Source organism: Pezoporus occidentalis, unplaced genomic scaffold (assembly GCF_034315485.1).
Source record: "Pezoporus occidentalis ecotype Australia unplaced genomic scaffold, CSIRO_AGI_Poc_V1 ctg264, whole genome shotgun sequence".
In the NCBI taxonomy this organism is placed as follows: Eukaryota; Metazoa; Chordata; class Aves; order Psittaciformes; family Psittacidae; genus Pezoporus; species Pezoporus occidentalis.
In genome coordinates, this window is record NW_026914545.1 from 180,765 (window position 1) to 241,446 (window position 60,682).

The 60,682-nt window shown below is 38.9% G+C and overlaps 1 protein-coding gene across 2 annotated transcripts; it reads left to right on the plus strand.

The window, feature by feature from the left end:
- Nucleotides 1-1,856: 1,856 nt before the first annotated feature.
- Nucleotides 1,857-57,360, plus strand: PTBP3 (polypyrimidine tract binding protein 3). 2 transcript variants are annotated; one of them, XM_062624262.1, is made up of 14 exons: nucleotides 1,857-1,874; nucleotides 30,844-30,919; nucleotides 32,917-33,086; nucleotides 33,929-34,075; nucleotides 38,675-38,839; nucleotides 42,806-42,916; nucleotides 44,382-44,556; nucleotides 48,465-48,542; nucleotides 49,252-49,388; nucleotides 51,785-51,818; nucleotides 52,812-52,904; nucleotides 53,467-53,683; nucleotides 54,823-54,900; nucleotides 55,601-57,360. In XM_062624262.1, the coding sequence occupies exons 2-14, from the start codon at nucleotides 30,895-30,897 to the stop codon at nucleotides 55,731-55,733; spliced, it is 1,563 nt and encodes a 520-aa protein (XP_062480246.1). In that variant the 5' UTR covers nucleotides 1,857-1,874; nucleotides 30,844-30,894; the 3' UTR covers nucleotides 55,734-57,360. The 2 variants fall into 2 exon arrangements, with proteins under 2 accessions (XP_062480246.1, XP_062480245.1); XM_062624261.1 differs by lacking the exon at nucleotides 1,857-1,874 and having other exon boundaries at nucleotides 30,195-30,958.
- Nucleotides 57,361-60,682: the final 3,322 nt, after the last annotated feature.

Sequence of the window (60,682 nt, forward strand, 5' to 3'; positions counted from 1 at the left end):
AGTCCCAAAGTAGAAATACAACATAGAGAGACACTTTTTGACCTGGACTAGAGGTCCAACCTGGTTTAAAAACTACCCTGTTTGTTCGGAAAAAAAAAAAAAAGTAAAAAAAAAAAGTATTTTTTTAAGGTCAAGTTAATTCCCAAATACAGGATAGGGGCTAGCCACACTGGCAGCTGTAATAGCAGAGATGGGCTGGTATGCTACCATGTTTGGGGGGGGGGGAAGGCAGAAAAAGGATGATAGACAGCAGTGTCTTGCAACTATAGATTTCACAACCTTCAGCTGAAAATGTGTCATTCTATTTTTAGGTAACAGGACTCTCAACTTAGAGCCTCTGATCAAGCCCGGGCCCCCATTTTGATGTGTATATTCCATGAACCCTAAAGTGCTCATTTTTGTATGTGCTCCTTGATGAAGGCAGGGATTGGACCAAGTACTTGGCAAATATGGGACTTTGGAACCAGGTCATCTTTCAGGTTTCTTGAAGCCCAAACCACTGTATGATTCTATGATTCTAAACTGCTACCTAACAGCTTCTTCTCCAGTCACTCATTTCCTACAGCAGGACCCAAAAGTTGTCCTGTCACAATCAAACCAAATACCTTCCAGCAGGTCACAGGACACAGATGATGGGAATCATGTCAGGAAGTGCTTGCAGCTGACTTGCTAAACATATTCTCATTACATGAAGGGAGAGAGGATTGGGAACTGTAATCATCAAAAGCCTATGTGTCAGGCCAAGTCTTGCACTGAGTGAACTCCAGGAGATGTAAATACGTAACAAATCCCCTTGTTTCCTCTAAAGGACGCTGTCATGTACTGTGACTGTGCTAGGCACTGAACAAACAAAAATGCAAGCCTTCTTCCTCTTTATGTCTAAGATTTCACATACGGGCACCAACCTGCAAATGGCTTTTGAAAGCAGATGGATCTGCCCCACTTCTAATATTATCTTGTCTTCACTACCTTTTAGCTTTTACTTTCAGATGTTGTGCGTTAGATTTTGCGCAAATAAGCAACTGTTACAATCTGCCATGCTTAACACAAAGACACTTCTTGTACACATTAATCCTTCCTGTTCGTGGCAGGGGTTTTAATGGAGGGACTAATGGGGCCTCTCTATCCACTGTCTGCCTCTAAACCCCACTTGCGCACACTACCCATCTTTATCACACTTGTAACTTCCACATCATGTGAAGCACTGGCATCTCATACAGAATATTCTAGCTAACTGCAGTGAAGCTGTTTCTCCTTCCATATTCTTGGATGATTCATGTCAGGAGTGGTATGAGAAACCTCTGGATCTCGTATTTCTACAGAGACACAATACAGTAAGTGTTTTATCCCAAAAACTGTGACAGGTCTCTATTTCTCACTTAAGCGTGTTGAAGTCCTGAGGCTCACAGGACTTCGATAACGGCAAGACTTATCTTCTGACTCCTCCATTTGACTGAGGCTACGTTTCTTTAATTCCATACACTGGAGCACACGACCCGCCAGCACCGAGCTCAGGGCTGGCACACCCGTGACCGCTTCCCGCCGTCAGCGGCCGGCCAGGGAGCAGCCCCACGGCCCCAGGGAAGCTCCGGGCAGCCTCAGCGCCTCAGTGCCGCGCATGCGCCGATGGAAGGCGAGGCGATGAGGGCGGAGGAGCTGAGGTAAGCCGAGTCGGGCGCGAGCTCTCGGCGGCCCGCACTCCGCCGCCCGCCGGCCCCCAGTACGCATGCGCAACCGCCGGCGGAGGGCAGGGGCGGGGCGGGGCGGGGCGGGGGCGGTGGCCGCTCGCTGTCACCCGCGCATCGCGCCTGCCGCCCCGCCCCCGCCCCCCGGCCCCTGGTGGGCACCGGCCCCGTTGGCCGGGCCATGGATGGGTTAGTAACTGCCGCCGCCGCCCCGCCGCCGGAGCCGCGGCAGCACAGACGGGTGGGCGGGGGTCCGCGACCCCCCGGAAGGCTTCACCTGGTGTCTCCTGGGGCGGGGCGCTGCCTCTGGGGGTGGGGGGCCGGCCCGGCTCCGCTCCTTCCTCCCCGGAGCAGCGGGCTGGCCGCGCCGGGGGTGGGGAGAGGGGGGCCGAGGGAGGTTACCCCCCGCCCCCGGTGGAGGTAGCGCTACGAGGGGAAAGGTGGGTGTCGGAGGGGGGCCGGGTTTCGGAGGGGCCGGGCTCGGGGTGGGGGTACTGTCGCTGGCCGTTCCACCAGGTACTTGTGGACGGAGGAAGTCAGCGGCTGTGACCGGAGCGTGCTGAGGGACTGGGACCCTTCGCCGAGAGCTGTGGTATCCGGCGCGTTTGGGTTCCTTTCTTTCCACTTTCTTCTCTCTCTTTTTTTCTCTGTTTCCCAACTCCTCGTTCTCCTTTTCTTTGAGGGCGTGTTTCCTCCGTGCTTCTCTCCGGTAGCGAGGCCGGCGTCCGGTGCCGCGCTGAAAGCGGAGCGCAGCTGCGGCTCGGGATGCTGCGGGCGCTGCGCCGCGGGGCTCGGTCCGCCCGCTCCCCCGTGCCGCCGCGGGGCTGCCGGCCCAGGTGGTGCCCCCCGCTCGGGTGCTGCTGCTTGCTGTCGGGCTTTTAGCCTTACTGTAGGGTTACCTCTCTTTGCGTGTTGAAAAGCTCACTGGCGCGCTACTCTCGTAACGGTGAGCGGGCGTCGTGATGAGCTTTTAGAGGTTGCGGTTCCATGTGGTAGCTTTAAAAGTTTATGCCTCAAGTACCTTAATGTAGCAGAAGAAAACGCGGCGGTGCTGCTGTGTGCTGCTGTCTGCCGCTGGTACCTAATAGAGGTGCATATGTGGAAGTGAACTGATTGACATCCATCCTGCAAGGTTAATGTATAATCAGAATGGTTATTCGTGTAGTCCTAAATGCATTTTTATAGACCGTGCTGAAGGCCTTAAGTACACGTAAGTTGTTACAGTGATAAAAGTTTATACGGTATGTCGTCCTTGGAAGGTAAGAGTATTTTGGACAAGTTTGAGTCCCATTGCTGCGGTAGCGTGATGTGCACTGACTTCTGTCATATGTCTTCGTAAATTTTCTTAACTTGAAAGTAAATAATAAAACAAAGTTCAGTATGTGTACTGCTAACTTCCTTCACTAGTGTTTAAGGGCAGACATGATTGCTGGTGTGTTTTTTCTTTGCCTATTGATGCTTCAAATTCCAAAGCTTGGGAAGTTTGACCACAGTGGGAAATTCGGCAGACCCAGGAAACTAACTATGCCTAATGTCAGTAAAGTGCACTACTGTTTCTTTTATTTTTTTCATCATAACAGTACACATACATGAAAATGGAAATTTAATATGAATATGTAGGTATTAAGTTGGAGTGCGTCCTGGCCCTCAGTGACCTGCAAAATCTCAAGTGCTCTTGAAATCTAGGAATTCGGAAACAGAAGTTAGGACGACTTTTTATTCTCTCTTTTTTTTTTTTTTTTTTTTTCTCTGACAGATCAAAGCAGCACCACTCAAACTTTTCTAGCATATTTTCACATTGCTGCAGTGGAAGCCTTGATAGGGAAGCAGGTTGACTAAACCAATCTACCAATCTTGTGTAAATGCTGGTTAATGAGAAAAAGCCTATAGTCATAGGAAATACCTTTTTGGAGAACTTTCTTTAAAAATGTATCAGTATTTTGTTTTTTTTCACATTTGCTTTGAAACTACTTTTTGGAAAATTTCAAAAGAAAATTAAGAAGGTTCTCACTGGAGTGAGAATCTGTTTTAATCTGTTAGCTGTGCTTATGAGTTACTTGTAATTTTATTTTAATCCCTTTGAGAATAATTTTTTATTTTCCTCTTAGTTTGTGGGATTGCTATCTAAACTGAGTGTATGGTTCTTGTCGTCTTCCTATTATCTTTCAACTAGTATGATGAGTTTCTTATGCAAACTTCTTTAAGTTTTATAAAGGATTTGTTATTTCAGTTGAGAGAGAATGGAAAAAGGTATGCGTTAGGCAGTGTACTGCCCTGCGATGCTAATACTAAACTTAAAGTTGATATTACTTACGTTTCGAGTAGAAATAGTATGAGCAAATGTATGTAGTTCTTAAAATGTACATAACATTGCAAAATAGCACCTTCCTAATAAACTTGCTTGTCAGAGAGTAAGGCAAAGACAAAGGGCACAGTAAAGGTGAATCAACTAAATGGAGTTTTTTAAGAAATTTTCTGAAGCGGAGCTTTTTAGGTGTTCTGGAAATAATACAGGTGTCTGATGATAACCGCAGGGTTGAGTAAGCTCGGAATTGTTATATGTTGACTGTGACAGTTCAGGAAGCTGTGGTTTTTGGTGATTTGAGAGTGGTTTTTTTTTTTTTGGTAAAAGATGCTAAGTACTTTCTGAGATTTCAGACTGTTAGTTGAGGATGCAGGCTGTTAAAACAGTGATTGCCTTACCTAAAACATTTTGTAAACCTGCTTGTGACTTTTTTTTGTCTTTCCTTTTTTTTCTTTTTTTTTGTTAAATGGCCTTCAAAAGAGGAAGAGTAAAAGAAGTAAACTTACACTTCATTCACTTCATTTACATTAATACAGGAATTAAATACAGGCCTTAATTTATTTCTGTGGGATATTGAGGCTGATTTAGATCCAAACCTTATGTGTAGAGAGGACAACAATACATAAACACCGAGAAACAGTTTTTATTTGGGTCAGGAAGATTTTCTAGAAAGCTGTAAAAAATCCACTGCTTTGTGGCAAAGAATTTGGCTCCTTATTTAAGATTATTGCATTTGGTGGAAAATGTGATTCAAGGTCACATAATTAAATTTGAAGAAGTTACTAATGGTATGAACTATACTATTTTGTTGACTACTGAAGGCAGCCCAGTTTTTTTAACTGAGGTTAGTAGCTTCCTTGTTGGCTAGTAAGGGGAAAAAACCAAGACCATCAGTAAACGCAGTAGCGGAATTTATAATTGCAGGTTAAATTCAGCCCACTCCAGTAACAGATTAAATCTTCAGGTTTAACAATGTTTCTGAATTTTGGAAGATGATATTCAAGCTGTTAGAGACGTCAACCACCTGCCCATTGTTATCCTTAGGTTTCTGGCTTGCAAGCCTTTTTTGGATTTATACAGGTAGAATATAGATAGAATAAAAGTATCCCGTAGTTGCTTCAGTCCCTGTTTCTAACCCACCTTGAGTTAAGTGCTTCTGAAAAATATCTAATGTAGACTTAGTATGAATTGAATTGTTTCTCCTTACGAGTTGGCGGTTCACTGAACAAACTTGTTTACTGTTATTATCTGATATAATCTGAAACAGGAATCACCTGTCACAATCGGACACATGAGAATAGCAAAATATGAATCAATCTTGTTTCCGTACCACTTGTCAAGCTACTATTTATTTGATTTTGGTACCTGGTGGGGGAGATAAGCAATTAAGTATGCTGGGTTTTACCAGGAAGTATTTATTAAGTTTGATGCTGAACTAATCCTGTGCTAATTGAAGCGTTCTGGAGGTATTAGGTGGTACGCACAAGTGTGTTTTGGTTGACTTTCTTTTAAAGGGTGTCCTGATTAAACAGTATTGTGTCAAAACATGAGGATGGGAGTTGGTTATATAATAAAAGTGTGCCTACAGCCACTGTTTCAAGGTACAGTTATTAATTCTTTCCTTTTGCACTCATTAACAGTTGCATGGAATTGATTTTGATTTTTTCTTTTTTTGCCCCCGCCCCCTTCTCATTTCAGGATGTGATAACACAGCGTATCTTTTCAGGTCTGCAAATGTGACTTATGCTTCAGTAAGAGGCAGCATTCTGGACGCAGTGTTGCAGAGTGGGTAGGTGAAAAACAAAAAGTATTTTGACTGTTACTGTTGATATCACTCTTCCCTGCTCGTGCTGTTTCCTTGTTAGCTGAAGTTCTTCAGACTCAGGACTGTTGCCGGAATTGCAGCACCAACCTCAGCAGTGCATTTCTGCACCCCCTTGTGGTGTAGCAATTGTCATGTGTGGACTGTGTAGTAAATTATTCTGCTACCATGCCGCCTTGCAGTTCTTAGTCACTGCAGGGAAAGCTGTGAAAATACAAAGGTGGGGAATGGCATAATTGCCTTTGCTCACTCCAACTGACCAGGAAACCACACCCAACTTTTCCTGAAAGCCAGTGTTATGAATGCTTATATGATTCAATAATCTAACCATTATCTTTGTAATGAACTTTCTTAATCACACTGTACTACAAGTAATTTAAATTGCTGCCATTCTTATCCATTAAATGATATGGGGTATTATAATAGCATTTAAAGTCCAGGACAAGACTGATCATTCTGTCTCAATAGGAAATACCAGAAGCAAAGGAATCAAAACAATGTTTCTGTATGTACACTCTGTGAAAGTATGCATGCAAGGATGCATACTACACATGCCAAGTGTATGGTGGGGTCAGTATGCCCTAGTAGGATCTTACCATTTAAACAAAACATTACAATCTCTTGGGAGTATGGTTGCATTAATCATGGGAATAAGAAAGATCCAAACCCTGTTTGGGAGTAGTCAGAAATAGAATCTCTGTCTTCTGGTTTGGGATGAGACCCAGTGAATCTGGGGACTGGTGACCCTTTTCCTGTCTTTAGGTGGCACGGTAGCTACATGTTCAGTGGCACATGAGAAGGATGTGAAATACCTCCCAGGTGTTACAAAAAGCAGCTCACTGCAGATCTGTTCCACTGCACTTTGCAGTGATTTGGTTAAGAGTATCACTCCAACTTTTGGCTCTTGCTTACTAGGAAATTTCTAGACTGCAATACTTGGAAAAGACCATAGATATTTTTGAATAGAGGATTCAAGCACATTTTTGCACTTGTCCAGAGTGACAACATAACTTCAGGGGCTGCATTTGAATGTGCAAACTGTGCACAGCCCTTAGAGGCAGAGATTTCTCTATCTTAAAGGTCTTTTTCCGTCTGAATGATGCCATTATTCTATATGCCTTCACCCTTTTAACCGTAACATTTTCTAGGCTGGAAACAGTTATAATTCTGTTCGGCAGTCAGCATGAAATAAACCCATATTGCCACAGTAACCCCAAAGATCACTGCAAATTAAAGACGTATAGTATCTGTAACATCTGAGTATTTTACTGACTTATGTTTCTAGGTGTCTTAGTTTAATCCATAAATTACAAGTAATCCTTCTTGGTTTTGTTAGGCCTTCTTTTCCTATCTAGCTGTGCATGGCTTGATTAGGAACTTTTTTCCTATTCCATTTCTGTGGGTTTTTTTGTTGTTCATTTTCTCACTTTGCTACCCACTATAGTGCATTCATTTTCATATTCTTTTTTTTTTTTGATTTGTCAGTTCACCTGTTTCTATTTTCTAGTCTCTAATTTCTCCTTCTTGCTCCATGTCAGAGAGACGAGCTATTTGTTCTGATCTTATGTTACCAGAAAAATTACTCTAGCTTCATGTCTGTTCCTTCCCCCTTGTTTTGGTTACCTGTCCTTTCCCAAAACACAGCCAGTTTGAAATCTGTAATGAACTTCTGTGAAGTTATTCTGTGCACATTATGAGACCTTCGATGTGGTGGAAGCTGTAGTGCAAAACTTGGTTTCTGTGGTGGAAAATTTCTGAACTCAAAAGTAGGTGATCTGTTTTTCGTTTGGTTTGTGTCACGGCTAGCAAACATATTTCTGTGTAATAACACTTTGTAGAGATATAGAAAAGCTTGCTCTCCTTATAAAGCTTGTCAGTTTCTGAAGATGGGCACAAATTGTAGACATCCACAGTCTCTTGAGCTGTTTGAGAGTTTTAATTTATAATACCTACCCTGCTCTCCTTGGTATTTCTCCACCAGGCAACCAAGTATTTATACATGTGGGGTGCCAAAGTGTGACTGAAAATACAGGTGGCAAAACTACGTATATTTTCCAGTCTTCTAGGACAACTTAATACATGAGCTAAAGTAATGTTTAAAGGAAAGGTCAATGCATACAAACATCACTTCCTGATAAAATAAATTAGTATCTATAATTATGCATTTCTAGTTTGTTGTTTTTTTTCCCCTCAAAAATGAAAAGCAGTGATCTGTTGCTTCAGAAACTGAGTTGTCTTAACTTAATTGGCTTGGAAGTGTTACCTAAGTCTGTCACTGAAGAAGACTTTGTTTATATGTAATTTTATTTTATTCTGTAAACTACTATTCTGTCCACCTTTCAATTTGTTGGAATAGAGCTTGTGCACATACAATGGCTCTTCTCTAAAAAAAGAAAAAAGCTGTACTGAAGTAAAATGGAGTGCTTTAATAATGTAACAGTAGCTTGAAAATAGTTTTTCATTGCTAGGTCTTCTCTGCAGCATCCCATAACATAGGGAATAGATTCTGTAGGGAAGTTGGTGTGCTAACGGTGCTACTAACAGCAATTTTTGTCTTGCTATCACGTAAGGTAAGTCTCGAGTGTATGTGCATATATTTGTATGTATATACACTAATGGTACTTGATTGTTAATGTAAAGATCATTCATTCTGTGCTGTGTTCCCTTATTGCCTCTGCTTTCCGTTGCTTGTTTTTGCTGTGTAATGGTTGGCCTTGGTAGGGCTGAGGACTGTACAATAATAACATAAATACTGTCTGTGATGAAGAATCATCAAGGAACAGATAATGATTCTTTAGGCATTTTTTATTTTTGTGAACCATAGAGTTTACCTGTTTTGTGTGCAAAATCAACATTTTATTGCATGCATGTGACAAGCGTGGCCTAGCATGTTGTGAGCAATGTTAGAAACACAGAATCATAGAATAGTTAGGGTTGGAAAGGACCTTAAGATCATCAAGTTCCAACCCCCTTGCCATGGGCAGGGACACCTCCCACTAAACCATATCACCCAAGGCCTCGTCCAACCTGGTCTTGAACACTGCCAGGGATGGAGCATTCACAACCTCCCTGGGCAACCTATTCCAGTGCCTCACCACCCTAACAGGAAAGAATTTCCTTCATATATCCAATCTAAACTTCCCCTGTATAAGTTTTAACCTGTTACTCCTTGTCCTGTCACTACAGTCCCTAATGAAGAGTCCCTCTCCAGCATTCCTATAGGCCCCCTTCAGATACTGGAAGGCTGCTCTGAGGTCTCCACGCAGCCTTCTCTTCTCCAGACTGAACAGACCCAACTTTCTCAGCCTATCTTCATATGAGAGGTGCTGCAGTCCTCTGATCATCCTTGTGGCCCTTCTCTGGACTTGTTCCAACAGTTCCATGACCTTTTTATGTTGAGGACACCAGAACTGCACACAATACTCCAGGTGAGGTCTCACGAGAGCAGAGTAGAGGGGCAGGATCACCTCCTTCAACCTGCTGGTCATGCTCCTTTTGATGCAGCCCAGGATCCGTTTGGCTGTTTGGGCTGCAAGCACCCACTGCCAGCTCATGTTCATTTTTTCATCAACCAACACCCCCAAGTCTTTCTCTGCAGGGCTGCTCTGAATCTTTTTTGCCCAACCTGTAGCTGTGTCTGGGATTGCTCTGACCCAGGTGTAGGACCTTGCACTTGTCACGGTTAAACTTCATGAGGTTGGCATCAGCCCACCTCACAAGCGTGTCCAGGTCCCTCTGGATGGCATTCCTTCCCTCCAGCATATCAACCGAACCGCACAGCTTGGTGTCATCAGCAAACTTGCTGAGGGCTCACTCAATCCCACTGTCCATGTCAGCGACGAACACGTTAAACAAGACCGGTCCCAACACCAATCCCTGAGGGACGCCACTCATTACTGGTCTCCAGCCGGACATTGAGCCATTGACCACAACTCTTTGTGTGCGGCCATCCAGCCAGTTCTTTATCCACCGAGTGGTCCATCCATCAAATTGATGTCTCTCCAATTTAGAGACAAGGATGTTGTGTGGGACAGTGTCGAACGCTTTACACAAGTCCAGGTAGATGACATCAGCTGCTCTACCCCTGTCCATCAGTTCTGTAGCCCCATCATAGAAGGCCACCAAATTGGTCAGGCAGGATTTCCCCTTGGTGAAGCCATGCTGGCTGTCACCAAGCACCTTGTTGATTTTCATGTGCCTTAGCATGCCTTCCAGGAGAATCTGCTCTAAGATTTTGCCAGGCACAGAGGTAAGACTGACTGGTCTGTAATTCCCTGAGTCATCCATTTTCCCCTTCTTGAAAATGGGGGTTATATTTCCCTTTTTCCAGTCATCGGGAACTTCATCTGACTGCCAGGATTTTTTAAATATGATGGACAGCTGCTTAGCAACTTCATTTGCCAGCTCCTTCAGGACCCGTGGAGGGATGTCATCAGGTCCCATGGACTTGAGCACATTCAGATTTTTAAGATGGTCTCGAACCAGTTCCTCTCCTACAGTGGGCCTAAGGTCTACATTCTCACAGTCCCTGTGTCTGCCTTCCAAGACTTGGGTGGTGTGGTCAGAGTGTTTGGCAGTGAAGACCGAGGCAAAGAAGTCATTCAGAACCTCAGCCTTCTCCAAATCCTGTGTAGCCAGTTCTCCGTAGAGCTTCATAAGGGGGCCTACGTTCTCCCTAGTCTGTTTTTTATTTGCTATGTACCTTACTGGTATCCTTAATATCCCTAGCCAAGTTTAATTCTAACTGGCCCTTAGCTTTCCTAACCCGGTCCCTAGCTTCCCAGACAACATCCCTGTACTCTTCCCAGGCTGCCTGTCCTTGCTTCCACCTTTTATAAGCCTCTTCTTTCCTTTGAATTTTCCTCAGCAGCTCCTTATCCATCCAAGGAGGTCTCCTGGCCCTCCTGCTGCACTTCCTTCTAGTTAGGACGCAACACTCCTGAGCTTGTAGTAGGTGATGCTTGAATATCAACCAACAGTCTTGGGCCCCCCTGCCCTCTAGGGCTATATCCCATGGAATGTTCTCTTGGAGGAGCTGTTTATAGGATGTATATATGGTACTAATTGCTGTTTCAGTATGTACCTTAAAAGATAGGGAGAGGGACTCATAACACACGGCCAGAAAAAAGACGGGTCTCAGCCGGATCCAGAGTTCTCAAAAATATGCACTCCAAAACTAGATTAAAACTGTGTTGTAGACTAAGTGTTAGTAACTTGATCTTTAGCCAAAGCAGTCTCATTTAAAACTGTAGACTGCCCAAGGATGGTAACTCATATAGTTACCAATACTTTCTAAAATACAGAGAATATTAACATGATGCATGTTTTTAAGTATTAATAAAATTCAAGAGCTGTATTTGCTGCATAGGTTTTCTTCTCAGAATCGTATTTCTCCTGTAGTTGGTTGTATCTTTATTAGGAAAAGGGTAGGGTTAAAACTAAAGAAGTCATGCTTAGCAGTAAAATGATTTTACTATTACTGTTAAATCAGTTCCCAGTATACTTTGACTGGAGGAAATAATAATTTTGCCAGATAACTTGTGCATTCTACTGAGAACTGCAAGAAATGGAGACTGCTAGAGGGTGTATTATTGTGAGGTAAAGCTGAAGGGAAAAGTTCATTTTGTGTGACTGGTGATATTTAGGAGAGGAAATAAAAGAGAAGAGCTTGTATGTATATATTGAAAAAATGGAGCATTCATTTATAGAATCATAGAATCATAGAATCGTTAGGGTTGGAAAGGACCTTAAGATCCTCAAGTTCCAACCCCCTTGCCATGGGCAGGGACACCTCACACTAAACCATGGCACCCAAGGCTCTGTCCAACCTGGCCTTGAACACCACCAGGGATGGGAGCATTCACAACCTCCCTGGGCAACCTATTCCAGTGCCTCACCACCCTAACAGGAAAGAATTTCCTCCTTATATCCAATCTAAACTTCCCCTGCTTAAGTTTGAACCTGTTACCTCTTGTCCTACCACTACAGTTCCTAATGAAGAGTCCCTCTCCAGCATCCCTATAGACCTCCTTCAGATACTGGAAGGCTGCTGTGAGGTCTCCTTGCAGCTTTCTATTCTCTAGGTTGAACAGCCCCAATTTTCTCAGCCTATCTTCATATGAGAGGTGCTCCAGTCCTCTGATCATCCTCATGGTCCTCCTCTGGACTTGCTCCATCAGTTCCATGTCCTTTTTATGTTGAGAACACCAGAACTGCACACAGTATTCCAAGTGAGGTCTCACAAGAGCAGAGGACAGGGTCACCTCCTTCGACCTGCTGGTCATGCTCCTTTTGATGCAGCCCAGGATACGGTTGGCTGTTTGGGCTGCAAGCACACACTGCCGGCTCATGTTCATTTTCTCATTGACCAACACCCCCAAGTCCTTCTCAGCAGGGCTGCTCTGAATCTCTTCTCTGCCCAACCTGTAGCTGTGCCTGGGATTGCTTCAACCCAGGTGTAGGACCTTGCACTTGGCAAAACACTTTAAACAAAAGATGTAGGCTTTCTGGATATGCGGGAGAATGGAAACTAAAACAGGGCTATATTAATGCTATGCTGTCTCCCAAGTCTCCAGACAGCCTGAGATTATGGCTTTGACCTCATTTATATAATTAGTGTATTAATACTGAAGATTTAATCTAAAGGATGATTCTTACAGAACTAGTTTATTATTAAATGTTCCAATAGATGAAGCAGAATTGGGCTGAGGAACAGAGACTGTTGCATGAAAGAGTGTCATGCAGTGAGAAACCAATAAGAAACATTGCTAAGGAAGTGGGGAGGAAGGACAAGAACTGTGTGCTGTAGGTGTGACCTTATTTTTCCTACATACACCTCTACTGTCCTAGAAAACATTAAGTAGTTACTGAAAATTGAGCTTGTGAATAGAAGTATTATTCACTGTTGTTGATCTTGATGCGTATCTTTCATCTTTTAGGACAAATCTTATACAAATCATACTTAATATATGCGATGCATGTGATCGTGCAGACTTCCATTACTTTCTAGCCACTTGACTTCAAGTGTGCAATTCTTAGAGCTTTAGTCCTAGAGTTATGGAATTGTTTGAGAGCATGAATCTTCCTTTTAAAGAGTATGAAATTTCTACCTTTCGTTGCTCTGAAAAAAGCTTTAAATGTGAAGCTGTAAATTAAATACTCAAAAGACAAGCAATCCAAAACATGTGTCTTTAGAGTGTCATGGTTAATTTAAGAACAGGGTTTTTTTTTGTTTGTTTGTTTTGGTTTTTTTTGGTTTTTGTTTTTATTTTTGAGGCTCTGAAAATTTGTAAGTTAGAAAAATTAGTTTCATGCTTTTAAAATGAATGATTGATCACTTGAGAGTCAAATCTCTTTGTTAGCTTCCTATGAATTCATGGTGGCTTTTAGATGCATGGAAAACAAGAATTTTTCTCCCCAGATATTATTTGCTTAAACTAAGTTATGTATATTTAATTCTGCAGAACAATGGAAGTCAAAGTTACAAAAGTAGATATCTGTCATAATCCAAGTTAGAGCTGCTGATTGACACCAGAATCATGTTTATGCATCTCTATGTTTTCAGAAGGAACTACAGTTAAAATTAACAGTAAAACTATGTTTCAAATAGAAATTCTGCAGAAATTTTTGTTGATTGCTATTGTGATCTTGCCAGTTGTTTTCTTTTTTAAATGTATTGTACATTGTTAAACTATTTCATTTTCAAGAGAAAGCAATCCATAGCTCATCGCATTTTTACTTTTGTAGCGATGTTTTTCTTTCTTTAACCCATTTAGCTTTGTGATAATTTGCTAAAATCTTCTGTTTTCGTTTTTTTTTTAACTTTGTTTTACAGATCTCTTAGCAGTGTGTTTAAAGATAGCAATTTTTTTCGTAGCTTTTCACATACACTCATTACTACTTTTATTATAGCCTTTACTGTTTCGGGGTGGGGTTTTTTTGATTGTTTTTCTGAAACCGTATTGACAGTCATAAGCCTCATGGTTTTGTTCTGTTTATCTTAGCTGTATTTCTTTCTCATTTTTTAACTTTTAATAATAAAGAATTATAAACCAGATTGTTCAGCTATGAGACTTTCGCACTTTATAAGTACTTTGTACTTTATAAGACTACATAAATTTTCTTCTGGCCAAATTCAAAAGAGATGTCTTACTGAATGTTTGTTACATGTAAGCATCTTCTGTGCATTATAAAGCATAAAATGGTGCAAAACTATATACAACATGACATCATACAGATACATTTGTGACTTCCAGCAAAAAACGTCAAGTTTAAGGCAAGATATCTTCTCATTGTACAGGACTTCATTCTGTATAGTGTTTATTTACAGATATGCTCACCCATTCAATTGCTTATTAAGAATTAGGTTGAAATTTTTAGGAAAGCTTGTTTTGAGCATCATATTGATTTTTTGAAAAAATATATTTGAAAGGAATATATTGAAATAACTTTCTCATGTATTCAAGGGTTTAACTAGGAAACGTTAGTCTTTATTGCTGGTAAAGTTTGTATTTAAATGAACAGTAAAAAAAAAAGGAAAAAAAAAACAAAGCAAAAAAACCAAACCAAAATACCATCGGAAAGTTCTTGCCCTGTATCAAGCATAAATACAAAGTATACAATGTTATAGTGTTCTGACCTGCAGAGTCTGGTCATCATGCCTCTTTTGGACTTTCTGCGTCAAACTGCAGATGTGATACACTGGGTAATGGTGTATCTTATTTTAATTACTCAAGCAGTCAGTCCCAAGTGTGGCACCTAGAAGTGTAAAGATTTCTGCACATCTGGATGCAGACTTAGCATTACTGATTCTTTTTCTTTAGTAATAAAAGAAATGTAATGATGAAAATCTGTGAAGTATCATATTATTGTTCAGTTTAAGTGAACAGCTGTTAGACTGGTACCTCCAATGCAGTTCTATACCATATCCTCATTAGAGTGTAAATGTCTTTGATGCAGAAATGGAGTATTTTGTGATTTTCACTTCTCTTGCGCACTCATGTTTGTGCACTTAGTGAAGCAATAGCTGGACCTTATATTCAACTACGCTATTCAAAGACCCTAATAAGCTTAGGAAGAAACAAACATCTTTGATATTGGTGATGCTTGTTTAGCAGTTCTGCTAGTGTACAAGCCAGACACCTTTTTGTTTTGCTGCAAAAACAAAGTTGTTGCAAAAACAAAGTTGTTACTATGTCTAAATGGGAACACCCCTCAATAAATTTGAGAAATTAACTTTTAAACTAGTGTTATTTTAGTTGCTATTTTGAATAGGGTGTATTAGTACACTGGGGAAGGAAACAACAGGGACATGCAACACATAAATTATTATTCTGACTTTCAGATTAATTACTTTCCAGTTAATCTATTCTATTTAACTGAAAGCCAAATTAGTGTGCAGTGTTGGATAAATAAGTGTGGACAAGGTTTGGTAATATGCATGTGCCTCCTGTAGTCTTGTGTATATTACTTCATTTTCTGAAGTAATATTTGCTAATAAATTATTATTAAAGGGGAAATGCATGGAATGCACTTATTTTATTATATAAATGCAGCTCCTCAGAGAGAGGAGAACAACTTGTATTGAAAAGCGATCTGCAGATCACTTCAACAATGTTACTTCAACATTGCTAATTTTGAGTTTCCTCTGATTTGGTTTTAGGTTGCCTGGTTCCGCGTATGTTGTCTTATATCCCAAATATATTATCTGATAGTGATGCAAAAGGATCATGTCAGTTCCTAAGACTGTGTGATGCTGTTCTATGACAAGTGCAGATAACAGTTTCTTGTCTTTCACATCACTAATAGCAGGAGAACACTGCTGAATTCTACCTACTGCACTAGGAGCAAATTGGTGAGAGTTAAACTGTCCTTAGTTTAATTTATATTTCACACCATTAAGCCAATCTTCATATACAAACAGCAGTTTGAATAGCTGTGGGAAATGTGAAAGTGTGTCATTCTGTTAAGAGCAGGAAAAAGTAAAGTGAAAGTTTAATACGTATCTGTTTCCTTGAATATTGTCAGGATCAGGAAGGGAAAGCAACGGTAATGATGTACTTAGTGAGTTGTGCTGATTGATTTTTGTCATGCCTTCATCACGGAAAGACAAATTACTCTACCTTACAAACAAATGAAAAACAGTTATGTGGAATAACCTACTATTGTTGTTTTCCTGCTCCAACACTTGCACAGTTTTGCAGACCTTAAGGGGTAGAGAATTCAGTGCGTTTGTGTCTTAATATAAAGCAGAGGTGTGTACTGTATGATACTTCCAGCTTTAGAACACCTTGGCAGTGGAAATGTCTATTTAAAATGTCAGGAATCTTTGTCCAGGAGCATTAGAGACTTAAATTTCCTTGTGTTGGTAGTCTGCATAGAGGTCTCTTCATCTGAGCTCAAGCTAACATGCTGAATCTGTTTTACTTCATAGAGTAGTTATGCAGTTCTCTGAAAACAATTAACTCTTAATGCAGATAAATGCTTTCAGCTAAAAAGTTAAATGACTGTTATTTCCTTTTTACAAAAGATGGGAATGATGCTTTTCATAATTGAAAATGTTGCTTAATAACTTTTCAATTTAATTCAACAATATAGTACAAGTTTACATATATATTTGAAGCCCTTATAAGCAAAGGCTGAGGAAGACTCTGGAATGTGAAAAACACTGAGCTTCGCTCTTAAATTTGTACTGTCAACTGCAGTGTAACTTCCTGGAGAAAGGATTAACTTGGGATAACTAAATAAGTAAACCAGTACATAGAAGCACTGTCACAAACAGTGGAAGAGCAGAATTTGGTTTCTGTATGTAGCCTTCCATTCTATGTTTAAGCTCAGCCCAGAGTCCAACAGGTTGTCTTGTGGGATATACTACCCTAGATTTGGAGAAGGCTGAGGTTCTTAATGACTTCTTTGCCTCAGTCTTCACTGCCGAACGCTCTGACCACACCACCCAAGTCTTGGAAGGCAGACACAGGGACTGTGAGAATGTAGACCTTAGGCCCACTGTAGGAGAGGATCTGATTTGAGATGGTCTTGAGAACCTGAAAGGACACAAGTCCATGGGTCCTGATGAAATCCATCCACGGGTCCTGAAGGAGCTGGCGAATAAAGTTGCTAAGCCACTGTCCATCATATTTGAAAAATCCTGGCAGTCAGGTGACGTTCCTCATGACTGGAAAAAGGGAAATATAACCCCCATTTTCAAGAAGGGGAAAATGGATGGCCCGGGGAATTACAGACCAGTCAGTCTCACCTCTGTGCCTGGCAAAATCTTGGGGCAGATTCTCCTGGAAGTCATGCTAAGGGACATGAAAAACAACGAGGTGCTTGGTGACAGCCAGCATGGCTTCAGTAAGGGGAAATCCTTTCTAACCAAAAGCATGACCAGCAGGTCGAAGGAAGTGATCCTTCCCCTCTACTCTGCTCTCGTGAGACCTCACTTGGAGTATTGTGTGCAGCTCTGGTGTCCTCAACATAAAAAGGACATGGAAATGTTGGAACAAGTCCAGAGAAGGGCCATGAGGATGATCAGGGGACTAGAGCACCTCCTGTATGAAGATAGGCTGAGAAAGTTGGAGCTGTTCAGTCTGGAGAAGAGAAGGCTGTGTGGAGACCTCATAGCAGCCTTCCAGTATCTGAAGGGGGCCTACAAGGATGCTGGGGAAGGACTCTTCATTAGGGACTGTAGTGATAGGACAAGGAGAAATGAATTCAAACTTGAGCAGGGGAAGTTTAGATTGGATATAAGGAGGAAGTTCTTTACTGTGAGGGTGGTGAGGCCCTGGAATGGGTTGCCCAGAGAAGCTGTAAATGTTCCATCCCTGGCAGTGTTCAAGGCCAGGTTGGACAGAGCCTTGGACGACATGGTTTAGTGTGAGGTGTCCCTGCCTATGGCAGGGGGGTTGGAACTTGATGATCTTAAGGTCCTTTCCAACTGTCCTGGGTTCAGCAGTAGCAGTCATTTTTCTCCTTCTTAGCAGCTGGTGCAGTGTTGTGGTTTTGACTTTCAGTCTGGGAACAGTGCTGGTAACACTGATGTTTTCAGTTGTCCGTAAATCATGTTTACCTTGACCAAGGATTTTCTGAGTCTCATGCTCTGCCCAGGAGGAGGGGAAGCCGGGAGGAAGCAGAGACAGGACACTTGACCCAAACTAGCCAAAGAGGTACTGCATACCACAGCACGTCATGCCCAGTATCTGTACCTGGGGGCAGTTACTCGGAAAGGCTGGATCACTGCTCGGTTGGGCTGGGTATTGGTTGGTGGGTGGTGGGTGGTTGTATTCTCTTCCCTTGCTATTTCCCTTATCATTATTATTATTGGTGGTAGCAGCAGTGGTTTGTGTTATACCTTAGTTACTGGACTGTTCTTATCTCAGCCCATGGGAGTTACATGTTTTGATTCTCCTCCCCATCCCTCCGGGAGCTGGGGTGGGGGGGATAGGGGGGAAGTGAGACAGAGACTGCATGGTCTGATTTACAGCTAGGCTTAAACCATGACACCAACCCTAACTTTTCTATGATTTATTCTATATAATCATTGTGAGAGAGGGATGTGAAATGTCTTCCCTGGGGGTGCATTTCTGGCCTCCAATTTGACAAACTATCATTTTAATGCATCTAGTAATCAATTAATCTTTTATTGTAATATTGAGCATGTTAAAAGGTCATCCATAGATTTAGAATGCTAAACAAAATTTAACTTCTATGAATTCTCTTCAAGGGGGAGTAGTCACTGATGGTTTGGAATCCTTGAAAATTGACAATGCCTTATTTTATTAATGTTTTATTTCCTGTTTAATACACATTTAAATGTTGAAATTATCAAAGAAATATCTCAGTTGATTTATTAAGTAGTCTCAAGTCATTGATATGTGTGTGAGTTTTTCTGTAACAATCTACGTAGAGTTTCAAGTAGGTGAAAATTCTTTATGTGGGTTTGCTAGTGTTTTAGCATCTGAACTACTTAGTTTCTCTTGATCACTTGTTAATGAGCCACAGTGACAATGTCTTGGCCTACTGAGCTGACATCACTTGAGTAATTAAGGTGATGTTAGATGCCCACAGTTGGGCCTCCCTTATGTTTCTACATAGTTTTTAAGGACTGGATTTTTGTTAGATTAAGAACCATTGGGCAGATGATAGCAAAAAAAAGGTGGTGTGATTCAGGCCAAACTGAATTTACATAGGAATATTTACCTGGTGACTCTGCACACCAGTCCACAAGTAACAAAGAGGTCCACCAACCAGTAAAGAAGTATTGTTATCTTTTGGGAGGCCTGACCATCAAGGATGTCCAGGGACATCTGTAATCAAGCTTGTATGTCTGGAACTGGCACGCTCAGCACCTTAATCCTCTGACACCTGCTGCTCCTTTCAGCAAGGAAGGAGGGGAAATAGGCAAAACCGCTTTTCTGTAAGACTCTGCTGTTTCTTGCATTATTAATCACTTTTTTGCAGAAGCAAAAAATCCCCCACATTCTTTCACATAAATCCAGTTATTGCATACTAATTAATGTCAATGTCAGACTATCCTGACCTAAACCATGCCATGAATAAAAAGCTGGTGTCAGATGCAGGATATGAAGGAGGCTTTGGATTATGAAAAGACAGTTGTACAGTGTCCTGCTGTCCAAAGGTCTCCATGGTGCCATGACCACTTACAGCTGCTGAGTTGGTGCTCTGGGAGACAGCCAGTGGTATGGCAGGAAGCATACCCAGTATTGTGTAAGGTGTGCTTAATAGTGTATGTAGTGTATGTCAACTCACATGTGTAACACTGGCTGCTATTCAGTATGATGTGTTAATATTGGATGTAGGATAACACTAACTCCTACTTGATACAGTGTTTTAATAGTGTAGATAAGATCGTCTTGAAATATGTAAACCAGTAACAACTAGAATTAAAGCTTTTCCTTTCCCCCTCTTTTCTGTTGTCCTTCAGCAGCTCCCAATATATAGTGGATATAGCAAATCTCCATTACACTGTCTAGGGCATCTGTGGTTCCTGGACTGAGGAGAAGGAGGAACAGTTTCTGCTCCTTAAGGAGCAGTTCGAGTAAATAGGAGTCAAGGCTGTATGGCTGTGCTCTGAGTAGTAGTATCTTTTTCTCCTCCGGCATCCATGTGAAGAGGTTGTTTCTTGCTGCAGATTCTGCTAGACCGGGAGAAGGACTGAAAAGTCACAAAAACCATTAAAAATATAAGAAACTAAAACCACATGACCCTTAAATAGTGATTTAAAGACTGATTATAAATGAGTAGAGGAAAACCAAACAACTTGATGATTAAATGCTGGGATGTGTGTACCAGTAGATTAAAGGTGTATAACTGGGCATAGTGGCTGGGGTCTGTATACAATGACAGAACTGTGGATAATCAAGGAGTTGGCCACCTTGGGAGCATGAATCCAAGCAGCAAGAAAGACACTGTCATGCCTCTAGGTGCACTGAGAGATCTTAATGACCCTGGGGCCTCCACCCACACCCTCTGTCCATGGGCTCTGTTTCAGGCCTAGGCCCTCAGACACTGCCCAGGCTGTGTCATATGCATGCCTGTCTGCAGCTCCATCACAGCCGTGCTTATGGCTAGCTGAGAACTTTGTTGGTCCAGACCCTGACCCACAGACTGACTTGCACCTTGACCTGGGTCCTGCCTTGTTGTGTGCTGGACTGTATGTGGTGCTGATTATGCTCACTGCACCTGATTTTGACTTCCCAGCTTGACTGTGAACTTCCCTTGCCACTATGGACTTGTTGAAGGATTTGGGCTCTCAGTGGAACCTGGCACTTGCTCTCCCTATCTCACCTGCGTACCATGGGATAGGCATTGATTTGCTGGCTTCAATTACTGTTCTCTGCTCCTGGCTCCTCATTCTTTGTGGGGGAGCTGGTCCTTGTCATTCTGACACACAGCTGTTAAGCCACAACAGGCTGAGAAAGGCCTCACACTATCAGTCCTGCCAGCCTAGGATTTCTCCTACACCCCCCTCCAAGAAGTGGCTTTGGTGAGGTTCTGCCCACAGCCAGCTGAGGATGGTGATGTTGCAGGCGATAATGGAATTTACTGACTGTGAGTCTGGTGATCTGGCACACATGCACCAAGAAGACATCAAGCCTTAGTGGACACAGAGGTTTAATGCACCTTGTTCCCTTTTACACTTAGTGGAAAGAGTACAACTCATCATCAAAAGAGTCACCAGGGTCCACTGGAAGGTCTGTGTGGTAGAAGCCAAACTTGGGTCTTACGAAAAGAAACTGGAAGCACCACAACATGTGTGTCTTCGGTTCAGCAGTCATTTTTTCTCCTTCTTAGTAGCTGGTGCAGTGCTGTGGTTTTGACTTTCAGCTTGGGAACAACATTGATAACACCGATGTTTTTAGTTGCTGCTTAGTAATGCCTAGTCTGGCCAAAGACTTTCTGAGCCTCGTGCTCTGCCACGGAGGAGGGGAAGCCGGGAGGAAGCAGGGACAGGACACCTGACCCAAACTGACCAAAGAGGTATTCCATAGCACAGCACGTCATGCCCAGGATGTAAAACCGGGGGCAGTTACCCATAAGGGTTAGATGACTGCTCGGTCGGGTCAGTGGGTGGTGAGTGTTTGTATTCTCTTCCCTTGTTATTTCCCTTTTCATTATTATTATTGGTGGCAGCAGCAGTGGTTTGTGTTGCACCTTAGTTACTGAACTGTTCTTAACCCGTGGGAGTTACATTCTTTCAATTTTCTTCCCATCCCTCCGGAAGCCGGGGTGGGCGGGGAAGGGGGGGAGTGAGAAAGAGACGGTGTGGTTCTGATTTACGGCTAGGCTTAAACCGGGACAATGTAGATGGGATCTGGTGTCCCTTTCGTCTTGGGCTTTGCCATTTTAAGCAATAGAGATACTAAGAACCCCTACAGACATTTGTGGGCATTTGGTGTAGCAGCTGTGGATGTGAGTGAGAGCACCACTTTGCTGCGTTAGCTGTCTGTAACTGCAGGTGTAGGGTCAGTAAGCAGGACTCCATCAGAGCCAACTGCAATGCAGTGCACAGACAACAATATAAACCTAACAGGTATGTTGGTGTGTTACATAAGATACTTGGGCTGTCCCATATATTATCTTACTGTAGGAGTAGAATATCGATGAATAGTCACGTGCACCTGTTCACCCTTAGTAGCCATCTCTGGCCAGTGCAGTCACCCAACAGGGATTTGGATTTAACCATGGATTATAGCGATCTGAATAAGGCAGCAGCACCCTTGAGTGCTGCAGTATTGTTATGCTAGAACTACAGTATAACTCAAAGAAAAAAAAAAGTGCTGCCTGGTATTTGACCATTGGCACAGTTAGTGTGTTTTTACCGATTGCTGTGGACTCAGATTGTAAACTGCAGTTTGCCTTTCCTGGAGGGGAGCACAATAGACCTGGAACCACCTACTGTGGGGATGGAAGCATAGTTCCAGCATCTGTCACAGACTTACGCAAATGGTTTGGAGGAGTACAGTTACCCAGATCACATGGAGTATGCTGATGGCATCATAGCTTAGGGAAACACTGCCCAACTGGTGGATAACAAGGATAGCTGAAATTTGACTGAATGTGAGACTTACAGTCGAAGAGGAATGAGGTGAAGGGGCTTGCAGGACTAGAAATACAGTTTGTGTGTATCAAATAGCAATGTGGACACCACTGTCTTCATACTGACATGATTGATAAGATTGTGGCAATGGTTCTACCGATAATGTAAAAGGAAACTATTTTTTTTTCTTTTTAATGGTAGGATTTTGGTGAATATGCATACAAAATAAAGTCAATTCACTCTGACTGTTCCAAGTCACCAGGGAGGAAACCACACTTGAGCAGGGCCTGAGCAACAAAATGCTTTTGACCAGATAAAGCAAAAAATTACACATGTTGTTGTGCTGAGATGTGCCAGAATGGGTCCAAATGCCTGAAATGTAGAATCATAGAATCATAGAATAGTTAGGGTTAGAAAGGACCTTAAGATCATCTAGTTCCAACCCCCCTGCCATAGGCAGGGACACCTCACACTAAACCATGCCACCCAAGGCTTTGTCCAACCTCGTCTTGAACACCACAAGGGATGGAGCATTCACAGCCTCCCTGGGCAACCCATTCCAGTGCCTCACCACCCTTACAGTGAAGAATTTCTTCCTTATATCCAATCTAAACTTCCCCTGTTTAAGTTTGAATCCATTTCCCCTTGTCCTGTCACTACAGTCCCTAATGAAGAGTCCCTCCCCAGCATTCCTGTAGCCCCCCTTCAGATACTGGAAGGCTGCTATGAGGTCTCCACGCAGCCTTCTCTTCTCCAGGTTGAACAGCCCCAACTTCCTCAGCCTGTCTTCATACGGGAGGTGCTCCAGTCCCCTGATCATCCTCATGGCCCTCCTCTGGACTTGTTCCAACAGTTCCATGTCCTTTTTATGTTGAGGACACCAGAACTGCACACAATACTCCAAGTGAGGTCTCACGAGAGCAGAGTAGAGGGGCAGGATCACTTCCTTCGACCTGCTGGTCATGCTCCTTCTGACACAGCCCAGGATACGGTTGGCTTTCTGGGCTGCAAGCACACACTACTGGCTCATGTTCAGTTTCTCATCGAACTATATGTACATGTACTATACACAACTAGCAGGAGACCAGTCAAACCAGCGGAGTTCATGGCAGAAAGCACACTATGGCAGAAAGAGAGACAGAAGTCTTCCTTGGATTCTGAAGCCAAGGCTGCTGCCAACCTCAGAAAACTATATCCTAACAGAAAAAGAAGAATGAACCATCTATGTGCGACTCTGGGCAGCATCTGTAGTGGTGGTGAATGGAGTCATGACTGCTGCTTGCCCTTTGGCTTCTGGTACTGGATGCTGAAAGGAAAAATGCCTTTAACTCATCATCAAGTTCTACCTGCACTGATGGACAGCCCTGCTTACCCAGTGGGATCAGATGGCAAAACAGGAGCATCCAGGCCTTATACAAGTGCTGATAAAATGGCCCATAAATCATGATCTGATAATAATGCCGGGTGCTACCCCATGCTCAGAAAACTGGTATATGGCAAGCTTTATGCCTTCTGCAGAGGTGGTTCTTGTCACGTTATTGGTGGGTCAAGGTGAAATGTGCTCTTTGGAGTCCTGTTCAGTAGGTGGTAGAAATGCATGAAGCTGAAGGATGATCAGATCAGTTCTTGGAAGTCCTAGCCACAAGACTGTCCACTGATGTCATGTTCCAGAGGAAGTGGCTCAGGTTATGCCTGTGTACTGATGTTTAGATGGTTGCCATTGCCCTTTGGGTGTGCCATTGCCCTTATGAGAATAATGACGATAGTGTGGGAAGGACCATTTTTAAATGGCAAACCCTCAGCCCCTGACTCAGAGGATATAACCAAAACATTTTACAAGGGCATGCAGTGATAGGACAAGGAGGAATGGCTTTAAACAGACAGAGGGGAGATTTAGATTAGATATAAGGAATAAACTCTTCACTCTGAGGGTGGTGAGAAAATTTGTTTCCTTCACAATGATGACTTGTGCCACACAATGAAAATCAACATCTAAGTGAACATCTAAAATCAGTTTCTTTTTACATTATCGGTGGAACCATTGCCACAAGCTCATTAATCATGTCAGTATGAAGACAGTGGTGTCCACATTCCTATTTGACATGCAGAAACTGCATTTCTAGTCCTGCACAGGTTGCCCAGTGAAGTTGTGGCTGCACCATTCCTGAAAGCATTCAAGGCCAGGTTGGATGGGGCTTTCAGCAACCTGGTCTAGTGGAAGGTGTCCTTGCCTTGTGGCAGGGGGCTTGGAACTGGATATCTTTAAAGTCCCTTCCAACCCAAACCATTCTATGATTCTATTTTGTAAGTAGACAAAATCTTGTCTGTAAACATCTTCTGAGCTTTTGTTTATCCCTTTATCCTCTGGTCCTGCAATGTGTTTCACAAGGTCAGAACCAATAAGGAATGCATAAGGAATGTATGTCCCAGAAGCATAAAAGTTACTTCAAGCTTAGTTTGTACATTAATATAACCTTACTCTGCAGGCTAACTGCTATAAAATTTGGAAGGCATTCTAGAAGTCAGTGAATTCTGCAGTGAATTTTGTTGTAGGCATATGTTACTTGATTACTGGTATTAGTGTCCCCCTAAAGGGAAGTTTCATTAAAACAATTCACCTGTGCACAGGATAAAAGTATTTTAAGGACAAATGTAATTTCTACTTCTTCCTTTGCTTAGATGTTGATTTTCATTGTGTGGTACAAGTCATCACTGTCAGGGGTGTACAATACTAACACACTTACTGGAGTGTTTAGTATATTCATATCTCTGATGTTTAATCTTGCTTTTGGATATGTATCATGTGGCCTTTTCTACTTCAGTTAACTTGTATTTATGTGCATGTATGTTTGTGTGGTTCTGGGAGAATATTTTGAGAAAATAATCTTGTATGCTTGTTTTCTTCTTAAAGTCTTTCCTGGGCATCACTGGTTAGAGGTATTAGATTTTTTTCTTTTTTTTGTTTTTGTTTTAGGTTTGGGTTTTTTTGTTTGTTTTTTGTTGTTGGTTTGTTTTTTTTTTGGACTGACCTAATATAAACATTCTCGTATTTTCAGTTTATATAGGAATTGGAATGCTGATAAAGTGACCAAATACTTCAAATTTTAAATACTTCTTAGTTACACAGACAAAAAGACTTGCATTCTTCCTGATCATGTTGCTTAATGAAAACTCATGGTATTTATACCTGACTTACATTTAGTTGCCTTTTTATTTTAGGAAGAATGGAAGAATAAAAGTCTTAGAATGTGTGGAAAGTAGAGAAGGGAAATGCCTAGGTCATTTTTAGGGCATGGGGCTGAGGTCCTTTTGCAATTTATGTTTTCACTTTTTCTGTTACTGTAGTTGGTGAGTACTGTTAATAGTAGAAAAAATGTTCAGTTAAATATAACCTGAATTCTTCAAATAAGTACCTGGATTTCTGGTTTCTGCTACTATAGTGAGGGGTAAACTTGAGTATTAAGTGGCAATAATGGAACTGACTGAATGCAAAATGTTGAAAATGGTTAAAATATGACTTCAGGGCTTTTATTGTCAGAGCTACATTTCTTTATCTACTCCTGATGTATAGAATTAGAGTGCTTGTTTTAAGTTTGATACTGCTTAATCGACTTTATTCAAAGTCTGCTGGAGTTTCATGCCTCGTGCGTTGCATCCAAAAATAGGGAGTTGGCTTTGCACTAGAATTACACTTCAGAATTTTTATGTAGTGGTTATACTTTCTATTTCTAGAACATCTGTTATATGTGGCAAGGCAAATATTTAAAAATGGGGAGATGGTGACCTGCTTTGCCAGCCTGCTGTGGATACGGAAGTTGCTGTTATGGATGTTTGCCTTTATGGATAACCTCAAAATATGCAAGAGCAGTTGGATTCTTCATCTCCTTGCATTTTTAAGATGTGTCTCTAATGCAGTTAGCATTTATGTGGTTTTAAAAATAATTTTTTGTTTGTTTTTTGAATTTTAAACTGCTGCATCAACCTTAAATAACAGTTTATACCACTAAAAAGAGGAATAGCTGTAAAGACAATAGCACAAATGTGTGTAATCAGTTTTATTATTGACCATTTTTTCTATCTGTTTTATTAAAAAAATGGTGATGTGATTCCATGATTCCATCGTCTACATTGCAAAAGTTAAGATGGGATGACTGGACAGTTACTAGAATGACTTCTTATGCACTTCTTGAAATTGTTGGATTTTAAATTCTTCTAAATACTCAGTGTAGCATATTAGGCTGTTTTGGAGTCTTTATTGTATTTCCCACTTCAGTATGGCATCTGCCTTAGGAATTGTTTATTCAAAGTTATTTTTGTGTCATAGAAACTCTTTCCTAATCACAATTAGGAAAGATGATTTAATTCATGTGACAGTATATACTACTGCAGCTTTTCTAATTGTTTGTTGTTCTAAAAAGAACACTATCTTTTCATTAATGAAATCAACAAGGCTAAAATTTGATTGATTCTTTTCCTTTTCACTTTTTAATTACTGTTGCATGACTGAAAGTGTACAGTGTCTTGTTACGAGCATAGCAGGAAGCTTCAGTAGTTGGTAATAGAAGGAATATAGCAGGCAATGTTGGTAACAGAGCTACTAACCATTCAAGCCTGCAGAAGAGCAGCTATCTGTGAGAGAACAATGTGGTTCTGGAATGACTGACAATCAGACTGTTCAACCAATGTGTTTGCGAGGGATCTTTGCAGCAGAGGAAAGGAGGCTTGCCTGATTGTGATAATTGCTTATAATTTCCTTATGTTTCAGCTTATTGAAATGGCACTTTTTCTTTGTAAGTCACTTTATTTTTAATACATTTTAAATACGAATCTATTACTTTGATGTTACCCTTATTTTACCTACACTTTCTTCGAAAACTTTTTATTTTGGCATAAGTGGTATTGCATTTTGCATGAAATCCTCATTTTGGAAGTAGGAGTTGCATCTCTGCAAACATGGTTTGTGGAAGAAAAAATAAAGGAATATAACAAGTATTTAGAAAGCTTACTGCAGAAGTAGAAGGTAATGGGAATTTCCACCTTTATGACCCTTAGATTTATTCTTTTTCTACAATCATGTACTATAAAAATTAATAAGGTACGCATTAGAACAGTTAATTTACATTTAACAATAATTTTTCACTGCTATAGCTTGATACTGTGATGTTTCAGAGTGTGACTTTTTTGGAACAGTAATTAATAATAATTAATAATTAAGTAATTAATAATAATTTGTTGCCATGTAGAATCTTGTAGAGAAGTACACAAAACTTCGATTTATATGCAGGAAGAAAGGTGCTTTTGAAATAATTATTTTCCCATAAAATTGGGCCCTTTTTTTGTTGTTCTAGCTATGTTACAGTAAAAAAAACCCATGATCATATTCTTCTGTTGACTTAGAAGTAATAGTCTGGAAAGGCGATTAGCTATATTCTGGGGAAACAAACAATATATTTCAGATTAAATATGGGATAGTCTCAAGGAAACTTATTGGTAATTAATTAAACTGTACTGAAGAATCTGTGACTATCAAGGAAGAGAGGAGGAAAACATTGCAGCTAAAAGTTGGGTGAAAAAGATGGTCTTAATTACATGCAGCCTTCTTAAAAATGAAAAGGCAGTTTACAGGATTCGCTGATTCCAGAAGTAATGCTGAATAAATACCTGCCAGAGTTCTGACAAATGGACATGTTCTGAAGAATACCAAACTATACATGACTTGAAAAGACTTCAGAAACCTAGAGTTGTTGACTTTCAGATATTTGTTAGACGTCTTTGCTATGAGTGCAGTATTTTTTTTGCACAGTTTTTTTTTTTACTTGAATTGCAGAATCACTAACATGTATTACTATCAGAAATTCAAAATCACAGGAGAGCTTAAGTAGTTTCAGGAAAGGCATCTGTTGCTGTAGTCTGAAATTGTGTAATATGCCTTATTTATTCAGGGAAATTGACCATGGTAGATATAGAAGAATTATTCATTTAATTAACCTATCATTCAGTGCTACACTTTGTAGAGGCCCCTTACTGGTCTGGTTACTGAGCACTATAAATTTTACCTGTTTTTAAAGAAATGTCCAAAATCAAATTATGCTTTCCAAGCAACTGTTTATAATTCCCACAAGCAGTATTATTACTGAATGAAACTATTGTAGTGGGATGGCCTAAAAGAGATGAATAATTCTTGTGAAGATTACATACATTTTCTTTTAGAATATGCTAGAACTTGATCTGAGAAAGCTAAATTATCTTTCAGATTATGGTTGATTTCTAGACTTTCTGTATTATCTGTGATAAAAAGTTCTGCTCTTTGCAATTTGTTTTTAAGATGTGTCTGCTCATCAAGGTGTTCTATTGTAAATCCTCACAGTTAAGTTAATACTTTCTGTGGTATTCTCCAAGAATTTTGGCCAGAAATCAGTATCAAATTTATCAGGTGCATTTTCATGTTCCAAACCTACAAAGAGGTCTGTGCTGGAAATTACTGATGCTGGCAGTGAAATTTAAGTTGAAAACAAATTTTTTCTTTGTAAATTATAACTTTCATGACATATATGTGTCTAACAGTTCCTAGTTTATGTATTTTTCTCACTTGTAGACTAATACCTAGACAACTTAGACTAATTTGTAAATATCTTGCACATTTTCTTTCCTTCTGCAAAACCAATAACTACATAGCTTGTCAAAGTAGTAGATTCTGGTTTCTGCACTAAGATACTTATTTGAATACCGAGTTGAATCAATTAAGACAACTTTTAAAAACAGAAGAGGTTGGATTTTTTTTTTTTTTCCTTAAGAAGTCTGTTGTGGTTTTGGTTGGGGTTTTTTTGTTGGTGTTTTTTTTTGTAATAATCATTTAATTGACAAACTTTAAAGAGATCAGTTTAAAATGTGACCATCCAAAGAAGCATTTCTTGGCATGTATAATATATGGTGTGCTCTTTGTTCAGCTGAATAGGCTGCTCTTTATATTAGCCTATATTTTTATTGCATATGGATTTAACTGGTGGCAACTGAAAAGAATGAGAATTGGAAATTCTTTAAAATGTATTGTTTATAGTCTTTATTTCTTTTCATGTAACAATAGTAACCACGAATACTGTCTGTGCTGCTGCCAGAGAGGAATGAACACTGTCATGCTTTCCTCTATCCTACACTAAAACTTGTGCTGCTTTATGAGCAGCTAAGTATGGCTGAAAAGTTTTTTCACCACCCTAAACTGGTCACAGCCTTCTGTAGTTAATGACCTTCCCTACACTGGAGAAGCAGTCTGAACACATGGTTATGAATGAAAAGAGCCAAACTGCTCCCTTAAGCGCAGACAACTCATAAACCAGTCTTCTGTGAGCGGTAGTTCCACAGCCAATACAAGCCAAAATGATGGCTTGCTGCTGCTAAAGGATGCTTTCTTAGTCCTGTCTCCTTCAAGTATCTCTACCCCTTTCTTCACACTGGATTCTGGCACTTTTCAACCCCTCTTTTAGCTGATTAGCTGATATAACTCAGCATAGAGTGCTGCCTGGTTGGAGGACTGAGTCATCTCATATAAAATCTCTTAAGGACCAGAACTGGTGCAGGATAAACAGCTCATGATCATGAGCTGGTGGAAATACTGGGACAAGGGTGATGGGAACCTCACCTTCCACCGAAGTCCTAGGTGGAAGGACTAAGATCCCACCTATAGGGGACCTTAATCTCAGTTTTTTAATGAAAATGTTCTTACGGAAGAGTGTGGTGAAAGTTTCAGGAACCTTAACTGCCTTTTAGAGGTGTTGTGGTATTTTGTTTCTTCTTGGCATTTTGGAGGACTTTTAGAGGCTTGGCTGGCCATACAGTAGCAGTCTTAAAGAGTAAATAGATTTAACTGGCATCTAGGCACTGATTTTTGAATGAAGAACTTGTAGTTCTCGAGCTATTTTCTTTTAGAGCCTCAAATTGTCAGCATTCCTAAAACATACACTTAGATATTCAGTATTTTTAAAAGAAGATATGGTCCACCATCAAGTTCTTAGGACAAGAATTACATTTTAACAAAAGTGCCATAGGTATATTTAAATATGTCTTCAATTAGTTTTCCTCAAGGTCCACTGTGTCCAGTCACAAATGCTGACTTTATCTGTGTGGTTGTGTGTTTACTTACATCTAGAAGCAATGTTGTATTGCAGACCCGGACCTGGCAGCAAGCTCATTTCTTTTTGTAAGTGTTTGCTATTCTTTTAAAATGTAAACTGTAGTATGGTAAATATTAAGAAAAGTAAGAAGTGTAACACAGCTGAACTTACTAACTTCTTGAGAGAGAAGGAAAATTTGTGTGGTTGGCACATTTTCCTGAAAAGTGAGTTCACAGCATTGGTTGATAATGTGTATAGAAAGAGGACATTTTTGGGAAGAATAAATTACAGGAGTTTTTGCACTTTTGTATGAAGCTCTTTCTCTATAACAACTTTTACTAGTAATCTTGCTTCTTATTTTTTAGTGTGGACGTGACGAGCTTCTTTCTTCTGGTGTCAGTAACAGGCCTACTACCATGAGCAATCCTACTCAAGCTGCGGGTATACATAAGAAAAGATTTTTATCACAGTTCATGAACAGTGTGTATTTTTCTCTGTCAATTATTTAATTTTATTTTGTTTGGGGGGTGAGGGTAGGAAGAGTGGGGGGGTGTGTGTGTGGGGGTGTGTGTGTGTGTGTTCTTCATGGTCACTATGAGCATCCTCACCAAGCTTGAATTGTAATCTGACTCCAGCAACCTATTGGAGTCCAGCAACCTAATGAAAATACTGAGGAGCTCTGAAGTCAGTTGTCCTTTTTGGCTGACTGCCTGATCTGAAAACTCCTGTAACTCTCAGTGAAGATGTAAAGAGAAAATGTTGAGCTTGCCACTTAGCTCCATCTCATTGCTTCTGATAATGAGTCAGAACCCAGAAAGTATTGCTTCTGCAAGAGCCTCTCACCTTAAACTAAAGGCAAAGTTCCTGTTAGGTTTAATTTCCTGCTTTCTTTGGTCAAGGAGTCCTCAACATAGTAAAGTCAAGGATATCTTGTCCTTTTGAACCTGAAAAGTAGATTTAATAAAACAGGATGGGTTATATGGGTTGTAGGGCTTTGATGGTATTATACCCTGTTGTGTCTTGGTACTGATATGAGTTTAATATGGTTTTCTTTGTCTTAAAGTCTCATCCCCAACAAGAATGCCACATGTGTATATTTTTCAGAATGTACATGATGCCATTTAGAATTTCTTGCTGGAAAAGTCAATGCATATCCCCCCCCCACCCCAGGTGGGAGAATTACTTAACTTGGCTTCTGAGCGTGGCATGGTTGAGACTAGTAAAAATGTCCTCTCTAAAGGTCCTTATACAGAATGACTTACATGAACTGTTTCTCAGCCTTAGACTGTACTCAAAACCTACGGCAAAATATGAAATTACTTACTAAGCCTAAACAGGTATTTTTTCTTAATCTTTTCTGATTCTCCTTGGAAGGCTAAATGTAGCACATGAGGTGTAAAGGCTGTCTCGATGGAGTGAAGCTGTTTGTGGCACATAAGTGAGAAAAAAAGCAAACAATGTTTCTTCCTTTAAGTAGTATGCAGTTAGACTTGAGTACAATTTCCGTCAAATAGACTGTCTTTAAATCAGTTTAGAATTTTTTTCATCAAGTCTCATAAGGCTCTGTAGCTTGCCGTAGGACAATATCTTACTGGGATCTGTAGCTTGGCTAATGAATTTCATTATTACTACTTTTAAGTTATTACTCCATTGTGATAGCATTGAGAGCTATATGCCTGTTCTAGATGTGGTGTTTTGCTTAAAAGGGCTCTCAAGGACTGCAAGTCATCTCCTTGAAATGTAACCAATGGTCACTTACCTCTTAGAGGATGCAAATAGGCATATGTTAAAAAAAAAAAAAGAAAAGAGAAAGAAAAAAAGCATTTTGCTAAAGTGGAAGAGATTAGAATCTGCATGGATTTCACGCCTTACTGCTGTCTATCCTTTCCAGAGACTTTTTACAATTCACAATCATGTGGGACAGCAGGCTTTTTTTAATAAAAATAAAATAAAATAATAACAGCTGAATCCACACGATGCAGGAAGATCAGTTAGTAATAACTAAAAAAAAAAACCCACAAAACCTCCCAATTACTACTTTCTCCTCTTCTATGTAATTAACTTTTTCTAAATATGTTACATGGGCATTTGGGAAGAAGTTACTAGCCTCTCTACCTGTAAGACTTGAAAAAAACCCACCAAAAAACAAACCCAAAAACCTCCCCTCAGCCCCCAAGAAACCAAAGAACCAAAAACTAAACCAAAGCAAAACAAACCTACTACATGCTCCACTTGTAGTGGAGGTTTGGAACCAACAAAAGGAATCTTCTTAAACTGTCCTTTGGTTATGCATGAACTTTCTTAGGATTCAGAGAGCTATAAGTAAGCTAACGTAAGTGCTGAGACAGCAGTTAATATTTTTTTTAGGTTTTGGTACTTACATTGTGTAATAAGTTTGCCTTGTTTGCTTGTCCATTCTCCTCCCTAAAATATTTTAGATAATGAGAATGATAAGAAGAAATTTAAAGCAGACAGATCACTATGCTCCCCTTCACGTGTCCTTCATATTCGTCAAATTCCAAGTGATGCTACTGAAGCAGAAGTCATTTCATTAGGCATGCCTTTTGGCAAAGTAACGAACTTCTTGAGGCTGAAACGAAAATGTCAGGTATGTAATTTTCAATGTTTCTATTATAAGAGCAAGGCTGGGGGTACAGTTCATGTTATGACCCTTTTGATACTGCATTTGGCTGTAATGACTGCAACAATTTCTAGACATTTCATTGATAGCTCAAGATTCTAATAATTTTCAAAGGTGAAAAATGTACTGATACTTATATTAATTTTTAATACACTTGGATTAAATAATGATCTAGTAACTTGTTGGTAATATCCACCTTGTGTAAGTATATATAGATGATAAAGAACTATGCTGTTACTATTGAAGTCGATATAAGTCTTGAAATGACCCCACCTGATTAAATGACTAACATGCATGTTAACTTTTTAATCTGAAATAAATTGCTTAGGGTTTTTTATTTTGTGTTTTCCTCTTAGATACAATAGGGTAGTTCACATTATGAATAAACACTGAAATGCTAAAATAATAGGCACTAATAATAAAATTGTCTGCAGCAGTGAGCTGGATTAATATGCACAAACTGATGTTTAGTGTCTTGTTCCTACTTTTTCAATCAATATGTGTATCTGCTACTTAGGTAGTAGTGCTTGCATTCAGGAATCTAATAAATTCATTAGCAGTGTGGTATTTTTAGCTGCATTGCTTCCCATATGTCATACTTATCTTTAATGACCTACTGTACTTACAATGTAAAATCAAATGTAAGATCAAATATCCCCATAAACATGCATTTTAATGCTGAACAAATCAATGCTGTACATTCACATGATCATTTTCTAGTGAGAGTAGAATTGGGAATATGGTACTTCGATGCTTTGTTCTCTCCTGTAAACAACACAACACTGAAAAGTGCTATGTATTGGTTGCAGGCATTATTGGAAATGGATTCTGAAGAAGCTGCTGCTGCTGTGGTGAACCACTGTAATTATTCTATACCTCATCTCCACAGTCAGCCTGTTTATGTTCAGTATTCCAAGCACAGAGAACTTAAAATTGAAAGTTCACCATATCAGGCTGTAAGTATAGTATCTCCATTTACCAGGATAGAATTGCATATGAGTTGTATACTGGTTTCGGCTAGGATAGTTAATTTTCTTCATAGTAGCTTGTGATGCTTACATAATATCAAGGCCTTTTCTGCTTCTCACACTGCCCTGCCAGCAAATGCACAAGAAGTTAGGTCAGCCCCCACAGCTGACCCCAGCTGACCCAAGGAATATTCTGTACCATATGACGTTGTGCTCAGCAATGAAAGCTGGGGGAAGGAGGAGGAAGTTGGGAAGTTTGGAGTTACAGTGTTTTTCTTACCAAGTAAACGTTACGCATGATATCCTACTTTGCAGGAAATATCTAAACACCTGCCTGCCAGTGGTAAGTAGTAAAGGAATTCCTTGTTTTGCCTTGCTTGCACATGCAGCTTTTGCTTTACCTATTGAATTGTCTTTATGTCAGTCCATGAATTTTCTCAGTTCTACCCTTTCTGTTCTCTCCCCACACTGCTGGGGTGAAGTGACCAAGCAACTGTGTGGTACTTAGCTGCCTATCAGTGTTAAACCACAACTTTAGTAAATAAACAGAACACTTTCCACTACACCAACAGTCAAATTCTCATAGATATTATTTCTGTCTCTTGTTATCCAAGCGGTAACTTTTTTCAGACAGGGAGTACTCTGTCTGTGAAATTACTGTGGAGGAGCTCAAGCATCGTTCACCCTGATGTGGAGAAAATCAAGTGAAGGTGGCAGGAGGACTGCTTGTATGAACAAGGAGCTCCTGACTGAACTCAGACATAAAAAAGAGGCAGATAGAATCACGGACAGGTGATTGTATCTGTCCCTACAATACAGAGGACATTATATTGTTCTCTGGAGGAATAATGTAGAGAGCATTATCTGAATACACAGGAATGTGGTTAGAAGAGTCTAAGACTACATGGAGTTGGCTCCGGGAGGAATGTGAATACAGCAAGAATGGCCCTGCAAAGTGAACCAGCCCCAAGTGGAAGATTTAGGGAATGTGGAGCCTGCTGCTGAATGGGGGAAGGGGCTCTGCTTATAAAGTAAATGAAAAAGGCTGAAGTACCGGATGCTTTCTTCTCAGACTTTAGTGGTTACAACTTGCCCTTCAGAATACCAAGCCACTGAGGACAGTGTGAAGGTCTTCATGAAGGAAGTAGAGAAGAATCTTGCTAGGGAACATTTAAGCAAACTGGCTAAACAAAAGTCTGTGGTGCTGATGAGATGCAGTTACGAGTACTGAGGGAGCTGGCTGATGTCATTGCAAAGCCACTCTTACAGTCTTGGAAAAGTCATGGCAATTGTAGAAGGCTCCTGAGGCCTGGAAGAAAACAAATCTCTTTCCCATCTTAAAGAAGGACAAGGAGGATCGAGGGAACCATTGGCTGATCAGCCTAATCTAGATGCCTGGAAGGGGAATTGAGCAACTAATCCTGGAAACCTTTTTCATACATTCTAAGAACAAGAAGGTGGTTGGGAAAAGTCAGCAAGGGTTTTTGAGAAGGAAGTAATGCCTGACCAATGTGATAGGCTTCTACAGTGAGATGAGTGGTTTGAAGGATGAGAGGAGAGGAGTGGATGTTGTTTAACTGGACTTTGGCAAGACTCTAAACATTATTTCTGGTAACATTCCAGTAGACAAACAGATTAAATACAGTCTAGGTAAGTAAACTGTGAAGTGGTCTGAAAGGCTAAAATGGTTGTGGCCAGTGGCATGAAGTCCAGCAGGGGACTGGTCACTAATGGAGTACCCTAGGGGTTGATCCTGTGTTCAGTACTGTTTAATATCTTCATTAATATTCTGGATGATGAGACGGGGAATATCCTTAGCAAGTTTGCTGACAACACAGAAGTGGGAGGGATAGTTGACATCCCAGATGGTTCTGCTGTCATTCAGAAAGAACCTTGAAAAGCTGGAGAAGTCGACTGATAGGAGGAACCTCACTAAGTTCAACAAAGGGAAATGCCAACTTCTGCACCTGAGGAGTAACCTTGAGTACTGTTGTACACTGGGGTCAACCAGCTGGAAAGCAGCATGGCAGAGAAGGACCTGAGGTTCCTGGTGGACAACATACATGCCATTGAAGAAAAGGTGCCCAGCAGCAGCATCCGAGGCTACAGAAGGCAGAGTATTGCTGCCAGGTTGAGAGTGGTAACCTACCCTCTACTCAACGCTGATGAGACACATCTCAAATTCTTTGTCCAGTCCTGGGCTCCTCAGTACAGGAGAAACATGGACATAGTGGAGCTAATCCAGCAAAAGGCCATGAAGATGGTTAAAGACTGTTCAGCCTGGAGAAGGCTTTGGCATATCTTACCAATGTCTGCAAATGGAGATGCTTTCCAGTGGTACCTAGTGACAGGACAAGAGGCAATGTGCCTTATTTCGAATACAGAAAAATCCACTTAAGAAACTTTCTTACTCTCATAGTGGTCAAACATTGGAATGGGTTGCCCTGAGACATTGTATAATTTCCATGCTCAGATACATTTAAAACCTGGTGGGAAACAGTTCTAAGCAGCCTGCTGTAGGTGAGCCTGCTATTGTATTCTACACTACTTAGAAATACTTGCTTACTTTATGTTTGAGAGAACTTTTGCCATTCCTGACTTTTAACAGGTAACAGCTCTCAGTAGCTTCAGAACATGAAGAAAATATTATGTCTTCTCCAGTAAATCTTTTCTCTGAATAATTAGTCCTGATTTTTTCCCCATGTCCACAATATAGTAGCAGGAATACCACAAAAAGCTATGCTTGTGTTTTCTTAAACTTAATTGCTAATTATGTGGTCTGTAGATGCTATCTGAAGAACACAAGAAAGAACAAACCCAGCTGATACACGATGAACCACTTTCTGCCCCAAAAGCAGCTCTTTTGAAGCTTTTCACTTTGTCAGATATAAATGTTATTGTGACGGGTCATGTAACTTGTTTTTGAAAGATTCATGGTGTTGTCACTGTTCCAAGACCTTGCCAAAGTCAGGAAAATCATAGTCTTTAAATTGTTCAAATTTTAAAAAGATAACATGACTAAACTTAATGTTGATTGTTTATTCTAAGAAAAACCATAGAGCCAATAAAATGGGTGTTTTCACTGACAAAATATCAGTTTTATGTGCAGCTTCATGCCAAACAATATAATTAATTTCTTTCTTGCATTTTTGAAATACAAAAATTGATTTTGTAAAAATATGAATTGAACATTGTAGGTGGTGGTTTAAATTCTAATCTGTAAACACAAAAGAACTCTTTGCACAATAATATCAAAGGATACAAACCACCATATTGCAGCGGAAATCTGTTTGGATTTTTGGATTGCTGGATGAATTGCAATTGACCTCCCATTTAGATACATAAATTATATACTGTGATGTGTGTATCATGATTTTATTTCATGTAAGAATGTTGCAAGTAGTGATTGGGCAAAAATAAGTGCATATTTTTAATCTGTGCCGACACAAGTCCCTGAAAACTTGCAGGCTTGTCAATCTAATAAATGTTATTTGTATCTTTCCTTATTCAAGATTGCTGGATTGGATTGTTATCTGCAAAAACAAATAAATAAAATAAGAAGATTTATTTATTTTTTTTTTAAGGATGTGGTGTGTGTTACAGCCTCAGGAAAACTCTACTCATATTTGCAAATAAGGCTGCTTGTAGCTGTTTCTCAGATTATTTTCAGCTCAGTGCATGACACTTGCTTTTTCCTTCTCTAAAACCAACATTGTCTACTTTTATTTTACTTTTTTTTTCCCCCCACTTTTACATTTGAGTTTTATTTAAATTTTGGAGGCACTAACAGAGTGGCTGAACACTACATTACTGATTTAGTGTCTAGGCTCAGGCCTAAAGTACAGATTATTTTGCAGGGGTTTCTGAAACTAGCTAACATCTGTATTGTGTGCCATGTTTAGTCCATCTTCCAAGGAAATAGTGTTACTGAGACATGACTTAAAGTCACATCACTACATTTGGGAAGGAACACCTATCCATAGTTCTCTCAGAGGTAGTCTGAAGACTTCTCTGAGGAAAGCCCATCAAAAACAAGCATAAAGACTTTGAAAGTTCCAATGAGGTAGTTTGGTGAGTGAGATTTCAGGGTTATTTTTGTGTTGATAGTTTGGCTCAGAAGGAAGAGCAGGCTATGCACCTTTAAGCTTATCCCCAGCAAAACTTAGTTCCTGAAGAGAATGCAGTCCTAGTAAAGCCGAGCTAATAGTTTTTGGTACACTGACAGTCTATTACAGTATTGTCATCATAATGATTTGCTGGAGAATCTCTAGAGTAACAAAAGCTTACTGAACCAAAGCAAAATTGTGTCTATGTGGCATTACAAAGTAGGAACAGTTTAACTAAAAAAGAGTCATAATTATGTGAAACTATGATCTAACTTCTTTTAGGGCAAGGGAAGGGAAGGAAGTGGTATGATTTTCCTATTATCAGGGAATTTGAACTGATAATAGATAAAGGGAATATGTTTTTTTTTTCAAAGCTGCATGTTAAATGCATTATACATGCTTTTCATTGTATGAGAACTTTGTTTAGAAACTAATAATTTGTATGTGTGTAACTGTGGTGTCTGCTGTGTCATCATTTCAGAGAGCCCAAGCTGCACTGGAAGCTGAGAATGCTATAGAGCGTAGAAGCCAGGCTGTTCCAAGTACTTACGCTGTTGAAGGTGGGCACCGTCCCTATCAAGGTTCAGTTCTTCGAATCATTGTTGAAAATCTTCACTACCCTGTCACTATAGAAGTGTTGTATCAGGTAATGTGATTGCTAAAAAACAAAAAAAAGTTAAAATCTGTTCCATTGTAAATTAATTAACTTTTTTTCTTTCTTTAAGTAGCTGTGCATCCTTAATTGTTTGAATGAGGACTGTAATTTTAAAATTATTTATTGCAGTATGGGGATCTAGGCTTGAATCAGTTTTGCACAAAAAAGAATCATAGTAAACAGGGCTTCTGTTTACAGCTTTACATGTTGTCTTTCATTTTGTTTAGTTCCTTGGTTTCTGTGGAAGCAGCCACAAACTTGAGGTGTAACTTCTAATTTATGCCCACATGATAAGCTAGTAAAATAATGATTGTTATGAACTTGTGGACCCATATTCTTTCTATTCAGTAACTTTTGTAGTTTTCATTATATTTTAAACTTTTATATCCAATTTTATAATTTGAGGCAAGTGATGTAACATACAAGTGTAGTTGCTTGGACAAATATTTTTGATTGTTTATCATCTGTTAGAACGCCATTTACTTTACCTCCGAAAGCCTGGCACAAAGGTGATCTATAGCTATGAAAGACATTACCGTTAACTCCTGCTAGGTAGTTATGCTATCCTAGTGCCCTGTTGTGCTCTGTTGAGAGCTGTAAGTTTAAAAATAGTAACTTTATAAGATTATGTCTTTGTGCCTAAAGAATCTGTTGCTTTTTCAGATATTGCAAAGGCTTTAATACTTGAAGCTTTCATAATTACTAGTAAATGTGTGCCATAAAAAGAAACATGCCCCAAATCTGAGTTTCTTAAATTAATGTGATTTAAAACAATTGGTGTATTTTTGCAAAAACCTGCAGTTTTGGAAGATTTTTGCTGCTTTACTAGCATCTCAAACAGTTGTTGATTGTTACCAACATTTTATTTTTCCTTTTACCTCTTAATATTTTCTTTCTCAATGTCTCTCCTCCACGATACTAAGTAGTATACTAGTTGTCACTGTGATGTAGCAATTTGTCCTATCTAAACTCTTGTTTGTATCTCTGAGTGTTGTTTACTCATTATTGAGCTTGTGCAAATACTGTCAACTGTTTGGGATCATTAGTGCACTCAACGCATGAACAAACTCCTGTGGTTATGGGAGCTGTACTAGATTAATAGTGTAGTTCCTGGATGTAATCTTGTATGGGATTTTGTTTAGTTGTGGGGTTTTTGTTTGGTTTTTTTTTTGTTTTTGGGGTTTTGTTTTGTTTTACTAAGCATGTAGTGGATAAGTACAGAGGGACCTCCAATAGGCAAGCTGTCATCCAAAACTTAGATTGTATTTTTAAAGTTACAATTGCTTGTCAAGAAACTAACACTTTCTTTTAACAAGAATTCACCTTACAATATTTATTATAAGAAACAGAACATTTAGTGTCATCTTCGCAGAAACAAAATTGATATACAGTGAGTTTTAGGTTTAAAAGCAAACAGGAATAAATGGAATTTCATTATCTTAAAAAGGTGTATTTAGTGTCATGGATATACATGGAAAAGCCTATGTTCAGAAGCTGCATTTAGGCCTTTCTTAAGGGGAAGTGCTTTATGAACAGGAACTCAGTGGCTAATTTTAAATTGCTATGAAAAACTTTTTGTTCTGTCTTCTATTACAAAATGATGACTGCAGCATAAAACCCTTGTTTCTGAGATTCTGAAAACCTGGAAACTGGGCACAAAGGGTTGTGGTAGTGTGTCTCATATCCATAATTCTAGGCCTAATAAGCTGGCAAGAGATGCTTGTCCATATCTCATAGAATCAACTAGGTTGGAAAAGACTTTTAAGATCATCAAGTCCAACCATTATCCCAGAACTGCCAAGACCACTGTTAAACCATATCACTGAGGGCCTCATCAACTTGTTTTTTAATGCTTTCCTTGGCGGTGATTCCACCACTGCCCTGGGCAGCCTGTTCCAATGTCTGAGCACCTCTCAGTGAAGAAATTTTTCCTAATATCCAATGTAAACTTCCCCTGCTGGTGCTTGAGGCTATTTCCTCTTGTCCTGTCACTTGTTAGTTGAGAGGAGAGACTGACCTCCACCTTACTACAACCTCCTTTCAAGTAGTTGTAGGCAACAATAAGGTCCCCTCTGAGCCTTCTTTTCTCCAGACTAAACACCTCCAGTTCCCTCAGCCATTCCTCATAAGACTTGTACTCCAGACCCTTCACCAGCTTTGTTGCCTTTCTCTGGACCTGCTCCAGCACCTCAATGTCTTCCTTGTAGTGAGGGGCCCAGAACTGAACACAGGATTCGAGGTGCGGCCTCACCAGTGCCCAGTACAGGGGGATGATCACTGCCCTGGCCCTGCTGGCCACACTATTGCTGATACGGGCTGGGATGCTGTTGGGCACAAGCTGGCTTATGTTCAGCTCCATCAGCACCCCCAGGTCCTTTTCCATGAGCAGCTTTCCAGCCACTCTTCCCAAGCCTGGAGCATAGCATGGGGTTGTTTTGGCCCAAATGCAGAACCCAGCACTTTGCCTTGTTGAGCCACATACTACTGGCGGCAGCCCATCAATCCAGATGTCCAGATCCCTCTGCAGAGCCTTTCTGTCATCCAGCAGATCAGCACTCCCAGCCAACTTGGTGTGCTCTTCAAATTTACTGAGCATGCACTCAATTCCTCATCCAGCTCATCAGTGAAGACATTAAACAACACTGGCCCTGACACTGAGCCCTGAGGGACACCATTAGGGACCAGCTGCCAACTAGATGTGATGCCATTTACCTCCACTTATTGGACTCAGCCATCCAACCAGTTTCCAACCCAGCGAAGAATCCACTTATCCAGGCCATGAGCAGCCAATTTCTCCAGGAGAACGCTGTGGGAGACAGTGTCAAATGCTTTACTTAAGTCCAAATAGACAATGTCTACACCCTTCCCTCATCAGCCAGGTGGGTCACCGTATCATAGAAAATCAGGTTGGGCAACCAGTAGCTGCCCTTCATGTACCCATGCTGACTGGGCCTGATCCCTCCATTTTCCTGTATGTGCTTTTTGATCTCAGTAGGATCATCTGCTCCATGACCTTCCCCAGGACTGAGGTCAGGCTGACAGGCCTATAATTCCTAAGGTCATCCTTCCTGCCCTTTTCTTTCTGTTCCAGGATTAGTATTTTCTAATGGGGATGGGGGAGGGGTGCAAGAGTTCTGCTTTCCTGACTTGCATTGACTCTGACAATTTGCTCTAAAATTGTCAGTACTTTCCAAACTCACCTTTCCTCTTCCACTGTTGATTTGGACATAGTTTTTCTGCACTTACGTGATGTGCCCTAGATATACTTTTGTCCTCATTCTTTGTGGCTCTGCTTTTGTACAGACATGTTCATGTAGTTCACACTCTCATTTTGAGTGTATGTATATTAATATCAGACTTCTTTTTTTTTTTTCTGCAATGCTTGCATTTGCAATAAATTAAATGCCATTCACTTGTAAATTAGAGGGATTGGTCCCAAACCTGGTCTTTGTCTTGCTTCTTTCCTTCTTTGTCTTCTAGTTTGGACAGTGGTTGTGAGTAATTAATCTGTAGACACATCAACTATTTAAAATATATTTTTGGTCACCAAATTTGCAGAACTTGTTTGAAATATAGAATGTAAAGGTGGATGCCTTGAAAAGCAGATTGCAGTTCCCATCTCAACTGGCTTGTGAAAGTCCATTTCTCAAACCTCAACTTTGATTATCCACAGTTTCTCTGCAGGGGTTGGACAAATGCCTGTTTGGGCTGCCCTTCCCCGCTCTTTGACTGTTGAACAGCCATTGCTAAATCTTTAAGGAAATTTCATCCTTTTTCATTATCTTTTATAGCCTCTTTAATTTTTTTAATATGGAAAAAACCTCTAAGTTCATTCAATTTCTCCTCAGCTCTCACAAAAGAAATAATTTTCAGCAATCTTTGTGATATATTAAATGCTAGATTTTAGTATGTACGAGTTATTCATTGTTTCTGAAAGCTCATTTTTTCTTTCTCAAGATTTTTTCTAGGTTTGGATCTGTCTTGAGGATTGTTACCTTCACTAGAAACAATCAGTTCCAAGCTTTGCTCCAGTATGCTGATCCAATGAATGCATATTATGCCAAAATGGTAAGTGTAGTGTATTCAGCTTGATTATTTTGCCGGATGCCTTCCTACCCTCCCAGGGAAATGGGGAACATTAGGGATAGCTGGGCCTGAGACACTTTATATTTCTCTTTAATCTGTGTGGCCACTTCAGTATTAGTAAATAAATAAAATCAATTTGAAAGTTGCCATATAAGGTATGTAGAAGAACAGATTCTGCTAAGTATTAAGTGGTATTTAGCATTAGAGGTTTTTTTTTTTAAATTACCAATAGGCTAGAGTGAATGGAACTTTTACCCTACTTCTGTTACTGAAATTGACTTTTTATTCTCAGCTTCAAAATCAAAGGCACAGAATATTTATCTATTGCTGTTTGCAAGTTAGTCCAGTAAGTAAATTCACTATGTGTTTTAGTGAATAAGTGTATACTGGAAATTACTAAAGGTAAGTGGGATTACAGCTTGTTTGTTAACAATACCATCTTTTCTTAAAGAACAGTATTAATAATAATATATACCTTATTAAAGATGTCACAGAAATTATAATTCCAGTCTAGATTACGTTAAATAATTATAACAAGCCAGTATCTTTTGATTGTGTTTTACCCCGCACCATCCATCATGATTCTTTTATGACTGGTTTAAGCAGAAAACACTACTTTAGTGATCTTTCTGAGCATAGCTACTCTTAAAGAGACCGATTTTATAGAATCATTTAGGTTGGAAAAGACCCTTGAAGTCATTGATTCCCATTGTAAACTAAACACTGCCAAGTCCACCACTAAACCATGTCTCCAGGTCTTTTAAATAACTCCAGGGATGATGACTCAACCACTTCCCTGGACAGCCTGCTCCAGTGCTTGACAACCCTTTTGGTGAAGAAATTTTTCCTTACATCCAATCTAAACCTTCCCTAGTGCAACTTGAGGCTGATTCCTCGTCATATCACTTGGGAGCAGAGACCAACCACCACCTTGCTCCATCCTCCTTTCAGGTAGTTGCAGAGAGTGATTAAGATCCCACCCTGAGCCTTCTCCAGGTTAAACAAGGTTAAAGTTTCTACAGCTGCTCTTCATAAGACTTGCGCTCTTGGTCCTTCACCAGCTTATGTAAGGGATAATTCCATGCAATAAAAGCTCCAAATTAGTATTGCTACTAGCATCTGATATTGTGTGTTGAGTGGGAGACAAGTAAGATTAGAAGCACAGCGAGAAAGACAAGTCATGTTTAAAGCTGCTTTGTCCATCGGCACGAGGCAACATAATACAAATTAGTGGACTGCGCAAGTACTCTACACAGGACATTTAGGTAAGGATGGTGGCAGCATAGTTGTATACTTAGCGTGTAAAAGCAGCACCTTAGAAACAAGATGCCTTTCTGTATGGATAAAACTGTGGAGTGAAAACAAACTTACAGTGGTGGCTGCCACTGTGTGATTTGTCTCTGAAAACAAATTATAACAAAAATAACAAATTGCTATTTTTCTTCAGAATCTGGATGGCCATAGTATCTACGGTATGTGCTGCACCTTGCATATTGAGTTCTCCAAGTTAGGTAGCCTTGAGGTGAAGTACAACAATGAGAAAAGCAGGGATTTCACTCGCCTTGATCTTCCTTTTGGTGATGGCCAGCATCCTCCGGAGCTACCCATGGCTCCTGCCTATGGTAAGAAACCTTCATTTTTAGTGATACACAATAAGGTTGCTATGCTTTTCATGTTGCACTTATGCTCTAGATTCACATCAAGTTCATAGAAAGGTACATTTTGTTTACATTTGTTTGTTGGGTCAAATAAAGTTTGTATGCAAAGCAGAAAGTACTACTCAAGACACGTGAGTATCTGAAGCTATAACATGAGGAATGCGCTTGGGCAAATTCAAAGTGATGTGAAAAAGCTGCATTTGTAAAATGCTGTGAAATTATATCATTGGTACAGGTAGTATAATAAATGTTACATATCAGAATGGCCAATGGCAGTCATTCAAAGTTGACAAGATTTGCCTAAAACTGCTTGAAAATGAGTGTTTGAAGAGTGTTAGTTCTTATTTGTTGTTATTTTAGGATAACTGCCTCCTGTAACAAAACCACAAGAAACTTTGAAATACTACATCTAGATATCTATATCTATGTATGTATGTTTTGTTGTCACCTTCTAAAAGATAAATTTTTAGAAATTTTTTGTGAATTTTAGAAGTCATTTCCATGATGTAGAGGATACAGTGTCTGCTTGAAGCTACACTGGAGAAGCCTTTTTGGCGTAAATAGCTGAGGTATCCTCATTTAATCAGCTTTGGTAATAATACAGATCACCAAACCGATTAATATGATGATCTGGCAGAAGTACTCACAATACAATTTGAGTGATTTTAGCTATTTTTCTTTCTCTCTAATGACAACCATTAGCACTAAGACACAGCTAAGAACTGTCTCAGCATGTTGAATAGGTTGGGGAAGGGCTGGGGAAGAATTCCCGTTTTTCCTTTAGTTTTCTGTGATAGCTAGGGCAGATACTGGGTTTGGCTTGGGTTTTTTGGATAGCTGGCTTTGGTAGATTAGATTAGAGTAAGAAAGTGAGTTGCACCCACTACTTTCTGGATTGTTTTGCTAGTTCCCTTGAAGGCAGGCCTTGGATCTTAACGTAATGTGCAACCATCTTTATAATGTTTTTGAGGATTTGCTGTAGATCATCACAGAAAAATGCTGTTATAGATCTGATGTTCTCATTCATTAGACTTGCAAATTTGAAATGTCAATGAAAGGGGAAAGTAAAATTAGAGTAGATTAAAGACCAACTTGTTTATAGAGCAGAGTCTTCCAGCCTTGTCATTGCTAGTAGTCCTGTTTTCAGTATGAACATTTACTGTAACAGTAAGAATGGCAGAGGTGCTAATGTAAAGAAGATTCTGATATCGTCATCAAAATTTGTTTGTAGTGCAGTCACAGTGAAGCAGCTGCATAGATGTTCTTCTTTTTAAAAAAAAACAGCTGTAGACTGGAAGAAGCATGCTTCTAGCCTTTCAGTCAGTGGTGACAACAGACATACTTTGCCGTAGGCAAAACTGATAGTCCTCAGTTGCATGACATGAGGAAAAGATATTGGGAGTCACGTTAGCACTTAACACTTCCAATGTTGCTACTAGGGGGTACATTTTTGATGGAGAACTAGAAGATAAAGCAGGTAACTACCAGAATAATACATGCATTTTTTTTCTGTAGACTTGAAGTTATCCTACTACGAAAACTAAACTGCTCTTGAAACTTGTATTTTTCTTTTCCTTTTCCTTTTTTTTTTTTTTTTTGCTTTTTCTTGTGGTGAAAAGATGCTGCACTATAAATAAGCAGATTTTGTGAATGTTCTGCATTTAAAGAATTCCCTAACCCAGTGAGCGTAAGCAGAAATACATGAATTAGCTTGCTTTGGAAGCTAGCCATGAAACAAATTATTTTACACATAAAAAGTGCAACAAAGAATTCCATACCTTTCTGCATTACCTCTGTTTGACAATTTTTGCATGCCTGATTTTTGGTATCAGTGTGCAATATGCAGGTGTTATTTAGCAGAATAAAAGCGCTTTCTCTATTTCTTCATTAATATTTCCATTACCATTCCTGGATTGTGAATAAGTGATTAATTTCTATATTGCCAGGACTTGTGGATATAATGCACCAGTGTGTATATTTCAAGAACATGATGACTTCCTTTGGTGTGATAAATTAATTCAGTTGTTTGTATGAATCACACTTTGTTGCTACAGATAAGAGGAGGTGTAATGTGATGCAGCATTCACGAATACCTGATCTGTGTTGTCTGTTTCATTTGCTGGTTTTGTAATCCATAACAGATACTTCTTATACTGTTGTATCATCCCTGTCAATGACCATCTGTTACTGAATATAGCTATTTTAGTCAATGGTGGAGGTTTGAGTAGTAAAACAGACAGGTTTTTCTTGATTTCAGTAAGGCATTTGATACTGTCTCCCACAGCATCCTCATAGATAAGCTAAGGAAGTGTGGGCTTGATGATCAGGTAGTGAGGTGGATCAAGAACTGGTTGGAAGGAAGAAGACAGAGAGTTGTGGTCAGTGGGGCAGAATCTAGCTGGAGGTCTATGACTAGTGGAGTCCCTCAGGGGTTGGTCCTGGGACCAGTGCTGTTTAATATTTTCATCAGGGACCTGGATGAGGGAACTGAGTGTACCCTCAGCAAGTTTGCTGATGATACTAAACTGGGAGGAGTGGCTGACACACCAGAGGGCTGTGTTGCCATTCAGCGAGACCTGGACAGGCTGGAGAGTTGGGCGGAGAGGAACTTGATGAAATTCAACAAGGGCAAGCGTAGAGTCTTGCATCTGGGGAAGAACAACCCCATGTACCAGTACAGGTTGGGGGCTGACCTGCTGGACAGTAGTGAAGGGGAAAGGGACCTGGGGGTCCTGGTGGATAGGAGGATGACCATGAGCCAGCAATGTGCCCTTGTGGCCAAGAAGGCCAACGTCATCCTGGGGTGTATTAGAAGGAGGGTGGTTAGTAGGTCAAGAGAGGTTCTCCTCCCCCTCTACTCTGCCTTGGTGAGGCCGCATCTGGAATATTGTGTCCAGCTCTGGGCCCCTCAGTTCAAGAAGGACAGGGAATTGCTTGAAAGAGTCCAGCGCAGAGCTACAAAGATGATTAAGGGAATGGAACATCTCCCTTATGAGGAGAGGCTGAGGGAGCTGGGACTCTTTAGCTTGGAGAAGAGGAGACTGAGGGGTGACCTCATCAATGTTTACAAATATGTAAAGGGTGAGTGTCAGGATGATGGAGCTAGTTTTTTTTCAGTGATGTCCAGTGACAGGACCAGGGGTAATGGGTGTAAACTGGAGCATAGGAGGTTCCATGTGAACATCAGGAAAAATTTCTTTACTGTGAGAGTGACAGATCACTGGAACGGGTTGCCCAGGGGGGTTGTGGAGTCTCCTACGTTGGAGATATTCAAGGCCCGCCTGGACAAGTTCCTGTGTGATGTACTCTAGGTTACCCTGCTCTTGCAGGAGGGTTGGACTAGATGATCTTTTGAGGTCGCTTCCAACCCTTGGGATTCTGTGATTCTGTGATTACCAGGCATGTAGGATGTATTTGCTAAATACATATACCCCATTTAAAAAAGTCTAGTGTGCCAACATATGAAAGAAAGCACAACTTGAGTTTATATATAACTACGTCTTAGAATACAAGTTAGTGTGCTGCATTGCATCACAGGTATCTTAATGTATCTTAACTTTAATGGATAGTATTCTATGCTGTGCTTTACTGTTCAAACTTGTCTATATTACGTCTTGCTATGGCTTCATTTTAAAAAGGAAAATTGAGGCTAAGTGGAATATTTGTCTTCAAATCTGGCTGAAATTTGTCTTTGTAAAACACTGAATCTTGGATTTTAATGAGAGTTTTTAACACAAACATTTTATAAAAGACATAATCACAGACTGAGATCAGAACACTAGAAGCTGATTCTTACTGCTGAAGTCTCTTCCATTTTCTCAAAATTTTAAAATCTTTAAAATTTTAAAATTAGATGTGTCTGCTCTCTCTAGGCACCCAAAATTTCATCATCCCGTCATATACAGGGGCTCCTGGGTTTGCCCCAGCCATGGCCTTTACTCCAGTTGCAAGTAAGCTTCCGTTTTCTAAAAATGCAGTGTATGTGTATGTGGCTAGTGATCTATCTGAATACACTGGTTCACAAGAAATTGTTTTCAAACATTGCAGTTGGAACACAGTGCTCATTTGAGTCACTCTGGTTCTCTTTCTCATGTTATACAGCAAAACTAATCTCTGAATAAAAAACCCAGATACTGAAGTATTTTATAATTTAATAAATATATATTATATATATAATATAATAAATATATATATTTAATATAAAAATATTAAAAATAAATAAAAATAATATTTAATAAAGATTAATTGCCATGATAAAGATTACCTGCAGTTGAAGAAACTAAGCATATGTTTTAGTAAGAATTGTAAGACTTCAGTGACATTCAAAGCTAAAGAAGGAAATCTCCCTTTTTCTGGCTATAAAATGAGAAATAAATAGTCTTCTAGACTCAGTGATCTTTTCCTTTCTGTGATAAATTATTTTTCTTCTTTCTTGGGCTTGTCCCTTTTTTGTGTGTCTGTTGGTATAGCTGAATATTTCTTCATTTCTGGAGGGGAGGTGCTTTCTGCTTTATCAGTCAAATACTAGTAATAACTAAATTCCTTAGAAGCATTTTTTAATTGAGTATTGATTTTTTTTGCCAAATGTAACCTGCTTTTGTCTTCTAAAATGTCTTTTCTTCTTTGAGGTGTGAAGTCATGCTATTAATACCCTTTCAGCTTATTCCTTTCCAGTTGCTCCAGCACCACTTGGTTCTGTTGCTCCCACATCAGCAGTGCCTGCACCAGTGGCTCTTCCTGCAGTTAATACTGTTCCAGCCAATTCTGTTTTACTAGTCAGCAACCTCAACCCTGAAGTAAGTTTGTTTGGTGAAACAGGTGCAAGTATCAACTTCTACCAACTGCCAGAATTCTCCTTGCAAATTGACATTAGCTAAAGAAGTAAGAGAAAATCTCAATGCTGATAATGCAAAAAAAAAGGACAGCTCTATTCTTGTTTGGGATAATTTGCAAAATTGACGATGTTTGAAAAATCCAGTCAGCAGTGAAATGGTTTCCAACACAATTTACTTTAGAAAACCTTTGTTAGCAGGGTAGCTGGTAATTATAGGAAAGTCCATGGTCAGATGTGAGAAACGCTTGAGGAGGTAAACAACATACAACTAAACTTAATGGTGCTTCTGTTAATGTGACTCCTCTGTGGACTACTTTGTCATTAGAGAGGCCAAAGACGTTTATTTGTTACAAAGCATGAGGAGTGAGAGAAACAGGAGGGAAGAGAAAAGAAGATAAAAGCATTCCAAAGCAAGATCTTTTATTATTTTATATATATATATGTTGGCAGTAGAATTGCCAAGGACAGCTTGCAGTTATTTTTATAGTGAAAATTATATAGTAACTCCTGTTACTCAAATACTACACATTGCTCTGTGCCTTACTAAAAGCAATGTACATCTCTTAAAAAAAATAAAAAAATAAAAAAGAATCAAGCTTTACAGAGGCCGTGACTAAAACCACAATTCCGCTTGACTATGGATAAGCACTTCTACTACAGCAATTGTTTGTTTTACACACACATTAGACTTGCTTAACCAAACAACTGATAAAATTAGGAGTTATTGGCAAAATGGAAGTTATTTTTGTATTACTGAAGTTCAAAAATCTGTTGACAGTTTATTTAATCTTTAAGTAATTCCTGTATTTCTGGTTTTGTTCTGAGAGCTGAACTTAACAGTAAGCATCAAAACAAACAGCTGCAGATTAGGACTGTAAGACAAGTCAATTTTCCTTTAATCTGTCAATATCAGTAAGTTTTCTATGATTGTTGTGGATACACAATCCACAAGCAATCTGAGTCTTTAAGTAGTGTGTTTTTTAAGACTAAGGATGTGTGAAGCAAGGTCAGAGCTATTTTTTGGACTGCTTTACTTAATACTAATCATAAACAAGAAGCTGTCATATGGAACCTTGTGCTGTAATGCATGATACAACATAAATGCGTTAAATAATGCTCAACTTCTTAAAAGATAAGAAATAAGAATGTACAACAGTGCTTATTATTGGAAATACAAATTGTTGTAAATACATTTCTTGGCAACTGTGTAACACTTGCTCTTCAGTAGTGGTTGTCTGAGCCCTTCACTTCTTTTTCTGTGTATAGAAAATCTGTTGACCTTATTTCAAATTATATTTCTCCCATATTGCAGACTTTCAATGTGCATTTTAGCATTCCCTCATGACTTTTAAATTAACTGGTTTTGTCTTCCAGAAGGTTTTTTTAGTATAAGTATTGCAGTCTCCTTTGGTTACAAAATTTCTTCAAATAAACTCTGTGCTGAATTAAAATATTTGGGCCAGAAAGCCCAAACTCTTAGAAGCATTTAAATTTTATGTTGCTAGTAATTGTTCCTATTTAGTGATAATGCTGATGATAAAAGGGTATGGAGTTACACTTAAACTGCACTATCTGATGTTTTGAAATAATTTAGATATGTTTGGTACACATTTCAAATGTGAGCTGAGAATGAATAAAGAGTGTGAGTAGTGCTTCTGATACCCAGGTATTTTTAATACTCAGTACTGGCAAAACCTTTGCCTCAGCTGAATCAAATTTGGCTGCATTAGGGTGTAAATTTCTCTTTGGTGCTTGGAAAACTTGGAACACAAGGATGTAATTAAAAATCACTGGAGGAAAGCTATTTTGTTCAATATTTATCTTTCTGTTCTCAACTTCTAGTTGAATGCAATTTAAATACTGCTTTCTGTCTGGTTCAAATATAAACATGGTATGTGTATCCATTTGAACATTTTGAAGCAACTGCTTTTAGTTTTAAGGTATTGTCTGCTGTTTAGAAAATACAAAAGGGTTCTTGAATGTTCCTTTTTGTTTCTAGTTTAGCAAATGTCTTTTGTTTTTCAGAGAGTAAACTGCTAGCTTGGAAAGAATGAGCTCAAATAATTAAGCCACTTGAAATATTGATTACTTCTTCAGCATGACAGAATGAGTCTCTATTGATGAAAATGCATGAGCTGTAGTGTTAGTGTGTTTAAATATTTTATACGTGCATAGCAAATATATATTAACAATAATGCTATACACTGTATTTATTGTAGTTAGGGAATGGCTTTTGAAGAGACAAATTCACGTATTAGTGTACAGTATCTCTTCCATTCTTTTTGTTTACCATGCATTTATGGAATAGATTATTTGCACGGCTTTAAAAATAATATACTCATTTTATCATTTAAACAGGCTATCACACCTCATGGACTTTTCATCCTATTTGGTAAGATATGTCAAATATACCTTGAGGGCTAACATTCTTTTTATTTATCTGATGTATGCTTGCTAATGCAAGATCCATTCCTCTATCTTTGTTCAGACAATGCACAAGAGAATGTGCTGGTTTTAAAATCGCAATTGTTTGAGTCAGTAGTTGTAGGCAGCAGGTACCAAAATGGCACAATATTTACAGCATCAGAAGAATTTCAGTGTGTGGTCCAATTTGTTTACCACAAAGAACAGGAAAGCAAAGTGAAATGAAAAAAACAAAGACTGAATCAGGGAAAAAATAGAGTAAAGAATTGGCACGTACGTTAGTTGCAGAGGACAATGTTTGTTGGCATAGTAATATTTAATATGTCTCTATTAAGAGGACATTAACACTGTTGTGCTATTTAACAGCTGAATATAAATATGCTGTATTATAGAATCATAGAATCATAGAATAGTTATGGTTGGAAAGGACCTTAAGATCATCAAGTTCCAACTCGCCTGCCATGGGCAGGGACACCTCGCACTAAACCATGTCACCCAAGGCTCTATCCAGCCTGGTCTTGAACACCGCCAGGGATGGAGCATTCACAGCTTCCCTGGGAAACCCATTCTAATGCCTCACCACCCTTACAGTGAAGAATTTCTTCCTTATATGGAATCTAAACCTCCCCTATTTAAGTTTGAATCCATTTCCCCTTGTCCTATCCCTACAGTCCCTAATGAAGAGTCCCTCCCCAGCATCCCTATAGCCCCCCTTCAGACACTGGAAGGCTGCTATGAGGTCTCCACACAGGATACTAAAATCCTGTGGGATTTCCCCCATTTCTGAGCCTCAGAAAATAATACACAAAATTTAAAGATCTCCTTCATACTAATATTCTAACCAACCTGTTTAATGAGGTGATTACTCTTTGTAACCATAATGTCAGTCAAAAACCTCAGATTTGCCCTTGTGCTGTTTGTAGTAATGCTCTGGACAAATTTTCTTTCTGGATTTTCCCAGGTATGTATGGTGATGTACATCGTGTGAAGATCATGTTTAAGAAGAAAAGCAACGCATTGGTTCAGATGGCAGATGCAACCCAGGCTCAGTTAGGTACTGATTTTTAAGGCACAGTTATGCTTTAAACTAGAGTGAGTGCGATAAAGATGAGGAATTTGCCATCTGTGAGTGACAAAAGCATGAACAAATGAAATCCATCATCGTGATGCTTTACTACATACAAGCTTGTCCTTTTTAATGTTATGATATTTGCTTCATATAAAAAAATTATATTCCTGTAGTGGATAAAAAAAAATAAATCCTGTGAATCTCAATCTAGTCAATGATAGAATTAAAACATTATGCTAGGTTCTTGTAGCTTATCTTACTAATGCATCATGCAGTTTTACTGTAGTTTATCCTACATCTAGCTATTTAAGGATAATCAACTGCTCGTTATTGAAATACTGGTTTGCATTTTTTTTGCTTTTGAACTGGAGGATATCTTACGTTCTTATACTTGTTTTAAATATAATGTTATGACATAGCCCACCTGGTAAACATGGAAGTTGCAGTTTAAATTTAGAATGTGAAATCTGACACTAAATAGAAGGCAAAGAATCCTTTTTGCTTCCTTTCTCTTCATTCCTGTTCTAATTGTATTTCCACTGGTCAGCTATGGGTCACTTGAATGGACAGAAGCTTTATGGAAGGGTCATCCATGCTACTCTTTCAAAACATCAAATAATTCAGCTTCCTCCTGAGGGACAAAGGGGCAATGGTCTGACGAAGGACTATAGCAATAGCCCTCTGCATCGCTTTAGGAAGTCTGGCTCTAAGAACTTCCAAAACATCTTTCCTCCATCTGACACCCTGCATCTCTCCAACATCCCGTGAGTACCTACATGTGTGATCCTCTTGTAAAGATGGTTTTTAGGTTATGTTCTTAAGTTATATAATCTGATACAAGCTTTACATTGCCTTGGCCTTTTACCGTTTCCTAAGAATTTGGATCATTCTGCTATGTAATTAGCAGTAAGTGGATCCTTTAACTGTTACTTTTTATTCTTAGCAAAGAATAGAACTGATTGAATGCTCTTCTTTGCATTTCAGTACAGTTTACATATGCTTGAGAATATGCTTTTACTTTACAAATATTAAGTCCTGTGTTTAATAAACATTAATAAATGTTATATATTTAATAAAGTTAAATACTTAAATAAATGTTAAATATTTGTGAATATTAAATTCATGGTTTTTGAGATAATGTACTGGAGTTACATTACATCAGATTTGTGACTGGCATCATTGTTTAATGTAGATGCAGTTTTTAATAATTCTAACACTTTTAAAGAATTGTTTCTACAGAATTCAGACATCTTACATAGAGGGGAAGTTGTTATAAAGAAAAAGTGTTAAGAAGCATGTTCTTTAAAACTGGACCAACCTTTTTTCCTATCTAGAATGTTGTCAACAATGTGAGGAGTGAGAAACAAACATAAGTTTTTACAAGCATCTTTTGTTCAACAGCTGTGCAGGGAGGGAAAAGGGAAAAGTATGGAATTTTGTCCAAATTTAAAAAAAAAAAAACAAAACAAACACATAACAAAAAACTAAAAAACAAAGCCACTTAAAAAATGGCTTTCTGAGTAAAATAGAAAGCTTTCAAAATTGAAAATATGTGAAGCACATCTGCAGCAGTTACAAGATGAAACTATTTCTGAAGATATTGGTGAAGATCTTAAGATCTTTATGCAATCTTAATTTAACTAAGAGAGGAACATGGTAGGATGAAAAGTGGTAGAGTGTATCTGAAATGTATTTGTAGCACACTGTGGTGCTAAATCTTAGTGTCAAAGCCAAGATGTTTGAGCTAAAGTCGACACGGCTTTTGTTGGTGGAGATAGTTTTTGCTGTTCAAATTTAATTTAGAAGTCAGAACTGAGATTTTGATACTATTACTGAATCCTGTATTCTTTTACAAGTTGAGGGGGGTTTTTTTCAGTTTTGTTTTCTTCTTTATTTTAAATAGGCCTTTTGTTACTGTTGAGGACATGGAAAACCTTTTTGAAAATATAGGATCTACTGTGAAAGCCTTCAGATTCATCCAGTAAGTTCTCTTGTAAAAATGCTGAGCAAATTTTCACCCTGGGAGTGGGATAATTGTTTTTGAGAAATATATAAATAAAATAATAAATAAATAAAAGTATAGGCAAAATTCCATGTGTTTAAATCTATAGTCAAAAGCTGCACAGCTATGGCAATTTTTGATAATCCAAATCTTAAAATTTTTAATGGTAAACTATATTAGCATAATTCAATGAAAAATATTCAGCCTTTTGATGAATTCCACATGTGTTCAAAGTACAATAAGTTCAAGTAAAGTAAATACTCTTTTCTTTAAAAAGAAATACTGGCTGTGAATACTTAAAATGTCATATAAAAGAAGACAATGAACCTGCTCTAACATTCATTAAAGTTGCTTGGCAGCATTATTTTAGCATAATCATACCAGCTAAATAATCCCACATACATGGACATAACAAGCGTTTCTTAGAGGTCTTCAAGCCTTATTTTGACCCTGTTTTTCAAAGCATGGTGTAATGGAAGAAAGGCATGGCTGTAGGCCATTGATCTGCAATATTTCTACATCTCCTCATTTTAGCATGTGCATAACTAGCTCTGATTCCCTGTACAAGTGTGTCCAGTGTGTGTGATGTGGCTGAAAAAATACTTGTACCACTTTTTCTGTGTTGGCTAGTGCAATGAAAGTTTGTTCAGGATGAATAATGGTTTTTATTGTACTTCAGGAAAGACTGCAGAATGGCTCTTATCCAGCTGGGCTCTGTGGAAGAAGCATTTCATGCTCTCATTGAGCTTCACAATCGTGACCTTGGAGAAAAGCATCACCTCCGAATTTCCTTCTCAAAATATACAATCTGACTTTTCTGTGAACTTTCCTTTTAAGACTGCATCACACATTAAATAAAATCTTCAAATAGAGACTGAAACAGCTGTAACCAGCTCTGTCTCTTAAAAGAAAAAGCTCATTCGTACATGCAGTTTTAGGTGATTATCTTTTCTGATTTAGCTGCCAGTATATGATCAAAGTTTAAAATTCATCCATGGAAAAATTCCTCTATGAAAGTGCTTTAGCAACAATATTTATCCCCAAGTTTCCTACATAAAGGACATCTCTTTAGCTTTTGTTTAAAATCTGCCTTACAAAACACTTCAGAGAATTTTTACAATATACCAAACAAAAAATACTTCTAACAAAAATAATAGTCAATCTACACTACACAGATTAAACGCTAATTTGAATGTGAAATAATGCTTGGGTTTCTTGAAGAAATGGAAGCACTGGCTGTAAGTGTCCTCTAAATAGTATTTATGTCACCAAGGTATGTGTTCATAGTTTGCCAAATCTTTACAATAACTTCCTTTAAAAGCAAACTGTGCTGTTCATATGGGTTAAATTATTAGAGAACAGGCAGTGCCTTCTCACTGTATAAATATGTAAAAGATATTTGACAAGTTTCTTCAAGATGTGCTATCAGACACCTAGCTTGACTTAGCCCTGGCATTAATTTCTTTTTCCTATGAAGCGATGTATGATAGTGCTTTAGAGAAAATGGGAAAAGAGTCCTGAAATCAGTGAATTTTTTTACATTTCTTTAAAGAATAAAATGTTTACAATCTTATTGAAAATATTCAGGTCTTTGATGGTTTGATAACTTTTTAAGAACTTATTTTTGTTAAGGTCATCTTTGGAGCAGAAAAATTGAACCTCAAGAGTTTTTAGTACCACTATAATGTCTAATACTTAAATTCCTATGTATTTACTTAATTCCTTATTATGTGCCTTACTATATGCTTATGATAGAATAGCTTAGAGTTTTCTCTGAAGTGTCTTGAAAAATACATTGTGGGCTTTCTCTTTGTGGTCTTCTTAGAAATGTTTTCCTTGATACTTTTGTTCCCACAGAATCTGAATTCCAGTCTTTTGTGCTTCGGTATAGAGATTGGATAGAAGTGGGAATGACTTTAATGAGTTTAAGTGAGAATGAGTTTAATTTCTTGTGTAATTGTGCAGGGATTCTTCAAATTTACCTGGTTGCAATTACTTGATGCCAGTACTTGGCTGAAAAAAATGCACTAAAAAAAACCTGTATAGAAAGACTACACAGCAAATTTCACCCCAGTTTCTGGACTTCATCTAACATTTTAAGAGACATCCGAGTTGCTGCATTTTTCTCCCAGTATTAATCTTTAAGTAATAAATAGCTGTCATTCTTTCTCTTGTAAGTAGGCAGAAATATTTGATAGTGAGTGCATATTTCTCTGCTGAGAATATGCTGAGATAGAGTTAGCTTTGGTGTTTAAGGTACATATAAACTTTTGTGACTTTTATTTCAAAAAATTAAATGTCATTATTAAAAATTTTCTTTCTTGTGTTAACTACCTTTTAGAGAGGTATTCCTCTCAAGCATAACATTTATTAACTTCTAACTCCTGCTGAAATGTTTAGCCACTTCTGTTTTTTTTTCATAAATTTGTATAAATTGTATGACTTTCTTTCCCAAAGAAAAAGCATGTTTCTCACATGACCTTAAGTATTCTGTAGTAAGCTTTTTCAAATTTTCTCTGTATTATTTCTCAAAATCAGCAGGATTTTGAGAAAAACTAGCTTGCCTTCATTTAATATATGTAAATCAATTGCAGCAGCCAATCATAGTAAAAGATGGTGCCAGACTGCAACAAATTGTGCTATTTGACAGTAGATAAAATGCTGACTAAATACGTATGCAGTGATAATAAGTGCTCTACAACACAAATAAAGAAGTATTCAGAATATACTATTTACTGAAAAGTCAGATTGGCTTGAGAATAGCACAGAATGTTACCACTAGAATTTAAGGTAGTCATTTTATTTTCCTCTTTCAGAAATAGCTAATTCAGTTTTGTGAAGTTTGAAACCAATTTTTTTTTTTTTTAAAAAAGAAAAAAAAATCTGGGGTGCCAAAGCATGATACAAAATTACGCATTTATGATTTTAGCCAAGTGCAGTTTTAAGAAGGCTTGCTCGTTTGCATAGACTCTTTTTCACCAGGATACTTAATTCTAATTCATGTCTATGTTTTACCTTGTTAGCAGTCACACTGATATAGAGAATTTTGCTGGACTGGGAACATTCCTTGTTTATTGCACACAAATTGCTTTGATAATACCACACCATTATCCATAAAATATGGTTTGTCACTTTTCTCAAGAATTACAGCTACAGCGGAGAGGAATCGTGTTAGATATGAATGTAACTCTAAAGCAGGAAAAATGGAACATTAAGTTTGAGATCTAATACTGACGTGCAATATCAGGAGTGGTACAGGGATACTGATAATATGTGTATACAAACATGTGACTCATGCATTTTAATTAATTGACTGACAGCAAAAGATGGGAAAGCTTAATCAAGCATAAAGGGATGAGGGCTTCTGACTTTCTCTCAAAAAGAGAAAGGATTAATTTCTCTTTTAATTTAGTGTTAGAATATAGCTAATATCAGCTCTGGACTCTTTGCTGTTTGAAATGTAGACACCTGTAGTTTAAATTAGAAGACATTTATGTTTTTTTAGTGTAAGATAACTCTGAGTGTGTTAAAAATTAAAAAACAATAAAGGATTTTTGATTTTGTTACATATTTATTGTGTGTCTTGTTTTCATTCTCCTTTGTTGTACTTCTGTATTTGAGCTATTTCTGTCAACTTAATTTTAGATTTGTGTATATTTTAAAGATGCTGCTTCTTAGGGAGATTTGCTTTTACAGGAAGTGCAGACAAGCTTCAAAACTAACAGTGCATCTTAGTGTTTGGTTTGCAGAAAGAAGGCACTAGTTAAGGCTAGTTTATCTCAATCAGTAGTCTGCCTTAAATAATTTAAAGCAAACCCATAACCCCTTGTTTATCATAATGAATTGTTAGTGAAGGATCAGGAAAAAAGGAGTAATTCTTAGACTTTTGTGTTTGGCTCTTTAGTACCTGGCTGTTAAAGCACAGTTGCATCTCATGTCTTGGTTCTCTGAAGCATGTATGAGCAGTGATACCTATGGGGGGAAAAAAAAAGAAAAAAAGCAAGATATGGGAAAGAATGGGATTATTCTACAGATTCTTAGTGATGTAGGTTGGAAAGGATCCTCTGGAGGCCTCGACTCAAAGTTGGATTAGGGCCAACTTTGAGCAGTTGCTCAGGGAATTGTCCAGTTAAGTTTTCAGTTACTTCCAAGAATTGAGATTTTACAAATTCCTTATTCTCCTCACTGTTCCAGTGCTGGACTGCCCTCATTTTTTATCTAATATGCAAATAGGCTTTAAACATACTGCATCCTATGACTGTTGCCTTTTGTCCTGTAGTTGTGCAAACTTCTTGTGTAACAAGAAGATTCTGGCCCCATTTTCTCTATACAGTGGCCTTAAGTTGTTGAAGGTAGGTTCATGATTTCTTTAATATAAGTTCTCAATTTCTGTTTAAATTATTTGTGAATCATAGTGTAACCCAGAACTTGTACTCTTTTGCAGAAATCCCATTTCTTTTTTTCATTTGACTTCATTTGTCAGGAGTTGAGACAACTGAGAGTACAGAAATGCTGCAAACAACTCAAGCAGTAACATTTCCTTTGTAGCAAAATTCACTACAAGGGAATGCTTTCTTCTGCACCATATTTACTGAAGCATTTTCATTAGAAGCTAAAGAGGGTCAGCCAATTTTTCTGTTACTTCTGCTTCAACAATTGCTGTTGCTTATTCTGGAAATTAAGAGGATAACCAGAAACCAGTTATTAATCTGATTCACTTTAAATAGGCAAGAGAGGTAGAACTCAGATGGAAAGAACCTTCTATCAAGTTGCAGTTACTCTTTTCATTGCTAGCTGGAAGAGTACCTGCTAGCAAGCTGTTTAAGAATGCAACTTCATTATGAATAGCTGAGAAATCTGTTAACAAAGATGAATTACATTTATTCACTCTGGTTGAAGATGTCTGCTGTATTTTTAAAAATATGTTTGATGAAGGAGTCATTAGTAAAAAATATTTTGCCTTTATGTCTCAGAGTAAGTAGTGAAATCTATGCCAAATATCCTTGCAAAAGAACGTGATTTAGATGACACAGTGACATTCACTGTCTGTAAAGGAGACAGAACAAATCCAGATGGCTGAGGAGCTGTTTAATTCTATTTGCCTTTCTGATTTTCAATTACCTTCATTTAAACAGCTGGAAGGAAAAACTGCACAGGAAACTTCCAAGTGTGTCTGGATGAATTAAATTACTTTGACCATAACAACTGTTTTCTTATCACAAGAGATATGGAAGCAAATACTGATACAGATGTCTTCTGAGTAGTGAAACTGAATGCTAATAGGGACAAAGGAAATATTGTAATTACAAACTAGGTCCTTGAAGTTTGACAGTGAAAAGATTCAAAACCTTTTCCTATCCAGAACAGAGAATCTATGTGGACATTATCCTGTGTTTTCATACTAGGACACTGACCTGTCCTACCCTCCTAAATCTTTAATTGTCTTCCTGAAGGAATGAACTCAGGACTTGCGCAGGTGACTTCAGAGCAGAAGTGACCTGTGACTCATTTCAGTGGCTGATTCAAACCTTTGTCTAGATCTTGAAGGGTGTTGAGAGTCTGTTGTGAACTGAAAAAAAAGAGACTTAATTTAACTTAACGTTAAATTGATTTAACTGAAAGTTGAATCTGAGATTACCATTTTCAGATTACAAAGAGAGCAAAGTAGTTGAACAGATTGCTTGGGATTGCTGTGAATTCCACATCACTGCCACTGTAAACAGCAAGTTAGACAAGTATGTCAGGAATCATTTAAGTAGAG

Excerpts from the sequence above, each read along its gene's own strand:
- PTBP3 (XM_062624261.1), top strand. The coding sequence starts at position 30,895 with ATGAGCAATCCTACTCAAGCTGCGGGTATACATAAGAAAAGATTTTTA. Across the intron at positions 53,684-54,822 it reads CTGCATCTCTCCAACATCCC|GCCTTTTGTTACTGTTGAGG; the intron begins GTGAGTACCTAC and ends TATTTTAAATAG. Across the intron at positions 54,901-55,600 it reads AAAGCCTTCAGATTCATCCA|GAAAGACTGCAGAATGGCTC; the intron begins GTAAGTTCTCTT and ends ATTGTACTTCAG.